The sequence below is a fragment of the Myxine glutinosa genome, chromosome 7 (assembly GCF_964187855.1).
Source record: "Myxine glutinosa chromosome 7, kmMyxGlut1.1, whole genome shotgun sequence".
NCBI lineage: Eukaryota > Metazoa > Chordata > Myxini > Myxiniformes > Myxinidae > Myxine > Myxine glutinosa.
Window position 1 is genome coordinate 185,280,265 of NC_136267.1, and position 72,089 is coordinate 185,352,353.

Genomic DNA, 72,089 nt, shown 5'->3' on the forward strand with positions numbered 1-72,089 from the left:
CTATTGAATGTCACGCCTTCCTGTGATCCTCGGCTCACACGTTCAGCAGATTTGATGGACTGGTCCCTGTAGACGTCGAAGATCACATCAACACAATCACTTCCCTGAGCAGCATGCAAGGATGATTCAAAGATATGATTAGACAGCTCTTCAAAAGTATGATTTTCTCCATGCAGTTTCTGTATGAGAGCCATAGCATCAATCAGTGTTGCACGTGGTTCGGGAACATCTTCTGCAGAGTCCACCATCTTTTCTAGATTTTCAGCAAGCGCAGCTTTGTTGGTTTTCTTAAGAGTGCTGTCAACATTTGCCAGCGACCATGGTAATGGCCCAAGAGGGTGACAAAACACGTCGTGCATGTCAAGCTTTCGGTTCTGTGCAATGAGTATCATGGTGACAAACAACCTCCTGTCAGCCTTCAGAACTATTTCCTTGTTTGTGCCCTTCACAGACTTCTTCTTGACTTCACCAAATGCTTTAAAGTTCAGCTTTTTGATTTTGTCATAAAAACCTTCACCTTTTTCCAGGCGCTGCTCCTGAAATGTCTGGTAAGCCTCCTTCCCTTTTTGCAGTGCATTTAATAGGTCACTAGAAACCTCAGGGGTGGCAGCTACTCCAGTCGAGATACTGACAAGATCAGAAGGGTCATGGCCAAACGGATTTATCCAGTCCTTCTCTAGTAAGCCAACAATTGCTCTAACATCTGATTCGTCTTTCTGGATGCGAGGATTCCCGAGGTCAGAATGATGGAATTGAGTCTGGTTCTGGCCGATTGCCTTACGAAGTCGCCTCACAGCAGCAGCACGATGTTCTGCTGTGAGATAGTAGCGTGATATAGCCCCTGGCAGGAGACTAAAGCCTCGTGTTCCTCCTGCAGTTTGTGTGTCCTTGTTGACTGTTTCCTCAGTTGTTTGATCGACTGCTATTCGGCCAAATGGATTGCCTTGTCTGAGCTGCACAGAGAAGTAGCCTCGCTTGAAATGCTGGTACAGCATTGGGCAGGTTTTTTCAAGCTGTGTCATCTGTGCATAGTACACTGGGAGGTATCTGGCATAGTTCACTTTGCTCAGAGCAAAGCACCAAGGGATCACCTGTTTAATACAAGCTAGGTGGAGAGTCCAGTCACCCTCTCTGTCGGCTCTCAATAGCCCGAGCAAGATCTCGACCATATCGATGTACATCATCCAAAACTGTGCTAGCTGACCATGACTGTGACGCAGGACATCCAGATAGGCCACAAACAAGTCCATGATATATGTGCAAGAGTCGTCGGCCATTGCTGCAGCAAGAGTTTCATGACAGGTGTTCATATTAATGTTGTATAGTGTGTGGTTGGTGTTGTCCAGCTTGTGAGTATCTTCAGGGTGATGTGATTCCAACCAATTCTGGAATCCATTCCACGCAAGCCGCATCAATGCTTCGTATGACAACTTGTGGAAACGAACAGAGCGGTTGTACTGTTTGCTTTCCAATACCTTGTTGATGGATCCCTCGGCTATTACGCCGGATTCGACAGACAGGTCACGAAGTCCTGCGTCTTTAAACATTTTCCCGATGCTGGACATAAAGTTACAGATGGTATGGAAATTTCCTATCATGAGCACAATTTTCTTCCAAGCTATTTCAGTTGTCTTAGCAAACAGAGCTTGATCGAGTACCATTGCAAAGTTCTCAAGATGGAGTGAAGACATGATCTTTAAAGCATTGGAGAGAATCTCCTGCGCTGTTGCCATTTCTGTTGCGGGTGCATTTATAGAGGGCAGATAGCCTACAACATCTTCCATCACCTCCACATGACCCCTTGTCATGATGTTAAAACCTGTCCATGAGCTGACTTTCTGATGAAGTGGGTCGAGCAAACGCGTCAACACCCACAAGTGGTTTCTCCTATGTGCTTTAGAAGCTGCATCTTCAAGAGTTCCAGACAAATCAGCTGTTTGTATTGCTGGCGGACCTTTTCTTTTCCCGACACTATACACTGGTAGCAGTTTATCCGATGATTGAATGGATCGTTTCTTCTCTTGTTTATCAACAACAGATGTTTTCTGTGCAGGCATACACGAAAATGATTTTGGTTGGACAATGATTCCATTGACTCTATGTGATGTTCCACCTCCACTCAGGGATTCTTCTAACCTGTCAATGTTGTCAAACGCTAATACTGTCGGGACAGAGTGGTGCACATCTGAAGGAAGAGAAACATCATCGCTGTTAACACTTGCTATTTTGTCAATACAGAGTGCTGTGTAAATCTCTTCCAGAGCTGTGTATGAACACTCATGTCCGAGTCTATTCAAGATTTTGATCAACTCAACATTACCAGTTAGTGTTTTGATAGCCCATGGAAGCAAGACATGTTTTGATGTTTTCACTGTGCCACCACTTACTGCAGTGATGACATTCTGTGCCATCGACCATGTTAGTCTATTTATGCGAGCAGAGCCGTTCTCACTTCCACCAAGTAAGATTCTCAAAAATCTCTGTAGAGTCGGTGGAACTTTCACATAATCTGGAGTGAGGTCTGCTGACTGAGGAGGCCAATTGTCATTGAAGGGAGCGGCTTTAATTTCATCTCGCAGTGACATGGCTGCTTGGACAATTATGTTGTCATTACTGGCTTTTTCAAATGTTTCCAGCTTTGATTTCACGTGGATAAACTCAGCAGCTAACATCGTTTTGGTTAGGTTATCAGGCATTAGGTAAACGTGACGGTTCTCTGTGAAGAAAGTCAGTGAATCGCAGAATTGCATCTCTATACTGCGCCGGATATTTTTCTTGGTGGAATTGTGATCTCACTTATGCCTGCAGACGCCATTGATGACACAAGCTTGGCTGTGATATCGAGCAGTGGAATAATCCTTGGATTTGAAAATAAATTGTTCCGGATGTATTCAAACAGTTTTTAGTGATGCTTTCTCAACCTTTTGATATTGAATGTAGTCTTCTTCACTCGGCTCTGGAGTCTGCAGTTGCTCTCTTCTCTCTGGACGCGTGTAATCTCGGTAGCACGATTTATGGTAATGAGCCTCGGCTGCAACTATATCTCTTGCAGTCACGGCCAACATTCTGTCGTCATTACGGTTGATTGCAGCCTCCCTCACGGTTTTGTCTGACCGCAGCTCAACAGCTGGATTAAGAGCCTCTCTCGACCGTATTCCCTTGATATACTTTGACACCCGCAGACAAAAGATGCATTTCTTTTCATACACTCTCTCGTTAGATGACGGCTCATCTCTGGAAGATCGTCTGGGTGCAGTATCGGGCACATTTGCCAAAGAACTGTTGGATTGCTCTTGAAACTTAGCTAATGACTTTTTGTGTGTAAAGTCTGACCTGCAAGCCCTGTGATAGTATATTGGAACATGCGGAAGTTCAGCTGGGCTCTCTTCAGCAAGCTGAAGAATGGGTTTAAAATTTCGTATGGTCGCTGCATTGCAAAGTGTCTGCCATGAGTCGTTGTCATTTGGCTTGCTCAACTCATGCAGGGCTGATTTCTTGCTGCAAATGATACATGTTCCTGTCCCATGCTCCAGCTTTCTCCGTTCAACCATTACTTCCGATTGAGACATTTCAAAATTGTTTATAAACCATGTATATATTATAGGTGGAATGGCACTTTTGGGCAGAAGATCTAATCGTCATCCATGCAATCTGAAATGAGAAAATGATGGGGGAAAATTACCATACTTTACCATATGCAGTTGAAATGTGAATCTAGCTAAACAAATCTGAAAATCAATATCTTTTTCCTTCAGCTGAAAATAATACTAATATAAATATAAAATATTGTGTCCTCAATACATTTCTAGCAAAACATGTAGCCCTCGATCAACCAGGATTGATAAAGACAAAGGCATAAATACGTTGAATAGACGATTTTAATACTACAAGAACAAAGAAAGAGTACATACAGTAATTTCAATAGAAACTACGACATAATCACAGCATAATAAAACCAATGCAAAACTACACACAGATTGCCCACAAAGAAGAGTAGTTTCTCATCCAACAGGTGTAAGGGTCTCATATTTGAAGAATAAAAGCACAAAACTGTGAAAATGTGTGTAACCGATTTTTAAATTTAATTTTTGCTGGACGATGTACTCATTTTCAGTAGTGCCTGAATTTCGTGACCTTGTGACCCCTGGTGACCTAATTACCGATCCAATTTACATATTAATTAATGTAATGCGTAGAGGGCTTCAAGACACACATTTATGAATGGTAATATGTTGGCCTATCTTGTGTGGTTCAAACGTTATGCCTATTTTTATTTCCCCTACACCATAATTTTGTTTTAGAATTTGGGCATACAAACAAAAAACTAGGTTTTTCACCAAAAACGCGGAGGCTACGGTAGTTATGACTAATATTCTCATGTCGGTAATCATTACCTTTACTGAAAATCTCAATCTATCTGTCCCAATTTGGTTTTACCAACTTTTATAGACAACTTCTGCGAGTGACTTGTTTAAAAATAACAAATTTAGGCATTTTTCCAAGCATTTTTAAGCAAAATACTTGGCAAACAAGTATAAAAATGGTTAAAATAAGTATTGACATGCTCCAAATTATAAAGTGAACAACATTTGATAAGTACAAATTAAGATTTGCCCATCAGAATTTACCATGCAGCCATAGTTTTGAATTACATGAATATTCTTTGAAAATGGCAGCCATTTTAAAAGATGGCGTCGGAAATGGCATTAAGCTACTCATTTGAAATGTCCATCACTCATTTTCATGGACGTCATACATGTGTGTAACTAAAATCATAGTGGGAATTAGTCCGCCAATTTGATACTCAAATTTTGTCTGGCTCATGGACTAATAAGGTCAAAAACAATACATAGCAGGATATCTCAAAAAGTTATGGATGGATTTGGATGAAACCTGTTGGGCAGGTTGTGTGTGTGACAAGGAAGAATCGATTCAATTTTGGTGAACATCCGAATCTGGATCCGGCTAGTAGAATTTTTAAAGTGGTTCTTCACCATCGAGTGATATGGCCAACCAGGCGCAGGTATGCTCTCTACTGAGTGCCGTTATAGTTTGGAAAGTGATAGCGAGCTGCTTGTTAATGGAACTCAACCCATGTAACTGTTGACATGCTTTATTTAAAACAAACCAATCGGATTGCGGCATCCTGGGACAAAATAACCTGACGTGACCGTAGTCTGTTAAGGTCCAGACATATTAGTATTTTCACAAGACTCCGAAAGCATTTGTAAAATTGCCTCAAATGAACAACAACTTCCATGTGTGCAAATGGAAGCCATATGTTCGTTGTTAACCAGGTGGGCTTTCAGAACTGCAGGTGTTCTTTATGTGAATGAACAATAAAAGCACCAGAAGATGGATGAAAAGCTTAATGAGATTGTTGTTGTTTTTATTCGTCAAATAATATAAGTACAAATAGGTTATAAAATGTTGTTACAAAATAATTATTTTGCATTTTAATGTACACTTCAAAACATCAACTAGGACAAAACAAAAAAGCAATTTAAGTGGACAGGAAATAATTTCTGTACATGTTTCAAATGGTACTCAGGTTTTGCATCAATATAATCAAATGTACGTAGTCAAGGTGTTGAGCCAAGCGTTTGCACCTGGATGGGGAAAAAAGAAATAAACAGCAATACCCACAAACTCCGTGACTTAAACAAGTTGATGAAAACCTACTGACACCGGTTTGTATAGTTTCATCCAACTTATACATCCAGAGTTATACCAAACCATTTGCACATCAGACAATCAAGAAAGTATGTTTGTGCTACACAATTAGAGATGGCAAGCCAATTTTTTTATAGGAGTTGAAACACACCAACAACAGGGCAGAGGGACACAACAGAGGGAAACTTGGAAGAAAAATGAGATCAACAAGAGGGGGAAGAGGCTACATGGGGTGAATAAGCAAGATACAAACTCAAACAGCAAGAAGAGGTTTGGAAAAACTGGGGATGAAACAAATGGAAGTAGAACGACACCTGGTTGGGTGCATACCTCCGCCAAGCTGAAAAGTTTACGTTTTGTATCCCACTCGTAGGCCCGATCTACATCCAGATCTGAACCAAAATCGAATTGGCTTGTTCTCGTCACCTACCCAACTCATCCACGCAGTTTTGTCCGAATCCATCCAAAACCTTGACATATCATGTTATACGTATATCGTTTTTGGCCCTATCTCTCAACTGTGAAGAATCAGTTAAAAAATTATAGCATCCAGATCTGTCTCTTCACCAAAATCCATTCAATTCTTCCTTGTCACACACCTAACATGTCCACAAAGTTTCATTCAAATCCGTCCATCACTTCTTGAGATATCATGCTATATATCAGTTTTAGTCCCATCACTCAATGGTGAAGAATCATTTAAAAAAGAAATTCTCGGATCCGCATCCGGATATCCACCAAAATCTAATCATTTCATGCTCATCACAAGGGTGGAGGAAGTCAGGAAGTCAGGTGAGGAAGTGGACTGGACTTGGATTTTGGTTATGATTTTTAGCTCACCTGGAACGAAGTTCAGGGGAGCTTATGCGATGGCGCATCTGTCAGTCAGTCCGTAAACACTTGAAACTTCTTCTCGAAACCGCTGATGGGATTGTGACGAGATTTGGCACAAATGATATTTGTTGTGTTCTGACTAAAGTTTTTTTTTAAGCTTTCAAAAAATCGGGGTTTAAGGGGATTTACTGGGGCTCAAAGTGGGTCCAGGTTTAACCCCCCAAAATAGATATTTGCTTTCTTCTCTGAAACTACACACACGATTTCAATGAAACTTGACCACAACCTTCACCACTCATGCTGTACCAAAGTTTGTTCACAGCATTAAAAAAAAAATCTGCCCCTTTGGGGGTCTACGGAAGGGTTGCCCCCAAAATAGCTGTTTGCTTTCTTCTCAGAAACTACACACGCAATTCCGATGAAACTTAACCACAACCTTCATCACCCATGATGTATCAACGTTTGTTCCTGGCATTTAAAAAATCGGGGTCTAAGGTGGTCTATGGGGTGGGAGGGGAAGGGGGAGTTGCCCCCCAAAATAGTTTTTTGTTTGTTTGTTTGTTTGTTTGTTTGAAGTCTTATGATTATGTTAATATGATTCTACCTGCTGCCATCTCTTCTAGCAACCATTGAAATAGATTTAAAATACCCTTAGTCGGTGCAGTATACTGTTTATTCTACCAGGTGAGCACCGGGGCATTGCCCCTATGTTTGGGTACAAACCAATTAGATTTTGGTTAAGGTCCAGATCCAGATCTGACCAATCAGTGTTCAAAACGTAAATGGTTCAGCCTGGTACGTGCTTTACCGAGTGCTGTTCTTTTTTTATGCTGAAGGCTAAAGTCATGGACTATATAGTCCTCATCGACGCCAGGCCTTAAATAAAGGAGCTGCATCGATAGAAAAGTGAAAAGAGTTTTTGAGAGTTTTTGAGGAAGTAAAAAATCTTATTTTTGAAAAGGGGAAAGGTCGTAGGTGCTTGGAAATACATGGGAAGATAAAGAGTTCCAGAGTTTGGCAGTGAAGGGGAAGAAACAAACATCATAACGGCCTACGCTTAAGTTTTAAGTGGCATCGAAAATCTAAAAATCTGCATGAGTAAAATTCTGAGCCTGAATTCTGAGTTATGACAAAATAATTCTGAGTCTCAGTAAATTGAGTAAAATCTGTCTAGTCTTATTTGTAACTTACATAGAAAATCTTTTAATCTATTCCTGTTAGCAAAGCAACACTGGATTTATCACCCACAAGGTGAGGTCCATCAGACACCAAGAGGTAAAATTACATTACCTAGATGTGGGCAATATCTACTTCCTTGATTTATCTATATTTAGGGCACAATTACAGACAGCCACTCTTGGTTCAATTACAGCAGGGGGAGGAAGGCCGGAGAGGCTGACCCTGTTGCGAACACAGAAAAGCTAGTACATCTCAATATCCACAGCATGCGGTGTCGTTTTACACTCAGATACTAAAGCATGACAACTCATCACAAAGGTTGTCAACTAATGGTGATGAGATCTGTATCACCTTGACAACGAAGGTAAGGAATTGTATTACCTTTACTCAATTTTTTTTTGTTTCTTTGTATACAGAATCGAGTCTTGTGAAAGAGCTAACACATTGAACATGAAAACATGCACAAACACATAAAACATACAATAAAGGGAGCGGGAGAAAAGAGGGAGAGAGAGAGGGAAGCACACAAGCACAACAACAGCAGAGAACAGGGACGTCGGTAGATCTTTGGAAGGGGATCGTTTGGCTCCTTTGCTTTGGATCGCTTTGGAACGGCTCCTCAGCAAAGGACTTCTGCGACTCACTGGGACTGTCACAATCTGTCAATTTCCCGACCCGGATCTCAGTCAACGGAGCATCTTCTCTTCTGGATTTGGTTATGACTAACTTCCCTGAATATGTCTGCTGCTCTTCTTCTGCTCCAATCGGATCATATGATCATGTCCTTGTTAAAGTGGACATCTCTCTGACCATTCTCAGGAAGCCTGCTCAGCGTCGACGAGTCTGGCATTTCACTAAGGCCAACTGGCACGGTCTTCAAGCAGCCATCAATCATCTGGAATGGTCTCCCATCTCTACCACCTCTGACATCAACTCATCCTGGGAATTCTTCCAAAGTAAATTGCTCTCTCTCATGCACAGATTTATCCCATCTCGTCTTCAGTTGTCATACCCTTCCTCCCGTCCATGGTACACGGAATCTTGTGGTGAGGCTGTTGCCCAGAAACAACTTGCCTTCGTCTCCTTGAAAGCAAATCCAATGGAAGGAAATCTCATTTCCTTTCACAAAGCCCGAAACAAGTGTGTGTCCACCCTCAGGAGAGCCAGGAAACAATATCTCTCCGTTCTCAAGACCGAACTCTCTTATCTGTCTCCCTCTTCCAAATCCTGGTGGCGTCTGGTCAAATCTGTTTCTGGTGTTTGTTCCCCCTCCATCCCCTCCCTTACCTCAAACGGCTACACAGCTGACTCCGCACGTGAAAAAGCTGAATGCCTCAACTCTGTGTTTGCCTCTAAATCTTGTGTCCCAAACCCATCCCTCTCTGTACCCACCATACCCAGTCGTACCCAGCTGCTCCTGGACTCCGTGTCCTTTCCTCCTGACAAGGTGGAAAAGTTTCTGTCAACCCTCGACTCTGATTCTGCAACTGGACCTGATGGCATCAGCCCACGGGTCCTAAAATACTGTTCTTCCGCTCTTTCACTCCCTCTCTCTGTTCTCTTCACCCTCTCTTTTGCTCAAGGTCAACTGCCATCTGCTTGGAAATCAGCCAACATCACCGCTTTGCACAAAAAAGGTGCAAAAACAGATCCTAGCAACTACAGACCAATCAGCCTTCTCCCAATTATCAGCAAAGTCATGGAATCCATCATTGCTTCGGATATGAAATCTTTCCTCTTTTCCAATGGCTTGATCTCTGATCATCAATTTGGTTTCAAACCAGGTCATTCTACTCTGGACATGCTCCTTCTGCTGTCTCAACAATGGATGGAGGTCCTCAATGCCAAACAGGAAATTAGAGCTGTCTCCCTCGACATATCACGTGCCTTCGATACGGTCTGGCACCCCGCTCTGCTCACCAAACTCCCCTCCTTTGGTATCCATGGAAATCTCCACGCATGGCTGGCGGACTTCCTCTCTAGTCGTCAACGTGTGGCCCTGAATGGGTTTCTCTCATCTCCTCTTCCTGTTCAGGCTGGAGTTCCCCAAGGCAGTGTTCTGGGCCCTGTGCTTTTTCTGGTCTTCATCAATGATCTCTCTGACTCTCTTGAAAATCCTCTCTATCTCTTTGCTGATGACTCCACTCTCTGTCGCTCCATTCCTCATCCCTCAGATCAGCAGTCTGCAGCCTCCTCACTCTCTGCAGACCTGGACAAAATCACAGACTGGGCAAACAAGTGGAACATGTCTTTCAATCCTGACAAATCTCACACTCTTACGATGTCTCTCCGAAAAGACCGACTGGACAACCCTCCCATCTACTTTCTGAATAATCCTCTCCAAGAAGTTCTGTCACTCAAGCTTTTGGGTCTCACTATCTGCCATGATCTTTCCTGGGAAAACCACATTTCCAAGCTGGCCTCCAAAACCAGTCGCCGACTGGGCATCCTCCGTCGTGCGAAGTCCTTCCTTGGCACACCTGAGCTCCTCACCACATACAAGGCTTTCATCCACAGCTCAATTGAGTACTGCTCTCCCCTCTGGGCTGGTGCTCCTGCCTCACACCTACCTCGTCTTCACGCTGTTGAAACCAAAGCGTTCAGAATCATTGGAATCTCCCGCGATGACGCTATCTCCGAGGGCCTTTCACTTAATCACCGCAGGCAGGTTGGTGGTCTTTCCGTCTTCTACCGACTCCTCTCCGGCCTTGCTCCCCCAGCTCTCTCTCTCTGGGCTCTGTCCCCCAAATATTCCTGCAGGTCGCACAAGATCTGCCTGCAACCCTCTTATGGTTAAACTGCCAAAATCAAGACTCTCTGCTCACCTTCACTCCTTCATTCCTCTTTTCTCCCGCCTCTGGAACAAACTCCCTCACTCTCTTCAATCCCACTCCTCCCTCCAGGTCTTTAAAACGGCTGTTCACCACCATCTCTTATCTTCCCCAATCCAAAACCTTGATCTTTTCTACCCCCGCTAATTTCACCCCAAATCCACTTTTTTGAGGTGACTTTTGACTTCTTTCCTGGAAGTCCTTGGTGTCCTTGCGTTTTATACCTTTCCTGCCTCCCCCCAGGCCCTCTCCCTCCAAAAACATCTCCCGATGTCCCTGCTCTCAAATGTTGTGTTTGTGTGCTTCCTCCCCTTCTCTCCCCATCTTGTCGACCGCTCCCCTTTTTATATACTTTGTTTGCTTGTTTGTTTGATAAATGTTAGCTCTTTCACAAGCCTCGACTCTGTATACAAAAAAAAAAAAAAAAAAAAAAGGGGAGGGCTGGGGGAGGAGGGAGGGCTACACGGGATAAAGCAAATGAACACTTCTGGGAATTTCAGGAAAGAAGTTCGGGATTGAAAGAGACAGATTTGGATTGTTTTAACGGGGATAGAAAAGATCAAGGTTTTGGATGGGGGAAGATCAGAGATGGTGGTGAACAGCTGTTTTAAAGACCTGGAGGGAGGAGTGGGATTGAAGAGAGTGTAGGAGATTGTTCCAGAGGCAGGAGAAAGCAGGGGGAGGAAGGCCGGAGAGAGTCGGTAGAAGACAGAAAGACCACCAACCTGCCTGCGGTGAGTGAGTGAAAGGCCCTTGGAGTTAGCTTCATCGTGGGAGATTCAAAGTATTCTGAAAGCTTTGGTTTCAACAGCGTGAAGCCGAGCTAGGTGTGAGGCAGGAGCACCGGCCCAGAGGGGAGAGCAGTATTCCATTGAGCTGCGGATGAAAGCCTTGTATGTGGTGAGGAGCTCAGAAGTGCCCAGAAAGGGCTTCGCACGACGGAGGATGCCCAGACGGCGACAGGCTTTGGAGGCCAGCTTGGAAATGTGGTTTTCCCAGGAAAGATCATGGCAGATAGTGAGACCCAAATGCTTGAGTGACAGAACTTCTTCAAGAGGATTGTTCAGAAAGTAGATGGGAGGGTTGTCTAGTCCATCTTTTCAGAGAGACAAAGTGAGAGTGTGAGATTTGTCAGGATTGACAGACATGTTCTACTTGTTTGACCAGTTTGTGATGTTATCCAAGTCTGTGGAGAGTGAGGAGGCTGCAGACTGCCGATCTGAGGGTTGATATATGGAGCGGCAGATGGTGGAGTCATCAGCAAAGAGATAGAGAGGATTTTACAGAGAGTCGGATAAATCATTAATGAAGACCAGAAAAAGCACAGGGCCCAGAACACTGCCTTGGGGACCTCCAGCCTGAACAGGAAGGGGAGATGAGAGAAATCCATTCAGGGCCACACGTTGACTGCGACCAGAGAGGAAGTCGGCAAGCCATGCATGGAGGTTTCCATGGATACCATGGGAGGAGAGTTTGGTGAGCAGGGTGGGGTCCCACACTGTATCGAAGGCACGTGATATGTCAAGGGGGACAGCTCTGATTTCTTGTTTGGCATTGAGGACCTCCATCAATTGTTGCAGCAACTAAGGCCAATTAGCAATGCCAGAAGGGTTTCAAGGAACTATTTGTTGTTGGAAAAATCTAGATTTACAAAGGCCGAAAAAAGCCACATGTACAAATCACAAGTCGGCTAACAACTTCTGGAAATGCGTCACAAAAGAAACAAAATACAAAACCTGCAATGAATTACTTCCCTGAATGTTGGACAAGAACCTAAGATATGCAAACTGTCCACTCATTGGTTTCCTGTGAGACTAGCTGACTCGGTAATTACAGAACTCAATCTTCACTCACAAATTCAACCAACAACTGGTGTTAACACATTTGACCAGGAATTCAACGAACAACTGGTGCTCAACAAATACATTTTGATTTACATTGGATATTTTTATGAAGGGATTTCCATCTTATAAGGGGAAGAGGAGGAGAACAAACAACAACAACAACAACAGGCATTTTAAGGCCATTTTCCCTGCAAGAGCGGGGGTTAGCCATTAGGGAAGAGGAGGAGAACAACAATTTATATTGAGCAGAAACTCAAAACAAATAACAAATAATTAAAATGTGCAGTTGGAGTTGACAATTGTTGGAGGATATTGGTCTGAATGATAAATTTAATATCGGCCATCAATTTTATATTCGTAATATACATAAAATGTGAACTTTTTTACATTCCAAATTAAGACTGCAATCAGACAAACGGATGCTGCAAAGTTTACCAGACTTTGGAGGTTCAGTCATGCTTTGGGGCCAATGAAGCTGCAGAGACTTGTGTATCACATCTTGAAGTTGTTGCCAACTCTATTACCCTCTGCTTGTCTTGTATTCTGTCAGACATGGTCACATCATTTCAACAATTGGTGGAAAGAGAATATTTAACAAAAACATTTAACATCCATAAAGTGACAACATTTATTCCTCAATCAATAATACGTCTCAAAACAGCAAGAAAAGGGCGATTGTTAAAATAAAGTCTTTGACGAGACACCTCGTCAGGCCAATGGAGTGGAGGTAAATGGGAAGGAGGTTGGGAGTGGCGAGAGTGTCCTGATATTGCCAATAAGGCCGAAGAGTATGTCTATCCATTATCCTCATTTAAATCACTCCTCTCCTCAGACCTGTGGTGCTGATGTGACACGGGGCTTTCAAAGCCTTATTTGTCGAGTGACGTTATTTAATCAGATATCATTCAGTTATACAGGGTGCCCATAAAGTTCTTATGTAAACTTTGCACTTTTTAAACTTTTGATGCATCTTCTGATGCATCTTTGATAAAAACAAACTGTAAATGGGACATGAAAGCATAATTACCCCGTGCATGCGAAGTGAAAAACGGGGTTAAGCAATTGGTTCATTTTGTCTGTCTGTTAACAAATGCTGGTTTATGATCGGGGAAGTACTCGATTTCCATTGAATATTATATTTTGAACACAAATCGGAACACACACCTGTAGTTGAACAGTACTTTGACTCTGAATTTGTCCCAATTGCGCATGTGTAGAGAGGAGTGAGATAATATTTTTGTCCTGTCTGTCTGGCAGAGTGAAACAAAATTGAAAATCATTCCGAACTGGAAACTTACTGATTTTTTTAAGGATGTCATGAAGAACTCAAACAAATAACAGGCATGAAGAACGAATGTAATGTTAAATAAGATGTATTTTTATACAGCCTTGAAAAACTTCATTTTATTTCAAATGAATTATATACTTGAACACGAGAACACAAATCAGCTTTTTGGCATTTTCAAAAACCTTCAGTTAATCAGCACTTGGACAAAATATTACGACATTTTACGTCATCTCAAACAATCATATCTGCCGCTCGCAGACCGCGCCCGCCCATGTCGTTTTTTTCTCAAGACTGTGCGGGGTAAGTTGTTCTATGAACTCTCAGGTTCATCTCGTTTTTACTAGATACAGTTCAAAAATTTGCCTTCAACATAACCGCCATCTTTCATTCATTCATTCATTAATCAGATTCTCCGACTATTGAAAACATTCTCCAGTTGCTGCTAAGTATTTGAATTAATCACATTTGTGATCGTCACCCCAAGTTCATCCGAAGAATGTGTTTTGATGAATAAACAACAGTTTTACACAACCCCATAAATGTAGTCCAACGGGGACAGGTCAGGTGAATGAGGTGGTCAAGCAATTGCCAAGCAAATCCACTCGTCTGAGGACGTCATTCAAGAACCGTCGCACGTTCGAAGTGTGGCGTCGTGGCAGGGAACCTGGTCTTAGTGCTTCACGGGGATGTGAAACATTTAACCGCAGTAGTTCAGTAATCAAATGCGGTAATTGTGGTGGTGGAAGTCACATCATCAGACAATGTCAAATCATCAAGAAACCCAGGGGACTTGTGCATTTAACAACAGCAAAAACAACAACATTACCTCCATATTAACAATAGCAACATTTGATGAATTATGCTTAAATAAAAATGAAAATTTGATGAATTATGCTTCAATATGCCATTTATAGTTTGTTTCTATCCTATGTGCATGAATGAATGAATGAATGATCGTTTTAAGGCCATTTTCCCCGCTAGAGCAGGGGTTAGCCTTGCGGGCCCCATGATAATCATGGTTCCCTGTTTGAGGCAATGTTTTTATGGCCGGATGCCCTTCCTGGCGCCAACCCTTAGTCGTCTCTTACGATGCGCAGGGATACGGTGTACCTATTCTAAACCGGGGTACACACCCGGATCATTCATCCCAGCAAGCCGGTACTCAATTTGCCGACCTCGGAAGGATGACAGGCTGAGTCAACCCCCCTGGCGTTAATTCAGCGATCGACCGGGATTCGAACCCAGGATCCTAGGATCCCAAGCCTGCACCCTAACCGCTAAGCCAACACCAGGCTATGTGCATGAAAAGTTATAAAGGTTCAAAGATGCACAAGGACTTTATGGACACCCTGTACCAATTGACATTAATCAGAGGGGGAAAACACATGAAAGAGCATGCAAAGTCTCTATTATATTACGGTTATAAAAAAGCAAGTAAATAAGATTGATAATGATCATGGCACAATAAAAATAATAATAATACATACAGAAGCAGCAGCTGCTGGATATCATCGTCTTTCATATTATCAATGAATGGTCGACTTGCTGCCCCTGTAGCTTCAATGTCAGCCACAACCTGAACAAACAAGAGGCGTTCACTCAAAGCACGTCCGGTTTATCCAAACGCGTCCAAAACCGACGTGCACTTCATGAAGTATAAATTGTAAAAACGCACAATTAAAAATGATCACTTTGAAGAAAAGCAGTTGATTATTGGCACCAAATGCTCATTCTGTGGATTAATGTAATGGGATTTGATGACAGAATTATTTATCGGCACCAAGGACATCAATATCTTGTAATCTGGAAACGTCAAAACGAAATCATAAATTTTTGTTGTTCTCCCCCTTTTCCCTTTATAAAGTGTGAGGTCCGATGGTGCCCAGCTCCTGTTCTGCCTGGACCACGATCCTCCTCCGCCTCCCTCTGCGCTCAACCAACTCCCTCCACCTTACTGATATACCTCTTCACACAATCCTCCCATCTCAACCACAGTCTACCTCTTTTCCTCCGAACTTGTTCCCTCAATCTATCTGCTCTCTTTGCCATTCTCTCTTCCCCCATCTGCATCAAATGCCCAGCCCATCTCAGCCGACGTTTCACCAATCTCCCCGTCAAACTTACCTGCACACCAATCTCCTCTCTCAATTCAACCATTCTCCTTCTATCCACCCTCTTCACTCCCGCAATCCTCCTGACCCAGGTGTTCTTGTAAACCTGCAGCCTCTGTTGTTGTCTCTCTCTCAGTGCCACAGTCTCCAGACCGGAAAGGTAGGCCGACGTTACACAAGACATCAGAACCTTCCCTTTCAATCTACTTGCTCACAGAAATGTTTCTGTCTACCATTACACGGTCCACCCTCCTCCACACATTCACACCCACCTGAATCCCCCGTAGCACCTCTGCCTCCCCAATCACTGTTCCTCCCCCCCCCCCCCTCCCTCAGATAATCAAACCTATTTCCTTGTCTGATCACCTTCCCCTCTAACCTGATATTCATTTATTTTCTCTTCTACCCGAACCACATCACCTCCATCTTTTCCATGCTCATTTTCAGCCCATGTTTCCCAAATCCCTTCTTCCACTCCCCCAGTACTTCTTGCATCTCCCTCCCACTCTCCACCACAACAAACAGATCGTCCCCAGAATATCTTTCACGTTTACCTTCCTGCTTACCAGCTGCATCACCATGATAAACATAAGTAGGCTGAGGGCGCTTCCTGCGTCAAACCGATGGTCACACTGAACGTCTCTGACATCCCAGGAACAAATAAAACTCTTCCCATCATTCCTTTGTGCATCTCTTCCACCAATCTAACTTCTGCTTCAGGCACTCCCAATCCATCTCAATGTCACGATCAACATCTCTCTCGGGACAGTGTTGTAGGCCTTCTTCAGATCCACAAATCCCAATGCCAATTCACCTTGCACCTCCAACCTCTTCTCCACCAGCTGTCTCAGCGTGAACATCCCATCCGTCATCCCCATACCCTTCCTACACTCCTGCTGCTCTTCTCTGATCTCCTTCTCCATATTCTTCCTTATCCTCCCGTCCAGAACCCTCTCCAGCACCTTCATGACATGACTAAGGAGGGAAATAACTCTGTACTCCCCCGGATCTTGAACATCACCCTTCTCCTTCCATATTGGCACGATTAACCCTGTCTTCCACTCCTCCGGAATTAACATATCTTCCACTCCTCCGGAATTAACATATCTCTCATACATACTACATATCACACATACGATACTCCACACATCCACCGAAAGGCGAATGGTTCGGTGGATGTGCGGCGTATCGTTGAGAGAGAGGAAGACAAATGATGAATTGCGAAAGATGATGGGAATAGAGCCTGTGATTGATGCTGTGAAGAGGAACAGGTTGAGATGGTTTGGTCATGTGTTGAGGAAGGATGAAAGTGACTGGTTGAGAAGAGTGATGGAAATGAATGTAGAAGGAAGTAGAGGACGGAGAAGACCGAGAAAGACTTGGCTAAAGATGGTGGAAGAAGAAATGCGGGCAAGGGGGTTAACAAGGAGAGATGCAGAAAATAGGGCAATATGGAGAAGATTGTCATGGGGACCGCAAGGCTAACCCCCGCTCTAGCAGTGAAAATGGCCTTAAAATGCCTGTTGTTGTTGTCACACATACATACAACAACAACCTCTTCATCCACCTGACTCGGGCTTCCACTGCAATTAGCATCTCTGCACACACCTCATCAATGGCTGGAGCCCTTCCCTTTTTCATTCTCTTCAATGCAGTCCGCACTTCCTCTTCTGTGATCTCCACCCACTCGACTTTCCCATCCACATACCTCAGTAGCTCCAGCTTCCCGTTACTTCCTTCCCTGTTCGACAGCTCTTTGAAATATCCTTCCCACACCTTCAATACTACGCTTCTCTCTGTCATTAGCCTTCTGCCCCCATCCTTAATTAGCACCCCCCTACACCTTCATGTCCATGCTATCCACATCTTTGGCCTGAGCCATTTTATAGATAATCTTCCTCCCAGCGTCTTCTTCCAAATTGTTGTACATCTCTTCTTCCATATCATTCCTCACCTTCTCCACAGGTCTCCTTGCTGCTTTCTTATTTTGCCCATACAGGTGCAGCAACCCCGCATCGGCTGCCTCCCTCTATCCTTTATCTTCTTCATCCTCTTCCAAACCTCATTTTCAACAACTGCCTTCGCTACTTTCTCCATCCACCATACCGGGTTTCTATCACTCGGTGATGCACCCTTTCCTGATGTACTTCCACACAACACATCAGCAATTCCCCTAAATGCCTCTTCATACTTCTTCCACTCTTTCTCCAAACCTTCTGCTTCTTCGCTAAGTTGCTCATACCTGGCCCTCACCCTCTCCTTGTACTCTACTGGGATGTTTCCCCTAACCTCCCTCCTTTTCTTCATCCTCACCACAAACACCACAGGCTTGTGCTGGGTAGTAACATTATCTCCCTCCACTGCTCTGCACTCCTTGTCGAGTCTCCTCATCATATCGCCTTCCTATGGCTGGTACACACGGGGTAAGTGTGTGGTATAGATGGGGGGGGAGGGGTCGCCACTCCTCTCCATCCCTCTGCTGGCCGTTGGGGGATTCACCCGCTTCCGCCTGTGCTGTTGGAGTCGACGAGACTCTCATCCACTAGATGTGCAGAGCCATCTGCCATTTAAACCGCATGGCTGAGGACCGTTACCCTGGTAAGGGGGGCTGACAGGTACTACACCTTGCCTACATGTGACATTAACCCTCACAAATGTAGCTTCATTACCACCACCAAATCCAATTCTGTTATATGCCGTCCACACTTATAGGTAATCTTGTGGCTTTTCCACTTTTTAAGAAATGAACCAGCTATGGCCATCCCATTCCACATCACCAGCTCCACCTGCTCTCCACCCTCTCTATTCCTTGTTCCTCAACCAAATTTATCAACATATTCCTCTTCACCAGGCTCCGATACTTCGACATGCACGTTAAAGTCTCCACAATGCACAGCATCACCTCCATTTCAACCATTCCCATAATCTTCTCCAGTGCGTCCCAGAATTCCTCCTTCTCCGATCCAGTCCTTCCTGTTTGTGGCCCACATACCGACAAGACACACCATTTGCTTCAGTATCGCCACCCATGCCATAACGATCCATCCCTTCCATCTTTCCACTCTGACCACCTGCTTGCTGATCTCTTCCGATACTATTATTCCCACGCCATTACTCCTTCCATCCCCACTTGGTGTGTAACAGCTTGTATCCTCCTACCAACCTCCTCACCATCTCCTTCCATCCCCACCTGGTGTGTAACAGCTTGTATCCTCCTACCAACCTCCTCACCATCTCCTTCCATCCCCACCTGGTGTGTAACAGCTTGTATCCTCCTACCAACCTCCTCACCATCTCCTTCCATCCCCACCTGGTGTGTAACAGCTTGTATCCTCCTACCAACCTCCTCACCATCTCCTTCCATCCCCACCTGGTGTGTAACAGCTTGTATCCTCCTACCAACTTCCTCACCATCTCCTTTCCACCTCGTCTCCTGCACGCAGAACAATTCCAACTTCCTCTGCATCATCTCCATCACCTCAACCCCTCTTTTCCCCCCATTCATACCACATTCAAACTACCCAGTTAAACCTCACTTCTGAACCACTGCCCACCTGGTGGAGCTAGCACCATCTTGATTAGTTTGGGGCACTCATATTCTATAATAGTAATTTCAAGCCACCCACCTAAAGACACAAACAAACATACTCACCAGTAATTTACGATACACGTGATCATGAATATTTAGGTGATGCCTTCGAGGTGCTAAAGCCGGACGGACGGACACAGACAATTTGTCCACGCAAATCCTGGGTGATTAAAACAGTAATTTGAGGTAAAAACGAAAGGAACATACACTGGTCTCTCACATATTCACGCTAAGCATGATGGGAGAATACTCCATCAGTGTTTCAACAGCTGCCGTTCTTGAGGCGTCAGGTGGTACGGGGTAGGTTTGCTTCTTGGCTGGTAGTCTGCAATTGTGGCTCTACTTTATTACACATGTGAGTTTCCTGAAGGTGGATTACGAGCAATATCAAATAGGTCCCAACATGATGTATGTCGCCAAAATGATGACAACCCGTTGGTCGATGAGAAGTCTGGCAGGGTGAACCATGAGGAGGGATGCTGTCTGGCAGGGTGAACCATGAGGAGGGATGCTGTCTGGCAGGGTGAACCATGAGGATGTATGCTGTCTGGCAGGGTGAACCATGAGGAGGTATGCTGTCTGGCAGGGTGAACCATGAGGAGGGATGCTGTCTGGCAGGGTGAACCATGAGGAGGTATGCTGTCTGGCAGGGTGAACCATGAGGAGGGATGCTGTCTGGCAGGGTGAACCATGAGGAGGTATGCTGTCTGGCAGGGTGAACCATGAGGAGGTATACTGTCTGGCAGGGTGAACCATGAGGAGGGATGCTGTCTGGCAGGGTGAACCATGAGAAGGTATGCTGTCTGGCAGGGTGAACCATGAGGAGGTATGCTGTCTGGCAGGGTGAACCATGAGGAGGTATGCTGTCTGGCAGGGTGAACCATGAGGAGGTATGCTGTCTGGCAGGGTGAACCATGAGGAGGTATGCTGTCTGGCAGGGTGAACCATGAGGAGGGATGCTGTCTGGCAGGGTGAACCATGAGGAGGGATGCTGTCTGGCAGGGTGAACCATGAGGAGGTATGCTGTCTGGCAGGGTGAACCATGAGGAGGTATGCTGTCTAGCAGGGTGACCCATGAGGAGGTATGCTGTCTGGCAGGGTGACCCATGAGGAGGTATGCTGTCTGGCAGGGTGAACCATGAGGAGGTATGCTGTCTGGCAGGGTGAACCATGAGGAGGTATGCTGTCTGGCAGGGTGAACCATGAGGAGGTATGCTGTCTGGCAGGGTGAACCATGGGTAGGTATGCTTTCTGGCAGGGTGAACCATGAGGAGGGATGCTGTCTGGCAGGGTGAACCATGAGGAGGTATGCTGTCTGGCAGGGTGAACCATGAGGAGGGATGCTGTCTGGCAGGGTGAACCATGAGGAGGTATGCTGTCTGGCAGGGTGAACCATGAGGAGGTATGCTGTCTGGCAGGGTGAACCATGAGGAGGGATGCTGTCTGGCAGGGTGAACCATGAGGAGGGATGCTGTCTGGCAGGGTGAACCATGAGGAGGTATGCTGTCTGGCAGGGTGAACCATGAGGAGGTATGCTGTCTAGCAGGGTGACCCATGAGGAGGTATGCTGTCTGGCAGGGTGAACCATGAGGAGGTATGCTGTCTGGCAGGGTGAACCATGAGGAGGGATGCTGTCTGGCAGGGTGAACCATGAGGAGGGATGCTGTCTGGCAGGGTGAACCATGAGGAGGTATGCTGTCTGGCAGGGTGAACCATGAGGAGGTATGCTGTCTGGCAGGGTGAACCATGAGGAGGTATGCTGTCTGGCAGGGTGAACCATGAGGAGGTATGCTGTCTGGCAGGGTGAACCATGAGGAGGGATGCTGTCTGGCAGGGTGAACCATGAGGAGGTATGCTGTCTGGCAGGGTGAACCATGAGGAGGTATGCTGTCTAGCAGGGTGACCCATGAGGAGGTATGCTGTCTGGCAGGGTGAACCATGAGGAGGTATGCTGTCTGGCAGGGTGAACCATGAGGAGGTATGCTGTCTGGCAGGGTGAACCATGAGGAGGTATGCTGTCTGGCAGGGTGAACCATGAGGAGGTATGCTGTCTGGCAGGGTGAACCATGAGGAGGTATGCTGTCTGGCAGGGTGAACCATGAGGAGGTATGCTGTCTGGCAGGGTGAACCATGAGGAGGGATGCTGTCTGGCAGGGTGAACCATGAGGAGGTATGCTGTCTGGCAGGGTGAACCATGAGGAGGTATGCTGTCTGGCAGGGTGAACCATGAGGAGGGATGCTGTCTGGCAGGGTGAACCATGAGGAGGGATGCTGTCTGGCAGGGTGAACCATGAGGAGGTATGCTGTCTGGCAGGGTGAACCATGAGGAGGTATGCTGTCTGGCAGGGTGAACCATGAGGAGGTATGCTGTCTGGCAGGGTGAACCATGAGGAGGTATGCTGTCTAGCAGGGTGACCCATGAGGAGGTATGCTGTCTGGCAGGGTGAACCATGAGGAGGTATGCTGTCTGGCAGGGTGACCCATGAGGAGGTATGCTGTCTGGCAGGGTGAACCATGAGGAGGTATGCTGTCTGGCAGGGTGAACCATGAGGAGGTATGCTGTCTAGCAGGGTGACCCATGAGGAGGTATGCTGTCTGGCAGGGTGAACCATGAGGAGATATGCTGTCTGGCAGGGTGAACCATGAGGAGGGATGCTGTCTGGCAGGGTGAACCATGAGGAGGTATGCTGTCTGGCAGGGTGAACCATGAGGAGGTATGCTGTCTGGCAGGGTGAACCATGATGAGTTGATGAGGTATGCTGTCTTGCAGGGTGAACCATGAGGAGGTATGCTGTTTTGCAGGGTGAACCATGACGAGGTATGCTGTCTTGCAGGGTGAACCATGAGGAGGTATGCTGTCTTGCAGGGTGAACCATGAGGAGGTATGCTGTCTGGCAGGGTGAACCATGAGGAGGTATGCTGTCTTGTGGGGTGAACCATGAGGAGGTATGCTGTCTTGCAGGGTGAACCATGAGGAGGTATGCTGTCTGGCAGGGTGAACCATGAGGAGGTATGCTGTCTTGCGGGGTGAACCATGAGGAGGTATGCTGTCTGGCAGGGTGAACCATGAGGAGGTATGCTGTATTACCACCCCAAAAGAATGCAAACGTTTTCATTTGTAACTGAAGCTTTCTGCTCAGGACACATCTTTGGTACTAGATGACATTTTAAATCCTCAAACTAAATAAGTGATGTGAGAAACATGATATTTACGACATATCAGAAAATAGAGATAGTATCTTACTATAATTCACCAAATGTCCGTCTGTCTGTCTGTCCGTTCGAAGGTACCGTAAAAACGGCTCAAACGATCGCAACGATATTTTGGGTGGGTAATCCGAGGACCCCCCCCCCCCCGGAGTAAAATTGGCTATATTGTTTTTCCAATTTTTCCAATTTTCCAAACACGATTGAATAATATTTACCGATATGAACAGTGATGTGGCTTTTGTTGAAATTCTACAAATACTGTTTAGATTTTGATGACAATTATGAACCTGCCGCGAATGCGGAAGTGGACAGATGACAGCAATGCACGGGTTTGATAATATCCAAATACAACCGTCATCCAATCGTAATGTTAAATCGTTAAACGTTAATCATGTTAATCGTTTTGTTAAAGTATCAATTGATGATTGGAATTGAGTGAATACAATTACGATTTTGAATTCGTAATTGTATTCACCCAACCGTATGGAACTTCACATCAGGATTTAAATATTTGTTTATGTCACGAATGTTGTTAAAAGTTTATTTTTTATATTAATGTTATTTCATTTGTGATCGGAGTTATGCTGTTTGGAATGAAAATAGAGATATCGAGTTCAAGTGAATAACGAAATGCCGTGACGGTTTCTACTTTCTAAACGTGAATTCGCGGATCGCCATATGCAGATTCGCCATTGACTGGGTATGGAACAAACGTACCCGTTTGTTTGCCAACGGGTACGTTTTTCACGGAAGTCCTTCACGAACTTCCTGTCCATGTCTGACGTGTGACTCAAGGTGCTCCAGGAATGTGGAATTTATTGGTTTCATGCTTCGGCATTCGCCGTTTCTGCATTGTCTTTGTTTCTGGCCTCCCACCTGTGCATAGCACGGCTACCTCACTAGTACCTATAATTGCATGATCACCTTGACCTAATAGCCTCCTCTATGGTTCACCCTCAAAAATCACCAATAAACTCCAATACATTCAGAACTCCGCTGCCCGTCTACTCACCCATTCCCGGACCCGTGACCACATCACCCCCGTCCTTTACAAGCTTCACTGGCTCCCCATCCCCCAGAGAATCCAGTACAAAATCCTCCTCTTGACATACAAATCCCTCCATAACCTGGCCCCATCCTACCTGGCTGACCTCCTCTCCAGACACACTCCCACCCGCAACCTCCGCTCTGCTGGTACAAACCTCCTGACCCCCTCCATCCGGACCAAATTCAGATCCTGGGGGGACAGGGCCTTCTCCATCGCTGCGCCCACCCTCTGGAACTCACTACCTCACACCATCAGAGACTCCTCCTCACTCACCACATTCAAAACATCACTAAAGACCCACCTGTTCAACACTGCATTCAACATTCAACCCACAGCATTTAACCCCTGACTATCTCTTCTCCTTCTCCCTCCTTTTGCTTTAAATATTTCCCTATTGATTCTTGTCTTTTTTGCAATTGTTGTTTTCATGTATTGTTATGCATTATGTTTGCCACTCTGTCAAAGCGCCTTTGGGCTTCTGGAAAAGCGCTATACAAAATAAATGAATTATTATTATTATTATTAAGTTGCCAGCTGGATGACACAACATTTGGTATGACTGTATTATATTAATGTTTATTCCTGGTTTAGAAAATGTTTTCACATCAGATTTAGCTTTAGAATAGAAAAATAACTTCAAAATGGAAATTGTAAAATAAATAAAAACAACTTTCATTACTTTGTCAACATCCCCGAAGTTGCTCCAATCATAATGTAGCACTGCACTGGTTTGGCTGAAGGTGAGGGGAGGAAGGAGGAGTGGGAGAAATTTACAATACAGCACCTTAGATCTCAGATAAAAAAGACCAACATTTAAAGTAAAATGTTTTATGTACTATTATTTGCAGCAGCATGACAAATAAAATCTCAACAAGAAAGCATCCCAAAATTGTTAGGCCCGTCCACAACCGCTTTGTACTCAAACTAAACTTGACCAATAGATCCGTTTTTTTAAATGTACATTTTATTCATTATTTTTCTCCATATTCTCATAATAGAGGGTTGTATAAGATTTGATTACAAAAGCTCAAGTGGTAAAAGTTATGGCCTGCACAGACAGAGGCAGACAGGGTTGCAAAATGCCATCTCTCTGACTGAGCAGGAGGATTGGCTGACAATTTGCAAAAGTATTTAAGCTTACGAGAGATTCTCTATGTTTCTCATTTATAAAAGTTATTTGAAACACAGTAAAGAAAGAAAAAATAGGCAAAAAGGGCGTTACCACCTGGCAGTTGGTCAGTGGTTGTCTCAGCTTACACCAAATTGTGTTCAACTGGTTAGAGCAGGTGGTACTGCATGCCAGTCATAGGTGGGATACGTGACTGACTAGGATCCTGCAGTTTTAAGTCAATATAATAACAGAATGACAGTCTCGTTTTTTATTTTATAAATATGAGTAGCTGGTCTCTTTACAATAACTGATGGTACAAGGAATGCGCTTTGGCCCCCTCATTATCCGTTGTTGTGACTGATTTGACAAAGTTTAGGAGTGATGGTAAATACACCTGTTTGGTGACAGTCCGTTTCATCAAACATTATCTTAGGGCAGTCTATCTATTACATACACGAGAAGAGAATTACACCACCCTATGGAATTATTACATACACCCTATGGGAACTATTGTTCCAAGCATGCGAAACGTTCTTCTGACACATACCTTTATTTGGGCGGTGTACAAGAAACTGATAGCTGCGTGTGTGTGTAGCCGAAACTCCAAGAATTGCATTTTTCATAAATTAAAAAGAGTACATGACATTTTGGGGGGGAAACTGAAGCAAGAATTAAATTGTAAAGACATATGTGCACACAAAAATAATTTCACTGGAAACAAAGCAAATGAATGAGACGAACTCAGGAATGAAATAAGAACTAAAGGATGTCATAATGATACTTCAATGGATGTTCCCAAATGGAAATTAAGGGACTGCCGACATACACAGTGCAGTCACTGCCCATCGAGGAGAAAGGAACGATTATTACGAACAGGACTTTCCATGAATAAATCGAACAGGAAAACAATAGCACTCAAGTGTTTTACTACCCGTCGTAGACAGGTACTTCAGTTAGTATTAATAATAACAATAATAATAATAATAATAATAATAATAATAATAAAATAATAAATCACCTACTGCATTTGAGGTAAAAATCTTTCTTTATAAACATCTTCTATTTCTTTTAAGTAGCAGTCAGAAATGTTTTGTTCAAAAGGCTGAAAAGATAAAGATTATCACACAAGATCACACAATAGTATTATAATAATAATAATCTATCTATAATTCCAGTAATCTCTGTGTGTGTGTGTGTGTGTGTATGTGTGTGTGTATGTGTGTGTGTCGTTTGTCTGTGACCGCTGTTTCTCGACAACCACGGGTCCGATATACTTGAAACTTGCCAGGTATATTGCTGGGGACCCGAGGATGTGCCTTTTCAAGGTTTCATATTAATCGGAGAAGTAGTTACCGAGCTATGGCGATTTATTTACCAAACTCCGCAAGCCGTTCGCTTTGGACCAAACCATTTCATGTAAATAGAGGGGGGGGATATAATTTTAGATATATATATAGTACGGGCATGCCCTAGTAATAATAATAATAATAATAATGTCATTCAATGATTGGTTGTGAAAACATTTTGCTACCTCGGAGACATGCTGAATGGAGAAGGTGGATCAGACTCGGCAACGGTTGCTCGAGTGAGATGTGCATGGAAGAAGTTTTGGGAACTGAGTGGCGTGCTGACGAGGAAGGGAGTGTCGTTGAAGCTGAAGGGAAAGGTGTGTGCTGCATGTGTGAGAAGTGTTATGATTTATGGGAGCGAGACATGGGTAATGAACGTAGAGCAGCAACGAAGGTTGGAAAGGGTGGAAATGCGAATGGTTCGGTGGAAATGCGAATGGTTCGGTGGATGTGCGGAGTATCACTGAGAGAGAGGAAGAGAAATGATGAATTGCGAAAGATGATGGGAATAGAGCCTGTGATTGATGCTGTGAAGAGGAACAGGTTGAGATGGTTTGGTCATGTGTTGAGGAAGGATGAAAGTGACTGGTTGAGAAGAGTGATGGAAATGAATGTAGAAGGAAGTAGAGGACGGGGAAGACCGAGAAAGACTTGGCTAAAGATGGTGGAAGAAGAAATGCGGGCAAGGGGGTTAACAAGGAGAGATGCAGAAAATAGGGCAAAATGGAGAAGATTGTCATGGGGACCGCAAGGCTAACCCCCGCTCTAGCAGGGAAAATGGCCTTAAAATGCCTGTTGGTGTTGTATTCAATGAAGATCTGATTTAAACAAAATACATACCCTTCCACGCACAACCAACCTCCTTTGGATCTCATGTATCGACACATCCAAGTAGATAACAACATGTGGAGCGGGTAACTTCACAAACACATTTTGTTTCATCTCATTGTACATTTGTACATCTGTGTAGAGTGAAGAAAGAAAAGTTAGAAATGAATCTGCTTTCACTATTAATAATAATAATCATATTTAACACGCATTATAAATTTACTCAATAACTCTATACTAAACAAATTGTCCGTACATGCAAGCAGTCAACAATCACAAACACCAACCACATACGTGGTAATTTCATGAACACCATCTGAATGTCTGCCCTGAACTCTGAGGTGGTGTACCATATGAGGAAAAGTAATATACATCACTGTGTAATAAAAAAAAAGTGGGGAAGGTTATAGCAGAGAGAAAATAGGGCAGCGAATGGAGGAGTGGTGAAAGAAAGAAATAGAGAACAACTCAGAGAGCATGTGCTACAAGTTATAAAAGAGAGTGAGAGAGTGAGAGTGAGAAGAACTCAGAGAGCATGTGCTATCGAAATATCTATAAAGCTCAGTTGACATTTTGCTCCACCAAATAACAGCGAAACGGAGGAGTAAAAGGGTGAAAATTCTACAGATGCTGTGATAAATAACTACCTCTGTCGGTTTGAATGTTTGAAAGAGAAGACGTCTGGATCAATTTTTGAATTAAATTTAAATCCCGATATATATGTATATGCGAGTTGTCTGTGTGTGTGTCCGCGTTTTATTCAGAGATGACTGAACGGATCTTCATCAAACTTTCAGAGGTTCATCCGTGAGTGCCTGGGAGTGTTTTAGGTCAAAAAAAAATAATTGAAAAAACAAAAAGTTCGTTTTGTTGGAGTTTTAAAAAAATTAAAAATATAAAAATAAAAATGAAAATCCCTCGATCGTGCCTACGCCTTTTTAAATGAATGACAGTTATATACAAGTACACATTCGCATAAATAAATACAAAACAATTAGCAGACATTTGAATGCAAATAAATCAAACAATTCCGGAAGTGTACGAATTTGGTAATATGGCTTCTTCTTCTTCTTCCTGATCGGCATCACACTTAACTCAGAAACGTGAGCCACATTCACTCAGAAACATGAGCCACTCCCCTTCCTCTCCTGCCTCCCCCCTTACCTCCCCTCCCCCCCCCCCCTTTCCCCCTCTCCCCACACTTCCCCCATCCTTTCCCCCTAATCATTTCGTCCTTGTCACACGTTACATACACGACCTCTCTGCCAAATTTTGTCCCAATCCATCCACAACTTTTTTAGATATCTTGTTCACAGACAGACAAACAAACAAAGACAGACAGACAGGGGTGAAAACATAACCTCCATCCACCTTTTGTGGCAAATATAAAGACCAGACGAACTTCAGACAAACAGTGGCTGAGCTTGGGAAAAGTGACATCACCTCAGAGAGCACTCTGTGTGCCAGTGACACCATTTTTGCCCGCTTTTCGCTCTATACTCAGCGGAATGGTAAAGGACAAATTTCCTCCTTCGCATGTAGTCCGACAAATGGATTTTATAAATAGAAGTTTATTGTTAGTATAACAATAGAAGTTTATTGTTAGTATAACAATAGAAGTTAGTATAACAATAGAAGTTAGTATAACAATAGAAGTATAACAATGTTAGTTTATTATATATAAATAGAAGTTTATTGTTATTTAAAATAACACTCTGTGTGCCAGTGACACCATTTTTGCCCGCTTTTCGCTCTATACTCAGCGGAATGGTAAAGGACAAATTTCCTCCTTCGCATGTAGTCCGACAAATGGATTTTATCCATCAAGTGCTGAGTATCAAGCAAGGAGGTAGCAAGTGCCATTTTAAAAGTCTTTGGTATGACTGGGCCAGGGTCACAATCAAACCGCCAAATTACCAAAGCCAGAGTGGACGCTCTAACCATTACACCAGAGTCTGGTAATCCTAATAGTTGAACTAGAGGGCTGTGATCAGAGATCTCAAATGGTTCCCGCTATAGGCAACTCGTAATATTAGCCAATTGGTAGCATTCAAAGTTCTGCCTCGTAATGAAAACCAATGTATTTTAAATTAAATAATGGAAAATTTAATAATTAAGAAGGAAACAACAGGAAATTAAATAACGGGGGGAAAAAATTGAAAATTGATACAATAACCAAGAAAAGAATTTGAAATATTTAATACTGCATAAGAAAATCGTAAAAATCAAATAATTGTTAATCGGGCGAAAAAAAATAAAATGAAATTCGCACCCGTTTCCAAAGGAAGCGCTTGTTTGGCATTTTTAATATGAAATAGGCAAAAGCCTAGAAACAAAACCCATTAGAACTACCATTTAGAACCCATAAGAACGCTCAAAAATGACCTTTTATGACCCTTTAGAACCCCCTAGAATTACACTTTAGAACCCTTTATAATTAAACATGGTGTGTTAGAAGGTTCGTCTTAATTTTTAAGGATAGATGGATGGATGGAAGGAAGGACATAGCCAAATATTGAAGTGTCTTCACCGTTTAAAAATGAATGGAAGATTGGGAAAAAAATTAAATAATTGAGCATTTGGAATAAAAAAAATTAAAAAAATTAAGAAACGGGGAAAATATTCTTTAAAAAAGCAGGACACCACAGACATCAAGACCAAACACTTAATGCCTCCCTCCGGGAACCATGAAGACCTCATGGGATTTTTAACATCTACCAACTGATGCTAGTACATGGGCTCCCAGTTTAGCATCCATCTGAGGGATGACACACTTTGTGGAGCAATGTCCTGTGTGGAAGTAAAAATAATTATTCTACAATGTTTCTTGTTAAAAAAGAGAATTTTTGACCATAAAAGGTAATGCAGAGCCCAAGAGACCATGTAATTGCCTGCAAAGCATTTTGGGTAATGCTGAGTGTACAAAAGTACATGGGCTTTTATGCAAATAGCAAAAGAGAATGACAGAGATCTGTAATCTGGTGGTGAAAGAAGGCCGCATTCCAGTGGATTTGGAACTGAGTACCCTCGTCCCTCCATACAGGGGGAAAGGTGACCCTCTGGAGTGTGGCTCGTACCGAGCGATAAAGTTATTGGAGCATGGAATGAAGGTATTGGAAAGGGTGTTGGAGAGGAGGATAAGGAAGAAAGTGAAGATCGACGAAATGCAGTTTGGATTTATGCCAGGAAGAGGAACGACAGATGCGCTTTTCATTGTGAGGCAGTTGCAGGAGAAGTACATGGAGAAGAGGAAGAAGTTGTTTTTTGGGTTTGTTGATCTGGAGAAAGCATTCGATAGGGTTCCACGCAAAGTATTGACATGCGCATTGAGGAAGTCAGGAGTGGAGGAATGGTTGATCAGAGTAGTGATGGCAATGTACAAAAGAGCGCGCACAGCTGTAAGGACGAAGGACGGGAACAGTGGTGAGTTTGAGGTGAAGGTGGGAGTGCATCAGGGGTCGGTACTAAGTCCACTACTATTTGTAGCTGTGATGGAGGTGCTGGCTCAGAATGTAAAGGAGGGTTTACCGTGGGAGTTGTTGTATGCAGATGATCTGGTGTTGATTGCGGAAAGTATGGATGGACTGAAGGAAAAGATGAACAAGTGGAAGGAATGTATGGAGACAAAAGGTCTGAAGGTGAATATCGGAAAGACGAAGGTGATGGCAAGTGGTAAAGCATGTGGTGAGGTGGAAAGAACTGGGAAGTGGCCGTGTGCTGTGTGCAGGAAGGGTGTCGGAGTGAACTCCATTCAATGTACAATGTGCGCTGAGTGGGTTCATCAAAAATGTAGTGGTCTGAGTGGGTCATTTACCAGTGTGGCAGCTACATTCAAATGTAAGGTGTGCACAGAGGGAGCTGCAGATGGAGGAAATGTTGAGTTGGATCTTGGAGACGGCGTGAAGCTGGAAGGTGTGAAAACATTTTGCTACCTCGGAGACATGCTGAATGGAGAAGGTGGATCAGACTCGGCAACGGTTGCTCGAGTGAGATGTGCATGGAAGAAGTTTCGGGAACTGAGTGGCGTGCTGATGAGGAGGAGAGTGTCGCTGAAGCTGAAGGGAAAGGTGTATGCTGCATGTGTGAGAAGTGTTTTGATTTATGGGAGCGAGACATGGGCAATGAACGTAGAGCAGCAACGAAGGCTGGAAAGGGTGGAAATGCGAATGGTTCGATGGATGTGCGGAGTATCGTTGAGAGAGAGGAAGACAAATGATGAATTGCGAAAGATGATGGGAATATTGCCTGTGATTGATGCTGTGAAGAGGAACAGGCTGAAATGGTTTGGTCATGTGTTGAGGAAGAATGAAAGTGACTGGTTGAGAAGAGTGATGGAAATTGATGTAGAAGGAAGTAGAGGACGGGGAAGACCGAGAAAGACTTGGCTAAAGATGGTGGAAGAAGAAATGCGGGCAAGGGGGTTAACAAGGAGAGATGCAGAAAATAGGGCAAAATGGAGAAGATTGTCATGGGGACCGCAAGGCTAACCCCCACTCTAGCAGGGAAAATGGCCTTAAAATGCATGTTGTTGTTGTTGTTTGTTGTTGAGTGTACAAAAGGGAATGCTGAGCACCTCTGTGTTTAAGAAGTATTGCAATATGGGAGCTGCTCGTGAAAGATAACAGATCGCAGTCTCTTGTGTGGACAGACTGAATCAATATCTGATGTTTAAAATCCTTAGTGTCAGGATGACAAGGCATGAAGTGTGATTACCACATAAATTGCCACATCTCTGATGAATTGTATAAAAAGGGTTCATTGAAAGCATCTTGGCAGAGAGGATAATGCTGACCCTGTGTGGTTTTAGAACCTCTCTCCGTACGTACATATTATTAATAAATGATGCAACCAACTGTAAACTAGTATGGCTCAATTGAGTTATTCCACGACACTTTCCTGAATGAATGAATGATCGTTTTAAGGCAATTTTTCCCCGCTAGAGCGGGGGTAAGCCTTGTGGGCCGCCCCATGACAATCATGGTTCCCTGTTTGAGGCAATGTTTTTATGGCTGGATGCCCTTCCTGACGCCAACCCTTGGTCGCCTCTTATGACGTGCAGGGATACGGTGTACCTATTCTAAATCGGGGTACATACCGTGATCATTCATCCCAGCAAGCTGGTACTCAATTTGCCGACCTCGGAAGGATGACAGGGTGAGTCAACCCCCCTGGCGTTAATTCAGCGATCGACCGGGATTTGAATCCAGGATCCTAGGATCCCAAGCCGGCACCCTAACCGCTAAGCCAACACCAGGCTAACACAGCCTGCCTATGAAACACCAATCGGACAGTTTATACATTGGCCGAGAATTGAACCCAGATATTCGGTATCAAAACGTCGATTTGACATAGTTATATTAGTGATGTCAGATATCATGCCGGTTGTTGTGTAACCTGCCACAGACCAAAGAAGTGCCGGTTCACAAATATCATCTTCCAATTAAACTGTGCTTTTCCTTCAAATAAAATGTTCCCAAAATGCTCCCAAAAAATGTTCCAGAACAAGCGTGCCAATTAAATCAAAACCAAGAGTACCATATTTGGAAAACTATGGTTAAAGTGATTATCTATATATTTATAGGCTAACGGAACGGTTTTGTCCACGCTTCTTCTCCTACCAGCATTGACACACGTGTGTTTCTTTGATTAAAACCCACCTTTGCATGTTTGTCGTTTGCAGTAGGTATTATGAGTTTTGTAAACCTTTATTTAGGGGTGTTTTCCAGTAAAAAAAAACAACAACAAAAAAAACCTTGTATTCCGCCACTTACGGACAGCCATTTTGCTTTCATGCAATGAGATTATACGATATGCATTTTGTGTATATACAGTACTTTAGCTTCCCGCTCAATATTGCTTGACCATATATATGACTCAGCGGTTAAGTCGCATGCCTGTGGATCTGCTGGTCCCGAGTTTGAATTTTTCAGTGGTGTCAATTTTTACTTTTTGGGTTTTTAAATATATATTTCAAATTAATGTTCATTTACCTCCACACTTTGTCTGTCCTGTGTATCAGTAACCAAAATCTCAGCTTCAAATAGTAAATTTGTGCAGTTTTAGTTGGTGCAATGCAGTACCTCCACTTCACTTTACCTTCAATTAGGTCAAGATGTCACACCTGTGATTTCACGGGTTTCTGCGAGTAACTATAATAATTTCTTAAGAAGTGGAGAATAAGAAACGTGCGAGTAAGTTGGTAAACAGTCAGTGATAATGTGCAACAAAACATAGCTTTTCATAATATTGTCAAACTTACAATGTTTCGGGATGAATCCCTGCCTGTGCATCGTCTCAAGGAAGACAAAGTCACTGTAAATAGAGCGGTCTAACACAACTCCTTGTCCTGCAGACAAAATAAGACACTGCTCAGAATTCCCACTTCCTGGTAAAAAGTAAAGAAAGAAGAGGTAAATAACAACTCTAATACAATTTTTGTTCTGATGCATTCCTGAAAAGTACCACGTTTAGTGAAATTACGTTGGGCAAAAACAGTTTTTCCTAAATAAATAAAGTAAAAGACGAGGGTTGCGTGTGAGAGGGATTGGGAGAGAGATAGACAATATTTTGTTGGTTGTGGTGTTCAATCCAGGTATTCAACAGCCTTTCGATGTTTTCCTTTGGGGTTGGTCATGTACGACTTATTTTCATTGTACTTAAAGGGATACTTTTTTGTTGTTGCAACAAACACTTTTGCAACTACATTTGATTGTATCGACATTTGCACGGATCGTCTTCAAAGTGGATTCGGTAAGACCGAGAGCTCGTCCTATGTCCATAGTACATTCACCTTTTTCATATCACTTTCCCAGCTTCACCCCTTCCCCGTCCCTTCTCCAGGTTCCCCCACCCCCTTTCCACCTTCTGAAACTCTGCCAACAACATATCTTCCCCTCACTCTAGCCTGTGGACCTGCAAAATCCGAGGCCTCCAATCCAATCTAACAGTACTCTCAATCCAGACCACTGTTAATAAACTGAACTTCATGTGCTTAACAGATTCCTTCCTCCCTCAGGATATCCCTGACTCCTTAGTTGCGGGGTTTAGCACAACTGACAAGTTGTGCAATCTCTGGACAGACAGCAACATTGCGAACAAAGAACTGGTGAGTGATACACCAGAAGAGCCTCCAGATTTCCACCTCCTCCAGAAACCGTGGTCTGCGCTCAACAGGATCCATACTCTCAATCAAAGGACATCACACCACCTCCACACGTGGAATTTCAAAGACAGCCGAGCATGTGACTGTGGTCACCCAGATCAGACTATCCATCACATTGTGAATGAGTCTTACCTACGGAAATTTGATGAATAATTTAGGGCAATCCACCTAATGACAGACAGTGCTGTCACTTGGCTGTTCAACTTAGATTTAGATCTGTGAGATGTAATTTGTCATATGCAAGAAAGAAAGAAAAAGACTGATCAATGGTTGGTCGCTTAACACTCGATTTCAATGTAAGGCACCCAAACTCCTGATAAAAGTTACGATGGTCGAGGACTTGTCACAGAAAGATGGCGGGGCAAAGGTCCGAGATGCGAGTTGTGTCGTTCCACGCAGCCAGCGTAAGAAAGGTCGTCGACCGCCACCCAGATAACACAATAACTTCGCACCTTCCGTGTTGTGCAAAAAGCGTTTTTTTTGTTTGTTTTTTTTTTTTTGTGTACTGAATCGAGGCTCGTGAAAGAGCTAACATTTATTTCACAAACAAATCAACCAGACAAACAAAACACACAAAAAGAGGGAGCGGAAGACAAGATGGGGAGAGAAGGAGAAGCACACAACCACAACATTTGAGAGCAGGGAGAAGTGTGGGAGGGAGAGGGCTTGGGGGCAGGAGGCGTGGGAGGGGAAGGGCGGGGGGGAGAGGTATAAAACACAAGGGGACCGAAATTAGCGGGGGTAGAAAAGATCAAGGTTTTGGATGGGGGAGGATAAGAGATGGTGGTGAACAGCTGTTTTAAAGACCTGGAGGGTACAGTGGGATTGAAGAGAGTGAGGGAGTTTGTTCCAGAGGCGGGAGAAAAGAGGAATGAAGGAGTAAAGGTGAGCAGAAAGTCTTGATTTTGCCAGTTTAACCATAAGAGGGTTGCAGGCAGATCTTGTGCGACCTGTAGGACTATTTGGGGGACAGAGCCCAGAGAGGGCTGGGGGAGCAAGGCCAGAGAGGAGTCGGTAGAAGACGGAAAGACCACCAACCTGCCTGCGGTGAGTGAGTGAAAGGCCCTTGGAGTTAGCTTCATCGCGGGAGATTCCAATGATTCTGAACGCTTTGGTTTCAACAGCGTGAAGACGGGCTAGGTGTGAGGCAGGAGCACCAGACCAGAGGGGAGAGCAGTATTCCATAGAGCTGCGGATGAAAGCCTTGTATGTTAGTCCTTGAGCCAGACCAAAAGTAATGCTCCGGCGGGGGGAGTAATTCTCATTATGATTTTCCATTAGACCAATGTCTCAAGTGTCAGAAAAGGTGTGATGGACATCTGAGAACGGTAGCTTAGTGCCCGGATGGACGCCATCTTTGAAACCACCCAGCTCGAAAATGCCCATTTGGTGGGGTACATTGTTGCACGTGTATCTGGACTTCTATACTAGCTATCGATGTGCGGTTGACGACTAAATATACGTCCGATGTGTACCGTCTAAATAAAAAATAATATGAAGCATTTTGTTTTAGATTAATTATTATAAAAATCAATTATCGAAAAAAAATCATATATTTTTCAATATTTTATTATTAGACTTGTACTTTTTTTAGTGAAACAACACTGGTATGATTTTCCAAATTATGCATTGTGCTACACCGTTTATCTGTCTATAAAAATAACTCAAAAACTAAAACATATCATCCACCACGAGTTTACAACAAATAAATGTAAAGAGGCATAAAATGACTTAGGCCGCCGCTGGCATTATCTATTCTGACGATAACGCAAGTTAGGAATGTCGTACGGAGAGGATTTTAACACCATACGATATCTAATAAGCAGGCGGAAATTGTTACATAGGAAATCTGCACTTTGGTGGCCATCTTGGATTTCAAAATGGCCGCCAATTATATTAATTATTCATTACTAGAGTTTGGAAAGACGTATGGAGCTGATTTTAACACCATACGATGTATATTCCTAATAAGCAAGCGGAGGTATCATTGAACATGTCATGTTTTAGTCAAATAACACCGGTATGATCTTCCAAATTATACATTTTGCTAAACGGTTTATCTGTCTATAAAGATTTTCAGGCAATTTGGCCTGCATTATAATAGAGAACAACATATGCTATACAATATACAGTGCACACAAAGTTAATCATCAGAGTCGCCATCAGAGTCATTGGCATCCTGAGCCACGATAGCATCATCCTGCACCATGTTGGAGCATCCCTGCAGCTTACACACAACAGTGCACTTCAACCCATTCAGTATGCAGGAGCAATCTGACGGTCGACACGTCCTTCTGCATGTGCATGAGATGAGATTCAAGACGACATCTGGAGCTGGTAGACCCGCCATCCATCGGATTGTGAGCGAACCGCCATCATCGAGTTCCCAACCATGTCCTGCTGATGGTGTTGGGACGTCTGGTAGGTTTTCAAGGCTGCGTCGCCAGATAGCCGCCTGATAGTTGGCCCTAAGCGTATGCTGCATCAAGGAGTCTTCACAAGGCGGCAATTGTCCAGATTCGATCTGGCCCTTCTTTGCACAGAACATGTGATAACGGAGCGAATTAACACCGACGATCTTCGTGTTCTTGGCGTACAGCTGACACGTGAAGGCCTGAATGCTATTGAAGACGTCTGTTGGTACATTCCACGAAGATCCCAGATCTGTGAATGCTTGAAGATACAGCTCATTCGCTTGCACAAGCTTCAAAGCCTTTATCTTTCCTTGGCTAGCCAGAGCACTCACAGTGTCACACCCGCTCCATGCATGAAGCCCTGGCAATGCACTGCAAACTCCAGACCCCAATACCGCAGCCAACTTTCCAACGTCGATCATTCTGACTCGAACCTTTGTTCCTCGTCTGATGAAGAGCTGACTATCGATGGTTCTGCTGAGATGAAGACTGATGATCAGAACGTCGGTGTCATCTGCCACTAAGATGATCGTCTTGTAGTGGGTAGCAGCGTGCTTTGCGTGGAGAAACATACGCGTGTCTGCTTCCTCGTGGCTACATTCGAGTGCTTGCACCAACTTCCACCTATCGCGGGTCAGTACCAGACATTTTTCACCACATGTGGTGACATACAGTGTTCTGTTGCCTAGCTTTTCGCGATTTGTTTCATGTTTCCACGACTCCGCCAGAAACACAACCAGTTTCTCCTTTGTCTGGCTGCAAGCAAGGAGACGCCGCCAGTTCATGATTTTGTGTGCGGGTCTGATCTCGCTGAAACTGATGCCTTCATTTGAACCGCGGTTCACACGCTCAGCTGCTTTGATGGATTCTTCTGTGTATGTGTCAAAGACAACATCGATGCGCTCACTGCCTTGACCAGCGTGAAGCGCTGCAGCAAGGATGCGGTCAGATAGTTCTTCGAACGTGTCGTTCTCGCCATGCATCTTTTGTATGAGAGCCATCGCATCAATTATTGTTGCACTTCGCTTGTCAACGTTCTCGGCTGGTTCCACAAGACCTTCCATGTGTTTCGCAAGTGCAGCTTTGTTCGTTTTTTTCATTGACCCATCAACGTTTGCCAAAGACCATGGTAACGGCCCTAGTGGGTGACAAAGGACAAGTTGCATGTCGAGGTTCCTTGTCTTGGCGATGAGTATCATGGTGGCAAACAGTTGTCTGTCAGCTCTCAGGACGATCTCCTTGTTTGTGCCCTTCACAACTTTCTGCTTGATCTTACCAAAGGTCTTCAAGTTTAGCTTGTTCAATGTGTCATGAAAGCCTGTTCCCTCTTCAAGACGTTTCTGGAAGCTTTGATACGCCGCTTCCCCCTTTTGCAGGGTGTTGAGTAGGTCATTAGAAACGTCCTCCCTCGCAGCCGCTCCGGTAGATATACTGAGAAGACATGACGGATCATCGGCGAATGGATTGGTCCAGTCATTTTCCAGTAGATCACAGATAGCTGTGACGCCAGACTCATCACGTTTGATGCGAGAAGTAGACAAGTCAGGGTGCTTGGCGTGAGATGTGTCGCTGCCATTCACAAGGATAGTTTCTCGTAGTTGCCTCAGTGCAGTAGCCCGATTTTCTGCAGTTAGATAGTATCGTGACACAGCCCCTTGTCGAAGACTAAAACCTCGTGTTCCTCCAGCTGTTTGCGTATCTTTGTTTACTGTTTCTTCTGTTGTGTGATCAACAGCGATTCTGGCAAATGGATTCCCTGGTCTAAGCTGTACGGAGAAGTAGCCTTGATTGAAATGCCTGTACAACTCGGGGCATGTTTCGTGGAGTTGCGTCATCTGTGCATAGTACACTGGTAGATATCTAGCATAGTTCACCTTGTTCATTGCGAAACACCAAGGGATCACTCTTCTGACACAAGCCAAGTGAAGCATCCAGTCGCCTTCTCTATCCGCACGAATCAACCCCAGCAGGGTCTCTACCATATCAATATACATCATCCAGAAGCGAGCCAGGTCTCCATGTTTGGTTCGCAGAAAATGTAGGTATTTCGCGAACATGTCAAAGCTCTGTACACATGAATCATCATCGAGAGCAGCAGCGAGAGTCTCGTGGCAAACATCCTCCTTGATGCTGCGAATTTTGAGGTCAGTGCTTCGAATCTGGGGTTCCTTGTCAGGATGATTGCTTTCTATCCACACCTGGAAGCCCTTCCAAATGATGCGCATTAGTGCCTCGTACATCAACTTGTGGAGTCGCACAGCACGGTTGTATTGCTTGCCTTCCAGAACCCTGTTGATGGAACCTTCAGCGATTACTCCTGACTCAACAGCTACATCCCGAAGGCCTGCATCTCCAAACATTTTCCCAATGCTCGACATGAAGTTACAGATGGTATGGAAGTTCCCCATCATGAGCACGATTCTTCCATATCGATCGACATCTTTCCATGCTATTTCGGTCGCCTTAGCAAATAGTGCCTGGTCTAGCACCACCGGTATACGCTCAAGCTGAAGTGATGACATGATGTTCAGAGCTTCTCTGAGGATTTCTTGCACTGTTGCCATATCTGTGGCAGGCGCGTTTATAGTCGGCAGGTAGCCAACTACATCTTCCGTCACCTGAACACGATCTCTAGTCATGATGTTGAAACCAGTCCACGAACTGATTGTCTGGTCGCATGGTTCCAGCATGCGAGTCATAATCCATACGTGATTTCTTCGCCCGTTTCGCCTCGACACCGGCCATCTCAGCTGAAAGAACAAAAAGACTGACGTTAGATTACTCCGATATCCAAAAAGCTCGCCAGCTTACATAGACATACTCATCCAAGTCAGTGAACATGTTAGATGGCGCCACAATACAACTCTATAATAGAGTTGTATGTGGCGCCATCTAACATGTTCACTTTTAGTTCTTAAGCCACCCACCCCCCCCCCCCCCACCCCCCCTCAGAAATTAATCAGGTCACCGCAACAAATCTCAGACTGAGATATAGAATATAGAATATAGATATAGAATAGACTGACGTCACTTTCGGCACTGGGTTCTGTGGGTTGATTATCGGCGGGAAATTCCAACTGACATAGTTTCGGTTTGTGGAAAGTGCATGCCTTTTCATATATTTTTTGTGTACACTCGTGGTGGATGATATGTTTTAGTTTTTGAGTTATTTTTATAGACAGATAAACGGTGTAGCACAATGCATAATTTGGAAAATCATACCAGTGTTGTTTCACTAAAAAAAGTACAAGTCTAATAATAAAATATTGAAAAATATATGATTTTTTTTCGATAATTGATTTTTATAATAATTAATCTAAAACAAAATGCTTCATATTATTTTTTATTTAGACGGTACACATCGGACGTATATTTAGTCGTCAACCGCACATCGATAGCTAGTATAGAAGTCCAGATACACGTGCAACAATGTACCCCACCAAATGGGCATTTTCGAGCTGGGTGGTTTCAAAGATGGCGTCCATCCGGGCACTAAGCTACCGTTCTCAGATGTCCATCACACCTTTTCTGACACTTGAGACATTGGTCTAATGGAAAATCATAATGAGAATTACTCCCCCCGCCGGAGCATTCACTTCAAAATATGGCCGGTTGGCTCAAGGACTATGTGGTGAGGAGCTCAGGTGTGCCAAGGAAGGACTTCGCACGACGGAGGATGCCCAGTCGGCGACTGGCTTTGGAGGCCAGATTTGAAATGTGGTTTTCCCAGGAAAGATCATGGCAAATAGTGAGACCCAAAAGCTTGAGTGACAGAACTTCTTGGAGAGGATTATTCAGAAAGTGGATGGGAGGGTTTTCCAGTCGGTCTTTTCGGAGAGACATCGTAAGAGTGTGAGATTTATCAGGATTGAAAGACATGTTCCATTTGTTTGCCCAGTCTGTGATTTTGTCCAGGTCTGCAGAGAGTGAGGAGGCTGCAGACTGCTGATCTGAGGGATGAGGAATGGAGCGACAGAGAGTAGAGTCGTCAGCAAGCGTTCCCAAATAGAAAGACCGTTTTATAGCGAAACCTTGTTGTGCGAGACAATGTTAAGCAAGGAATTACTTCCAGGAGGAGTAAGCTGACAGTTTATATTGGTATAACAATGTTTTTACTGGCCTGCCCAAAGACAAAAAGAATACCCTGAATTCTGTCCATTTTGTCCTCGACCAATTCAAACTTGCACCGTTTACTTTTATGAAATAAAACTATTGTCAAAGAATGCAATTTATCAACTAAAAGATGGTGTAAATGGGGTGCGGCTGGCATTCCCAGCATTAGTCCTTTGTTAGAACAAAATAAGAAAAACGACCAAGTCAAAAATGAGTTATTCTGCACAAACTCCACAAAAAACACAGACGTAAATGCTTTGGTGAACCACCGAGTGTAATTGTGATCGATTATATGCACAAGAAGAATAAACTACCATCCACCTTCGGTGGTGGAGGTAAAAATTTAAATAACAAGAACTCGCCATATCGAACCATTTCAATGCATCAACTACCGGTCTTGAAGAGGTGTTTTAGTGCATCCGCATATTGTAACAATCGTGTGTAGAACATGCAGAGCTGCAGGCGAAAAGCGTTGTCATCCGAGCTCTCGGGGTCATCATAGAATCTTTCAAGGCTGCCAAGTTCTCCATTCAGGTAAGGAAGATGTATCACCTTTTCTTGCTGTTGATCCTCCAAAGATGACATGATGGCTTCATTTGTGTAGAGAAAGCCTGCAATGAAACAACCAAACCATAAAAAGGTCATGGCAACGTTTTGCAATCTATTTGGGGAAAATCACAGACACAGTAACACACACGATCCAATGGGAGACCAAATACTGCATTGGGGTCATCAGAAGGAACCTGAAAAGGGTTCGAAACAAGCAGTGGCCCGGGTGACAATGGCCACTAAAAACTCTCTCCTCGGTGGTTGTGTGGCCACTAAAAATTGCCACTTTCAAATCATTTTATTCACGAAAATGGATACAGAAAAAGCAGCTTCTGATGAGCATAAACACTTTACATTCAGTTGTGTCAAAATCTTCAATTACAATGCATTCAGAAAGTATTCAGACCCCTTCACTTTTTTCACATTTTGTTATGTTGCAGCCTTATGCTGAAATCGTTTAAATTCATTTTTCCCCTCATCAATCTACACTCAATACCCCATAATGACGAAGAGAAAACAGGATTTTAGAAAGTTTTGCAAATTTATTCAAAAGAAAAAACTGAAATATCACGTTGACATAAGTATTCAGACCATTTGCTATGACACTTGAAATTTAGCTCAGGTGCCTCCCATTTCTCTTGATCATGTTTGAGATGTTTCTACACCTTCATTGGAGTACACCTGTGGTAAATTCAATTGATTGGACATGATTTGGAAAGGCACACACCTGTCTATATAAGGTCTCACAGCTGACAATGCATATCAGAGCAATAACCAAGCCATGAGGTCGAAGAAACTGCCTGCACAGCTCAGACAGGATTGTGTCGAGGCACAGATCTGGGGAAGCCTACAAAAATATTCTGCTGCATTGAAGGTTCCCAAGAGCACAGTGGCCTCCATAATTCTTAAATGGAAGAAGTTTGGAACAACCAGGACTCTTCCTCGAGCTGGCCGCCCGGCCAAACTGAGCAATCGGGGGAGAAGGGCCTTGGTAAGAGAGGTGACCAAGAACCCGATGGTCACTCTGGCTGAGCTCCAGAGATCCTGTGTGGAGATGGGAGAAACTTCCAGAAGGACAACCATCACTGCAACACTCCAGCAATCTGGGCTTTATGGCAGAGTGGCCAGACGGAAGCCAAACAGTTCAATCTTGGTTTCATCAGACCACAGAATCTTGTTTCTCACAGTCTGAGAGTCCTTTAGGTGATTTTTTGCAAACTCCAAGCGGGCTTTCATGTGTCTTTCACTGAGGAGAGGCTTCCGTCATCCATTGAGTACAAATACATCATGTGCTCCCCTTCATCCATTGAGTACAAATACATCATGTGCTCCTCTTCATCCATTGAGTACAAATACATCATGTGCTCCCCTTCATCCATTGAGTACAAATACATCATGTGCTCCCCTTCATCCATCGAGTACAAATACATCATGTGCTCCCCTTCATCCATTGAGCACAAATACATCATGTGCTCCCCTTCATCCATTGAGTACAAATACATCATGTGCTCCCCTTCATCCATCGAGTACAAATACATCATGTGCTCCCCTTCATCCATTGAGCACAAATACATCATGTGCTCCCCTTCATCCATTGAGCACAAATACATCATGTGCTCCCCTTCATCCATTGAGCACAAATACATCATGTGCTCCCCTTCATCCATTGAGCACAAATACATCCATGTGCTCCCGTTCAGCCAATGAGCACAAATACATCATGTGCTTTTTTTGGTTTGTTTTGTGGGCTTGTAGGCTTGCAAAATTTTTTGTTGGCTTCCCCAGATCTGTGCCTCGACACAATCCTGTCTCTGAGCTCTGCAGGCAGTTCCTTCGACCTCATGGCTTGGTGTTTCCTCTGATATGCATTGTCAGCTGTGAGACCTTATATAGACAGGTGTGTACCTTTCCAAATGATGTCCAATCAATTGAATTCACCGCAGGTGGACTCCAGTCAAGGTGTAGAAACATCTCAAAGATGATCAAGAGAAATGGGAGGCACCTGAGCTAAATTTCAAGTGTCATAGCAAAGGGTCTGAATACTTATGTCAAATATGGGGTATTGAGTGTAGATTGATGAGGGAAAAAATGAATTTAAACGATTTCAGCATAAGGCTGCAACATAACAAAATGTGAAAAAAGTGAAGGGGTCTGAATACTTTCTGAATGCACTGTATATGCAATCCATACTTATAAGTGTGGCGTATTTCCCGCTCCTCGGCCATGCGCTGGCTTGCTACAACAATACGGAATGGAATTTCGATAAAGAAGCAAGGCCGCAAGCTTACAGTAAGGCCACGAGCTTGTAAGTTTGAAGGGGAGCATGTGATGGATTTGTACTCATTGGCTGAAGGGAAGTACATGATGTATTTGTGATTAATATTCAAACATCACATCATTGGCTCCATGATATATCTAAAGCATGCATGCGGCATGGGCATGCGTTTGTGTAATGCCCAAATGTACAGCGACATCGTGCCAGACATCAGTGTATCGTGCGTGACTTATTGTTGGCTGTCTACTTTTAGGAGAGACTTGAATGACATATTTAACTACTCGGGGTCGGCAAGGTAAGAACAAATTACTATTGTGTGACTGACAGTGTGTAGACTGGCTGGACATGTGCAGTCAAAAGAACGTTCCTAGGCAAACATCTGAAAGATGAATTAAATGTTAAAATATATTATACAATGAAAGCTGGAGCTCTAGCAGGGAAAATGGCCTGAAAATGCCTGTTGTTGTTGTTGTTGTTGTTGTTGTTGTATACAATGAAAGCTATCACTGGCTCTTTAACTATACAATGACGTTTTACTCGTATCTTCCAAATAAAATGTGTCTTTTACATCACCCACATGGATTTTTTGTTGTTGTGTCAAATCTCTGTTTTGAGGATGGAAACTTTATGAAATTGTATCTTTGTATTTTTGGGGGTGTGGGGAGTCAGGGGATGGGGCTTGGGAAAACTACCGAGAGTTAAGAGTTAATGTTAGGTTTAAAAGAAATGAATGAATGATCGTTTGTGGTCATAGACTACAGGTTCTAAAGGGTTCTAAAGGGAAATTCGAAAAGGTTCTAAAGGGTCATTCTAATGGGTTCTAAAGGTAATTCTAATGGGTTCTAAAGGGAAATTCTAGAGGATTCAAAAGGGTAATTCTAAAGGGTAATTCTAAAGGGTAATTCTAATGGGTTCAAAAGGGTAATTCTAAAGGGTTCTAAAGGGTAATTCTAATGGGTTCTAAAGGGAAATTCTAATGGGTTCTAAAGGGTAATTCTAAAGGGTAATTCTAATGGGTTCTAAAGGGTAATTCTAATGGGTTCTAAAGAGTAATTCTAAAGGGTAATTCTAATGGGTTCTAAAGGGTAATTCTAATGGGTTCTAAAGGGTAATTCTAATGGGTTCTAAAGGGAAATTCTAATGGGTTCTAAAGGAAAATTCTAAAAGGTTATAAAGCGTAATTCTAAAGGGTTCTAAAGGGTAATTCTAATGGGTTCTAAAGGGAAATTCTAATGGGTTCTAAAGGGTAATTCTAAAGGGTAATTCTAATGGGTTCTAAAGGGTAATTCTAAAGGGTAATTCTAAAGGGTAATTCTAATGGGTTCTGAAGGAAAATTCTAAAGGGTGCGACTTTTTACTCTGTCTTCCTGGGAATCAAACAAAACTGAAAATCATTCGAAGCAGGAATCCTGTTGTGTTTAAGGACATCATAAAGGACACAAACAACAGGCACAAATAACTGATGTAATTTGTTTGATAAGGTGATGTAATAGATGCTGCATCAACAGCAGCAAACTTACGGAATTTTTTTTTATACAACCTTTAAAATCATTATTTTATTTAAATTGAATTATATACTTGCACAATGGAGAACACAAATTGTCTTTTTGGCACTTTCAAAAACCTTCTGTTTAGCAGTACATGGACAAAATATTACAGCATTTTCCATCATCTTGACCAATCAAATTTGATGCTTGCAGACCCCACCCATGTCCTTGTTTCTCAAGACTGCACAGGGTAAGGTGTTCTATGAACTCTCAAGTCTCAAGTATTATTTTTTAGTCTTGCCTCAGGGAAGATGATGCTAAATAATTTACATTGGCAGGTATGAATGAATGAAACGAAAAATATAGCTGTGGATTTTAACCCAAAAACCAGATGACTACGGCACAAACTTTAGTGAAGTGGTATATCATATTTGCGCACAAATACAGGTTTACATGTATGATACGTAAAGTCACACGTACCAATTTTCTCAGCAACGAGTTGTCCCAATGTTGTCTTCCCTGCTGCAAGATTTCCATCCAAAACCACGACTTTCCTTGTGCATTTTGATGTCCGCAGTCCTCGATAGTTCCACATTGACGAAGAGATTGAGCGTATCCATTCCTTAGTAAAACAAATGAACAAAAATAGACAGCAGTTAACAATACAGGGTATATCGATTACTTATATACCTCATCAGGATATATAGATTATAGTAGTTCTGAGAACCAATGCGGATGCACTAACTTTTAACTGTAGTGTCATGGGAGTGTATCGATCACGATAGATATGAGAATCAACGATATACTTGTATAATGCACGTGCGGAATCACACACACGATGACACAATGGTCTCTCCCGTCCCTCCGTGAACAGGTGAGGTTAACAATAAACACATCGTAATATCTATTGGTATTCTATATGTTAAACGTTATTGAATCTCCTTTGTGCTCTTACCAAGGTGTTGTGGACATCCTGACACTGTTTATGTATGTAAAACAGGAAGCTACATGTATAGAATATCCATGTACACACTGATGTGTGTGAACTTTCCAATGGGTAAAGAATGGGAGGATGATGACAAACATGATGCCATTAATGACACCATTCTGAAGCACAGGTACACCAGTATGGCAATGTCATGCCGCGGTGTTCTTGCTGGAGGCAAAACCAAATATGCTCCATTCCTTTTAAAGAATTTTAAGTGGGACCTTTCAAACTTTTGCTTTTTGTCAAAATGGGGTATTTTTGGGTGGGGTTGGCGACAGTTTGAACAAGAAGGAAGCCGGAAACAAAACCGACACCAAATGGGTTTAGGCTTTGTGTGGGAAATCCAAAATTGTGACGAAGACAGAGAAGGCCATATGGATCGCAGTTGAGAAAATTATTGACAATTTCATTCAATTATTCAACTTATGGAGGGGAAATGGGGGGGGGGGGGGGGGAATAGGAGCAACTGACTGGGTTTCTCAAATATGTTTCTGCACTTTTTGACCTCAAAGTTTCAGAAAAGTTTCAAACTTTTCAAATATCCCCCAAATATTCCTACAGGTCGCACAAGATCTGCCTGCAACCCTCTTATGGTTAAACTGCCAAAATCAAGACTCTCTGCTCACCTTCACTCTTTCATTCCTCTTTTCTCCCACCTCTGGAACAAACTCCCTCACTCTCTTCAATCCCACTCCACCCTCCAGGTCTTTAAAACAGCTGTTCACCACCATCTCTTATCCTCCCCCATCCAAAACCTTGATCTTTTCTACCCCCGCTAATTTCGGTCCCCTTGTGTTTTATACCTCTCCCCACCCCCCCCCCCCCCCCCCCCTTTCCCACGCCTCCTTCCCCCAAGCCCTCTCCCTCCCACACTTCTCCCTGCTCTCAAATGTTGTGTTTGTGTGCTTCCCCTTCTCTCCCCCATCTTGTCTTCCGCTCCCTCTTTTTGTATATTTTGTTTGTCTGGTTGATTTGTTTGTGAAATAAATGTTAGCTCTTTCACGAGCCTCGATTCAGTATACAACAACAAAAAAAACAACAAAAAAAAACAGATTAACAAAGCATTAAGACGATTTACTATTCAATAGACAAAAGCACTTTTATAAAGGTGTTTGCATGTGTACTCGTGTGTGTGTGTGTGTGTGTGTGTGTGTGTGTGTGTGTGTGTGTGTGTGTGTGTGTGTGTGTGTGTGTGTGTGTGTGTGTGTGTGTGTGTGTGTGTGTGTGTGTGTGTGTGTGTGTGTGTGTGTATGGGTCAGAATTTTGAACGAGGTACATTTGGGCCTCCCAGGGGTCAAATTTCTTTTTGGGGGGAATAGCTAAAAATCACCTTGATATCCTTAAAGCCCTAAGCCTGGGCTATCAAACGCAGCCAAACTGACACCGATCGGCCCAGAGGTTCCGTTTTTATTCATGGTCAAAGTTTCCCTTCCTTGTTAGCATAACGTAAGAGACCAAAATAAGGTCTCTTTGTAAACATTCCGTCACAAATGCTTCATTTCTGCATTTAAACATATAAGCAAAGTACCAAACATAGGCAAGACATATATCTACTTGTGTTTTAAGTTTCAAGTTCCTACTCAAAATGTATGCTGGTTTATGTACCGACAAATATTGGCTATTTTTCAGTTGTTTTCACCCAAACCTGTGTTTTTTAAATTGCACTCTTGACAGGTTTCTGTCATTTTGCAAGTATACTTAATAGAACCTCCAAAAAGCACTCAGGTACTCTACAATACATGTGTTAATTAACTGGAAAATTTGCAGTTTGGGCGTCCGCGTTATCTATGGTTGTGTCTTGAAAATAGCTCAATATCAATTGAGAAATAAATCTCTCTTACGTTATGGTAATACCACAAGCCAACAAATCATTCTAGCTACTAACAAAATGGATTTATTTCCATACAACCATCAAAAATCAGAAGGATATTGTTCCTCCAGCAAACGAAACTTGCAATAAAGTACTAATCATACCTTTTTTATATACAAAATAGCAGTCCACTTGTCATGTGTACTTTTTTTTCTCCTACTTGGCATTCAAGCTATTTAAATACCCACTCAAACATCTCAAACTCGACTCGGATGGCAATAGACTCGGATGGCAATACGGATGGGAAAAGACTCGGATGGCAATACCGAGATGGCAATATCGGATGGCAATATCGGATGGCATCCTCGGATGGGAAAAGACTCGGATGGCAATACAATTGACACCGTCATGAGATTTTATATCGTGGCGTCACGTAAGAGACCGTTATCGGAGAAATACAATATTAGGCCCCTAAATCCAAAAATACATCATGAAACAGCTCATAAATACACTCAAGGGCACTCTCAGGCTATGGATCGTTTGTTTCCATATGATATTTGTAAATATGGACATGTATGAAGTACTACAGTCAATGATGAACTGAAAATTGACACCAAATTTAGAGGGACTGACAGCAAGATCTTGATGTGACACCCATCAAAACCAGTTGGCAGTCATCCAACACAGCTCATTACAAACAAATACAACATATTGTTACAGACGCGGTTTTAGATGTTATATTGACCGAGCGGTGGTGTATTACCGCGTCCGAACAGTTACTCCCCGATTAGAACCCGATTCCACCCGACGTTGACCAGATCGCCCCACAGATATTCAATCGGGAAACCTCTAAAGCGACCGAAAGAGAAGGAAAAGAGAAAAAGACAGAGTACGGAGGAAGAACAGATTTATTATACACACACAAGCAAAAAGGAAGAGCGACCAAAATTATTTACAAGCAATGGATGGAAAAAGCAGTCACACAGTGCATCGTTAGCTTATTCTACTCAATTTACTTAATCCCAAGACAACGAGTAGGACAGGACGTTCACACTTACACAGGGGATATTGCAGGCAGGTAGGGCTTGAGGTGGATTGCTTGAGAGGGAGGCAAGGTCGGAGGCAGCAGCTCTCAATTCCTCGCGGTTTTTGGCGGGAAAACCCTCCGTCGCGTATCCGCTGCTATAGACGTCACGCGCTGGTTCGGCACACCTGCTCCTCTTCTTGTGGTGGAGCCGTCTCCCTCCTTTCAGCGCGTCTCTCCAAAGCTGGTTTCCTTGCCGAGTACCTCTCCTCTTTGGCTTGGAGCGTTTCGCATCTCACCGCTCCTCTTGGTGCCGCCTCTTTGCTCATCTCCCAGGTCATCTCCCAAGTCATCTGGTAAAGCAGTCCCTTACAGTCGCTTTTATCACCTCGGGCGGAATCAAGCCGCCGGCTGCGAGGGCACGCCTACCGGGTCGCTCACCGCGGTGCTGATTGGCCATGCGACCCTCTGGCTCACTCCTCCCCTCGATGACGAGGTGGAGACACGCCTTTCTTCTCCGAGCTTAGCACATGGGCAATGGCGGCTTGCGGGATTGAACACAACTCCCACCCTTTTGAAAGGACTTTTGGAGAGCGGAGATGTTTGGGGAAATTGCAAGGGCCTACTCTTATTTTGTTTGATACAATGCAAAGTCAATCTAGTGGGAAACACAGATTTAGCCTACATGGAATAAGGAAATACACTATTTAAAAAGATATATCGTGACCTGCGTGTAAGTTTCATGGAATTAACTAGGAGGACGGCTGCGACCATTATTTACATTAACAGGGTGTTACCATACTTTTGTAACGTTCACATTGTAACGTTTCCACATTCGTTACAATATATTCTTGTTGAATACAATAATTAAGACATGTACAAAGCTTATGCGGGACTGCGGGTCTTTTTTTAATGTTCCGATAAACCTCTCGTACGTTACGATTTACGGGTCTCGTACGTGACGCTGTACAAACTCGCACGCCATTGGCGGCCATGAAACGAGAACGACTCATGGCGATTTTGGCAAGTACTTTCACATGTTCCTACGAATTAATCTCAAAATAAACCAGGTCTTGAGGATCTATGGCATCCTGGACAAGTACTTACGAGACCATGGGGTCCAACGCTGATCTCACGTATGATATTTTTTTGGGATTTCTCCGGCCAGACCGACGACTAACTTTCGCCAAACTTCTTGTTTCGCGCGGCGAGTAACTCGCTGAATACCTGGATGTAAACGCCGGGTAACAGGAAGTACCCGTATGTCGGCATTTCACGCCACAAGTTTTCGGTCTCTTACGTTATGGAGGAACGCTCTTCTTCCCGAAGATGCTGTTTCGGCTAGTTTTGCGTACTTAACGCACCAGGAGCGTCCCGATCTTTTGAAATGGCATAGAATTCAAGCTAATGTGATGGTCTGATGGTATATTTCACTTCGATATGCACTTACCTGGCTTACAGGGAGCATGACCGGTGCGTAACGTAAGAGACCGTTATGGTTTCTAAATTCACACTCAAGCTTGTTGTGTCTCAGAAAAACAAAGGAGGTCAATGATTTTTACAGAGTTAATACATACGTATAAGTGCTGTTTGTTGCGCCCTAAAGAAGAACGATGGAACACCCTGATATGTGTAAAACAGGGCTTATATAAATATCTCTTACATTACGGTTCATCTGCTTCATCCTATATGAGGAGGAGCTGTGACTCAGGAACTGACACGAGTAACACAAAAACACATTCAGTAGAGTAGTTATATAGATCTACTTTTATTCCAGCTGTGAAAAGTATCTGAAAAAGGCTTTTATAATGAATGCATGGCTTTGAAGGGTAACGAAATACTAAATAAATGCCCTTTTTCACCATCTTTTGAGGTTCAGAGGCTTATAACATGTAGATAATTGATAAAAAGTATATAAAACTATACATTTTCTGAAAGCCGTGATTGTGTTCTACAAGATGACACCTAAATGTACTAATTCAGAACATTTGGGACAAAGTTATATAGGTTTAAAGCAATCAATGTGTGTTTTTGGGGATTTGTACCTCGTTCAAAATTCTGACACATATATATATATATATATATATATATATATATATATATATATATATATATATATATATATATATATATATATATATATATATATATATGTGTGTGTGTGTGTCACGCCAGACGCCCACAAACGTGATGTACCTCTACGCCGAAACCCAAGGTCCCATGCATGAACAGCCGACCGATTTTTTAATTGACCGTCCACCACACTCTAATGGGAAATTGCTACCACATCACTACCAACATCCTTCCTTCCCACTTCCCACCGACTTTCAATGCTTGTTCTGGACCTGCTCATGAAATTGAAAGGCTCATTCTGACCGTCTCTTTTGCCTCGGTGCTGTGTCTAATTGCTCGGTCAGGTTCTCGGGTTTCTGGCTTTTCAAGTGTCGCCAGTGACACAAGAAGATGACGTAGTGTGCGGACATACATAGAACCACTCTGCTGGGACCCGTGTTAATAACAGTCGCTGCATGGACGGCGGTCTTACGCTTTTGTGGAGCGACTTCATTAATAAACAATACTGAACATGAGAATAAAATAAAAGCATAATAAAAGAATACCGTACTGGATTGTTTTTGAGACACCATCGAGGCTCATAGAAGAGCAAGAACACAGAACAGATAATGACTCACGGGAGAAACAAAAGTGAACACAAAAAGTAGAATCGGAATCCAAAGACATCACTACTGGTGTACCTGGGCGGTGTATTAAAATCAGGCATACAATAATTACCTTAAAAAGAATGAAAAAAATGAATTCTGGAGTAATTCTACCTCACGTCCCGTGAAGCCTATTATTTAATTATATTGGGTTATGAAAAATAAGAATAAAAAAAAAAAATCGCTCTTTCAAAAATCTTTTCCAATTTCACACAATATTTCAACATCATTATTTAGGACAATGAGTTTCGATCGTGAAGTATCACTTTTATTATAACAGCCTGAAATTATTTTTTTGGGAACCATCTTTACCTCACGAGTCATGTCCCATGGAACCTATTATTTATTTATATCGGATTAGAAAAAAGAATCGCTTTCCTAAAAAAAAATCCCGATTTTTAGGCCATGAGTTCCGTTCGTCAATTATGGAATCAGTTGTCAAATATCAGTTCATGTGTCCTCAGTGACAGCGTAGACTGACAATCATACATGCACACGCACACCCACCATATACATGCACATATACACACACACACACACACACCCACGTACGATACACCCACGTACGATACACATACACAAACAAACACACACACACACGTACCATACACCTACGTACGACACACACACATACGTACATACACATACATAAACATACATAAACAAACAAAAAAAAACACAAACACACACACACACACACACACACACACACACACACACACACACACACACACACACACACACACACACACACACACACACACACACACACACACACACACACACACACAAGCTCCGTACCGGAGAGAAGGTTCACTGCAGTTCGACCACCTACCCTGGATCTACCGTAAAGAAGGTTCACAGCCAATGCAGTAACTCCTTGATGTAAACTTCTGCCCAGCATTTCTCTCCGGAAGTAACGAACTCAGATTTGCACTGGAGAGTGATGTTATCTACTTTGGATTGATCGTGCTCGTTAAACAAACCGTTTTGTTGTTAAAATTGTTTTCATTTATTCCCATTCACCGATATTACTTCAAACGCAAAATAAAAAGGTGGCTCGGGAAAAAAGGTGACGGGGAGAAATTACCAGCTCAGCTCACCTGCAACGTTCGAGACACGGAAACTCTGGTGAAAGAAACGATGATTTATTTATTACGTACGCAGGGTGGGAGCATCCCCTGAAAAAATGTTATATTGAAGCGCGGTGCTACGCGCGCTTGCTTGCACAACAAGAAGGAAGCGGAAAACGCGGTGAGTTTAAGAGTCTTTATTAAAAGAGCTCACTGTAGCACTGGCACGCTCCGGGCTGCGCGCCCGGTGTATATCCCGCGGCCACGCCTACCCCTGGGGCGTGGCCGCCGCCCACTTGGTGCGTGGAATGATGCCCTCACGCCAGTGAGCTTTCGTGTCCGCCACACGCGCCCCCCCAGAATTCCTGCGCACCTGGAGGGCCAGTTTGCGGGGCAAACGGATGACCCGGCCGAAGCGCCCTCTGGCGACCGGCGGCGTCCGGGGTGCAGGGATGCCAGCTGGGATGCCTCCGGCTGCACCCGGGATGGGCACAGGACCGGGGGGTGGCGTGCCGGCGGGCCTGGGCGGTGCCGGGGGTCCGCCCGCAGGGGGGCGGCCCCGACGCGGGGGCCGAGCCACCGGCGGTGGGTGGTCCACGTCGAGGTGGGCCGGTTTGAGGCGATCCACCGAGACGCGGTCGGGAGTACCGCCGATGTCCAAGGTGAAGTGTTTCACCCCGGTCTCCAGCACGCGTAAAGGCCCATCGTACGGGGGCCGCAGTGGTGTCTGGTGGGCGTCGTGCCGGACGAAGACGTACTCCGCGGTGCGAAGCTCCGGGGCGACGTGGGTAGGCGGGTGCCCGTGGTGTGCCGTCGGGACCGGGGCGAACCTCCGGGCCGTCTCCTGCAGCGCGGAGCGCTCCTGCGCCACGGACCATTGTGCCGTGGGGTCGGGGAGGAACTCACCCGGCACCCGCAGCGGTTGTCCGAAGACCAACTCCGCCACGGATGCGCGCAGGTCGTCCTTGGGCGCCGTCCGGAGGCCCAGCAGGACCCAGGGGAGCCTGTCGACCCAGCCGCCGTCGCGGAGGGTGGCCCGGAGCGCGGCCTTCAACGAGCGGAGGAACCGCTCGCACAGGCCGTTGGCCTGGGGGTGGTAGGCCGTGGTTCGGTGCAGCTGGACCCCGAGCCCCCGCGCGACCGCCCCCCAGAGCTCGGAGGTGAACTAGGGGCCGCGGTCGGACGATATGTCCGAGGGGGTGCCGAACCGGGCGACCCAGGTGGCGATGAATGCCTGTGCGACGTCCGCCGCCGTCGTCGCCGCCAAAGGCACGGCTTCCGGCCACCGGATGGTGCGGTCCACCATCGTCAGGACATGGGTGAAACCCCGCGAGGGGGGCAGAGGTCCCACCAGGTCCACGTGTACATGGTCGAACCTTCGTTCCGGCACCGTGAACGGGGCCAATGGGGCCTGGGTGTGCCGGTGCACCTTCGCACGCTGGCACGCGAGGCACGTCCTGGTCCAGCCGCAGACGGCCTTCCGGAGGCCATGCCAGACAAACTTGTCGGCGAGCAACCTCTGGGAGGCCTTCGTGCCCGGGTGGGACAGGCCGTGGATGGCGTCAAACACCTGGCGCTGCCAGCCCGCGGGCACGATGGGGCGAGGCCGCCCGAGGGAGATGTCGCACAAGAGGGCCGCGCCGTCGAACGGCACCTCGGTGACCCGTGACGGCAGTCCGCAAGGCCTGGACGCCGGGGTCGGCGGCCTGGTCCGCCGCCATCCGGGCATAGTCGATGCCAAGGTGGACGGCGTGGGCGACGGACCGGGAAAGGCAATCCGCCACCGGGTTGTCCTTCCACGCGACGTGCCGGATGTCCGTCGTGTATTCGGACACGGCCGAGAGGTGACGCTGCTGCCGGGCCGACCACGGCTCGGTGACATTGCCCATCGCGAAGACCAGTGGCTTGTGGTCGACGAAGGCCGTGAACGCACGGCCCTCGAGCAGATGGCGGAAGTGCCTGACCGCCAGGTGAAGCCCGAGCAACTCGCAGTCGAAGGTACTATAGCGGCGTTCGGGCGGGCGAAGCTGCCGGCTGAAGAACGCCAGCGGTTGCCAAGCACCACGCACCCATTGCTCGTGCACTGCGCCCACCGCGTAGTCCGAGGCGTCGGTGGTGAGGGCGATCGGTGCATCGGGCGCCGGGTGCGCGAGCATGGTGGCGTTAGCCAAGGTGAGCTTCGCGCCTGCGAACGCCGCGTCCATCTGCGCAGTCCAGGTAACGTCACCTTTGCCCGGCTTCCCTCGGAGGGCCTCATGCAAGGGACGCAGGAGCTGGGCGATGCGGGGCAGGAACCCATGGTAAAAGTTCATCATGCCCAGGAACTCCTGGAGCCCCTTGATCGTGCGGGGGCGCGGAAACCCCTTCACCGCCTCCACCTTGGCCGGTGGGGGGACGGCCCCATGCCTGGTGACGCGGTGCCCAAAAAAGTCGATTTCAGCGACACAGAACCGGCACTTGGCGGGGTTCACGATCAGGCCGTGCTGGCCCAGACGTTCAAAGAGTGTGCGGAGATGGTGTAGGTGCTCTTCGCGGGACGCGCTGGCGACGAGGATGTCGTCCAGGTATACGTACACAAAATCCAAGTCGCGCAAGACGCTGTCCATGAGTCGCTGGAACGCCTGAGCCGCATTCTTCAAACCGAAGGGCATCCGAAGAAATTCGAACAGTCCGAACGGCGTGATGACCGCCGTCTTCGGGATGTCCTCCGGCCTGACGGGGACCTGGTGGTAGCCGCGTATGAGGTCCACCTTCGAAAAGAAGGACATGCCCGCCAACCGGGCGGAGAAGTCCTGGATGTGGGGGACGGGGTAACGGTCAGGGGTGGTGGCGTCGTTGAGGCGCCAGTAGTCCCCGCACGGTCGCCATCCCCCGCGGTGCTTGGGCACGATGTGAAGCGGCGACGCCCAAGCACTCTCGGAACGCCGCACGATGCCGAGCCGCTCCAGCGTAGCGAACACCGCTTTAGCCACCGCGAGCTTCATCGGCTCGAGGCGGCGTGCCCGGGCGTAGACCGGCGGCCCGGCGGTGGGGATGTGGTGTTCCACCCCGTGCTTGACGGCCCCCGCCGAGAAGGTGGGCCGCGTAAGGGCCGGGAAGCGGGCGAGGAGGCGGGTGAAGTCGTCCGCTGCCGGAAGTGTACAAACTAACCTCGCCGGGACCGAACCGCTCAGCAAGCCGCTTGGCGAGCCGCTCGGTGAGCTGCTCAGTAAGCTGCTCAACGCGCAAGCAAGCGAGCTGAACGTTTCAGCCTGGACGAGACGTCTGTTCTTCACATCTACCAACAACCCATGTGCACAGAGGAAAGCCGCACCGAGTAGTGCCATGGGGACACTAGCGGTTACGAACGTCCACTCGAAGCGTTGCCTTCCGAACCGCAGGGAGAGGCAGCGCTTCCCGAATGTGCGTATGGGTGTTCCGTTCGTGGCAAGCAACGTGGGGCCCCGGCCCGCCGTGTGCTTGTCGGACGTAGAGGCAGGGATAACGCTCACCTGTGCCCCCGTATCGCATAGGAAACGGCGCCCGGACAAGGTGTCCGTTATAAAAAGAAGGCTGCCGGAATGGCCGACGCTCAGGGCCGCTACCGAGCGCCGGCTTTGTAGTTTCCCGACTTGCCGAAGGAGCACGGCGGGCAACAATTCCTCGCCTTGTGGCCAAACCTGGCGTGGAAATGGCACCAGGTTTGTGGCGAAGGCGGAGGCCGCGGTTTTCGCGGCGGTGGTGGGCGTGGCGTGGCGGTAGCCACGCGGCGTGCGTCAGCCTCGGGATCCCCGAGGTGTGGTGCATCAGCATCAGGGTCAGCCTCGGGATGCGCGGCGGCCGCGCCAAAACTCGCCTGCGCGTCCAAAGCCGCGAAGAACCTGTCGGCTTCGGCAGCGAGAGCCCGTGGTTCTGTCGTCACAGAACCGGCCAAGGCGAGGCGGACTCGTGCCGGTAGCTGGCATCGAAATAACGCCCGGAAAAGAGCGTTCGGGGTTTCGTCGCCCAACAACGACAGCATATGGTCCATGCGGACCGACGGTCGCGTGTCACCGAGCTCGGGGAGGTCCAGGAGGCAGTCGGCCCGTGCGTCCACCGTGAGGCCGAATGTGGCGAGGAGGAGACGCTTGATCGCCTCGTACCTGCCGTCGGCCGGTGGATTCCTCAGGACCGACACGACGCGGCCGGCCGTGCCGGGCCCGAGGGAAGCGACAACGTGGCAGTACCTGGTCTCGTCCACCGTGATGCCTCGAAGTCGGAACTGGGCTTCTGCCTTCTGCAGGAACCAGACTTCGGCTTGCGTCTCCCAGAACTCGGGGAGTTTCATTTGGACCGCGTTGTTTGCCATTGCGATGGCGTATTCGGGTGGTCAGCGACGGCTGACCAGAACGTCGGAGGGTCACCAAATGAAGCGCGGTGCTACGCGCGCTTGCTTGCACAACAAGAAGGAAGCAGACAACGCGGTGAGTTTAAGAGTCTTTATTAAAAGAGCTCACTGTAGCACTGGCGCGCTCCGGGCTGCGCGCCCGGTGTATATCCCACGGCCACGCCTACCCCTCGGGCGTGGCCGCCGCCCACTTGGCGCGTGGAATGATGCCCTCACGCCAGTGAGCTTTCGTGTCCGCCACAATATGGGACTTTATGGCACTTTAGGACATTCTATAGGACCGTTGTACAGAAATTTACAGGGCGGCTGAGGTACATTTTTTGCGTTATGAAGCTTCGACCCGAGGTGCTACGAACACATACCGGTACGTACAGGTATACAAAATGTGGTGGAGATTGGGTGGAAATCCAGGTCATCTTCCCCTCCCCCGCCCACGTAGAAAGGTTGGGGTGGTTGCTGGTTGGAGATGATTGCGATTCGCAAGGGAGTTACTATCCTGCGCACGAAGCGAAAAGCGCGGTTAAACGATTGTGTACATTCGTATGGAAGTCGTACGTACACAGTACGTGTCTGCATTTTGTCAAGAGCATAGGCCTACATGGAAAACCGTTCGGCGGAGTAAATTTAAGCTTTACGACATCATGTTACATGACCATTTGATATAGCGGTGTCCCCCTCTTCAGGTGAACATTGACCTAAAGGTCGAAATAGGCCGAAATCTTACTATAATTCACCACATGTCTGTCTGTCTGTCTGTCTGTCCATCCGTCCGTTCCCAGGTACTGCAAAAACGGCTGAACTGATCGCAACGATATTTTGGGTGGGTAATCCTGGGACCCCTGGAGTAAAATAGGCTATATTGTTTTTCCAATTTCAGCTTTGGTCTCCAGCATTTTCAGGTTTGGACTCCCGCATAACGTTATTTTCCCGGGTGCCGCACAAACGGCTGCACCGATCGCTGCACAGCTGCACCGATCGGCTGCACCGATCAGACTCGGGGACCACGGACAAAGACCTTTTATAAGGACATGGGTTGAATCCCTGCTTGAGAGAATGCCAACCCCCTCCCCGCCATCATGGCCGTCTCTCCAACTCACAATCCCACGAGATATGCGGAAAGGATGACCCAAAACCAATTATCATCTTTTTGATTCGTATATAAACATCATTAAAAGTAAATAATGACCTCGGCCAAAGTTCAAACGACGTGGGTTTATTCTCTACATCAGAGAATTCCACATAGCTATTTGGCCGGTGTATAAGCCAACAGATCGCTGTCTCTATCGATCTTGCCGAGGCCGTAACACCTATCAGCTCAAAATCCTTTTAACTGTTGACTTGGTAGTTTTTACAATGAAGGAAACATTAACAATGTTGTTGAAAGTTTATTTTGTGATTAATTTGTGATTGGAGTTATGTTGTTTGGAATGAAAAAAGAGATAATATCGAGTTCAAGTGAATGACGACATGCCGTGATGGTTTCTACTTTTTGAACGTGAACTTCGCGGATTGCCATATGCAGATTCGCCACGGACCCATGATCGATGTTTCTATACGTGAACGTTTGTTTGGAACGGGTACGTTTTTCATGGAAGTCCTTCACGAACTTGCTGTCCATGTCTGACGTGCGACTGAGGGTGCTACAGGAATGTAGAATTTATTGGTTTCATGCTTTAGCATTCGCCGTATCTGCATTGCCTGTTTGCTTCTGGCCTCCCACCCGTGCGTAGCACCTATGTTGGTGGAATGAAAATTACCTCAAGGCCGATGTTGACACACACACACACACACACACACACACACACACACACACACACACAGAGAGAGAGGAGAGAGAGGAGAGAGAGGAGAGAAAGAGGAGAGAGAGGAGAGAGAGGAGAGAGAGGAGAGAGAGGAGAGAGAGGAGAGAGGGGAGAGAGGGGAGAGAGAGGAGAGAGAGGAGAGAGAGGAGAGAGAGGCGAGAGAGGAGAGAGAGGAGAGAGAGGAGAGAGAGGGGAGAGAGAGGAGAGAGAGGGGAGAGAGGGGAGAGAGGGGAGAGAGGAGAGAGAGAGAGGGGAGAGAGGGGAGAGAGGGGAGAGAGGGGAGAGAGAGGAGAGAGAGGGGAGAGAGGGGAGAGAGGGGAGAGAGGGGAGAGAGAGGAGAGAGAGAGGAGAGAGGGAGGAGAGAGAGGAGAGAGAGGAGAGAGAGGAGAGAGAGGGGAGAGAGGAGAGAGAGGAGAGAGAGGAGAGAGAGAGAGAGAGAGAGAGAGGGAGAGAGATATATATCGAGATATATCAGCTATATCGAGATATATCAGCTATATCAAATGGTCATGTAACATGTGGTAAAGTTTAAATTTCCTCCGTTGAACGGTTTTCAATGTACGCTCTTTAAAAAATGCAGACAAGTACGTACGACTACGTACGAACGTACATGATCGCTTACCAGCGCTTTTTTCTTTGTGAAGCAGGGTGGTCACAGCCTTTACACGGGATTGTCGTACTGTGCGGAAGGATGCCTGCCCAGAGGCCTCTGACCAGTCTGTGATGATGAAGGTGATATAGGCCCAGAGGCCACCAACCTGTCTGTGATGGCGAAGGTGATATCGGCCCAGAGGCCACCAACCTGTCTGTGATGGAGAAGGTGATATAGGCCCAGAAACCAGCCACCTGTCTGTGATTGCGAAGGTGATATAGGCCTAGAGGCCACCGACCTGTCTCTGATGGCGAAGGTAATATAGGCCCAGAAACCAGCCACCTGTCTGTGATGGCGAAGGTGATATCGGCCCAGAGGCCTCCGACCTGTCCAATGGCAAAGGTGATATAGGCACAGAAACTAGCCACCTGTCTGTAAATGGCGAAGGTGATATAGGCCCAGAGGCTACGAACCTGTCTGTGATTGCGAAGGTGATATAGGCCCAGAGGCCACCAACCTGTCTGATTGCGAAGGTGATATCGGCCCAGAGGCCACCAACCTATCTGTGAGTGCGAAGGTGATATCGGCCCAGAGGCCACCAACCTGTCTGTGATTGCGAAGGTGATATAGGCCCAGAGGCCACCAACCTGTCTGTGATTGCGAAGGTGATATCGGCCCAGAGGCCACCAACCTGTCTGTGATGGCGAAGGTGATATAGGCCCAGAGGCCACCAACCTGTCTGTGATTGCAAAGGTGATATCGGCCCAGAGGCCACCAACCTGTCTGTGATGGCGAAGGTGATATAGGCCCAGAGGCCACCAACCTGTCTGTGATGGCGAAGGTGATATAGGCACAGAGGCCACCAACCTGTCTGTGATTGCGAAGGTGATATCGGCCCAGAGGCCACCAACCTGTCTGTGATTGCGAAGGTGATATCGGCCCAGAGGCCACCAACCTGTCTGATTGTGAAGGTGATATCGGCCCAGAGGCCACCAACCTGTCTGTGATTGCGAAGGTGATATCGGCCCAGAGGCCACCAACCTGTCTGTGATTGCAAAGGTGATATCGGCCCAGCGGCCACCAACCTGTCTGTGATTGCGAAGGTGATATCGGCCCAGAGGCCACCAACCTGTCTGTGATTGCGAAGGTGATATCGGCCCAGAGGCCACCAACCTGTCTGATTGCGAAGGTGATATAGGCCCAGAGGCCACCAACCTGTCTGTGATTGCGAAGGTGATATCGGGCCAGAGGCCACCAACCTGTCTGTGATGGCGAAGGTGGTATAGGCCCAGAGGCCACCAACCTGTCTGTGATGGCAAAGGTGATATAGGCCCAGAGGCCACCAACCTGTCTGTGATTGCGAAGGTGATATCGGCCCAGAAGCCACCGACCGGTATAATGGCGAAGGTGATTTAGGCCCAGAAACCAGCGACCTGTCTGTGATGGCGAAGGTGATATAGGCCCAGAGGCCACCAACCTGTCTGTGATGGCGAAGGTGATATAGGCCCAGAGGCCACCAACCTGTCTGTGATGGCGAAGGTGGTATAGGCCCAGAGGCCACCAACCTGTCTGTGATGGTGAAGGTGATATAGGCCCAGAGGCCACCAACCTGTCTGTGATTGCGAAGGTGATATCGGCCCAGAAGCCACCGACCGGTATAATGGCGAAGGTGATTTAGGCCCAGAAACCAGCGACCTGTCTGTGATGGCGAAGGTGATATAGGCCCAGAGGCCACCAACCTGTCTGTGATGGCGAAGGTGATATAGGCCCAGAGGCCACCAACCTGTCTGTGATGGCAAAGGTGATATAGGCCCAGAGGCCACCAACCTGTCTGTGATGGCAAAGGTGATATCGGCCCAGAAGCCACCGACCGGTATAATGGCGAAGGTGATTTAGGCCCAGAAACCAGCGACCTGTCTGTGATGACGAAGGTGATATAGGCCCAGAGGCCACCAACCTGTCTGTGATGGCGAAGGTGATATAGGCCCAGAGGCCACCAACCTGTCTGTGATGGCGAAGGTGATATAGGCCCAGAGGCCACCAACCTGTCTGTGATGGCAAAGGTGATATCGGCCCAGAAACCAGCGACCGGTCTAATGGCGAAGGTGATATAGGCCCAGAGGCCACCAACCTGTCTGTGATGGCGAAGGTGATATCGGCCCAGAGGCCACCAACCTGTCTGTGATGGCGAAGGTGATATAGGCCCAGAGGCCACCAACCTGTCTGTGATTGCGAAGGTGATATCGGCCCAGAGGCCACCAACCTGTCTGTGATTGCGAAGGTGATATCGGCCCAGAGGCCACCGACCGGTATAATGGCGAAGGTGATTTAGGCCCAGAAACCAGCGACCTGTCTGTGATGGCGAAGGTGATATAGGCCCAGAGGCCACCAACCTGTCTGTGATTGCGAAAGTGATATAGGCCGAGAGGCCACCGACCTGTCTGTGATGGCAAAGGTGATATCGGCCCAGAAACCAGCGACCGGTCTAATGGCGAAGGTGATATAGGCCCAGAGGCCACCGACCGGTCTAATGGCGAAGGTGATTTAGGCCCATGGACTCAGTTTGGCCACTTCCCAATATTTGATCATTGTTGAAATGTTCAGTTCACTTCACACGTTTAATGAAACATGCATCGTTTGGCATCAAATGCACCTTGTTGAATGTATTCGTTATTTCTGTGGTGGCAGGTAGCCATGTCATGGTTTTGTGAGTACAAGATTCCCTATGAAATGGAAATAACATCAAAGTGCGTTTCGATCACAACCAATCAGGGAACGAGAATACAACACGAAGTGCACCAACCAATCAGGGAACGAGAATACAACACGAAGTGCACCAACCAATCAGGGAACGAGAATACAACACGAAGTGCACCAACCAATCAGGGAACGAAAATACAACACGAAGTGCACCAACCAATCAGGGAACGAAAATACAACACGAAGTGCACCAACCAATCAGGGAACGAGAATACAACACGAAGCTCACCTTTCTCAGCGAATGGCAGGTGCGGTCATGATCTCGGGTTTCAGTTCGGTCCCCGAGGCCAACGTGACCTTCCCTGGGAATGAATAACAGGAGATACGTCACGATGGGTTTTCTTTCAATAGATTCGATGAGTTGATCGATCATGTAATAAAATTGTAAACTCTTCACAAGGAACTTCACCACAAAAGGAGCCCATTATGCCCATCAAGCCTGTGCAATGGTTGTCAACCTACGGTCGTGTATTTATGCTCCATCCTTTTTTTGAATTCTGATCATCAAACAAGGAAGCTGCACATTTTTAGGTCTTTGGTACGACTCGGCCAGGGTTCGAACTTCGAACCAGCGACCACCGAGACTCAAAACAGAGACTCCAGTCTTAACCATCAACCACAGAGTCTGGTCCTTCCAGCCTCAAAACAGAGACTCCAATGATAACCATTAGGCCACAAAGTCTGGTCCTTCAAGCCTCAAAACAGAGACTCCAATGTTAACCATTAGGCCACAAAGTCTGGTCCTTCAAGCCTCAAAACAGAGACTCCAATGATAACCATTAGGCCACAAAGTCTGGTCCTTCAAGCCTCAAAACAGAGACTCCAATGATAACCATTAGGCCACTAAGTCTGGTCCTTCAAGCCTCAAAACAGAGACTCCAATGTTAACCATTAGGCCACAGAGTCTGGTCCTTCAAGCCTCAAAACAGAGACTCCAATGATAACCATTAGGCCACAAAGTCTGGTTCTTCAAGCCTCAAAACAGAGACTCCAATGATAACCATTAGGCCACAAAGTCTGGTCCTTCAAGCCTCAAAACAGAGACTCCAATGATAACCATTAGGCCACAAAGTCTGGTCCTTCAAGCCTCAAAACAGAGACTTCAATGATAACCATTAGGCCACTAAGTCTGGTCCTTCAAGCCTCAAAACAGAGACTCCAATGTTAACCATTAGGGCACAGAGTCTGGTCCTTCCAGCCTCAAAACAGAGACTCCAATGTTAACCATTAGGCCACAGAGTCTGGTCCTTCCAGCCTCAAAACAGAGACTCCAATGTTAACCATTAGGCCACTAAGTCTGGTCCTTCCAGCCTCAAAACAGAGACTCCAATGTTAACCATTAGGCCACAGAGTCTGGTCCTTCCAGCCTCAAAACAGAGACTCCAATGTTAACCATTAGGCCACAGAGTCTGGTCCTTCCAGCCTCAAAACAGAGACTCCAATGATAACCATTAGGCCACAGAGTCTGGTCCTTCAAGCCTCAAAACAGAGACTCCAATGTTAACCATTAGGCCACAGAGTCTGGTCCTTCAAGCCTCAAAACAGAGACTCCAATGTTAACCATTAGGCCACAGAGTCTGGTCCTTCCAGCCTCAAAACAGAGACTCCAATGTTAACCATTAGGCCACAGAGTCTGGTCCTTCAAGCCTCAAAACAGAGACTCCAATGTTAACCATTAGGCCACAGAGTCTGGTCCTTCCAGCCTCAAAACAGAGACTCCAATGTTAAGCATTGGAGCGCAAGCAGGTTCCAAGGGTTTTGAGACGCTCGGAATTAGCGCAAGCAGGTTCCAAGGGTTGTGTGACGCTCAGAATTAGCGCTAGCAGGTTCCAAGGGTTGTGTGACGCTCAGAATTAGCGCTAGCAGGTTCCAAGGGTTGTGTGACGCTCAGAATTAGCGCTAGCAGGTTCCAAGGGTTGTGTGACGCTCAGAATTAGCGCTAGCAGGTTCCAAGGGTTGTGTGACGCTCAGAATTAGCGCAAGCAGGTTCCAAGGGTTTTGAGACGCTCGGAATTAGCGCGAGCAGGTTCGAAGGGTTTTGAGACGCTCAGAATTAGCGCAAGCAGGTTACAAGGGTCGTGTGACGCTCAGAATTAGCGCTAGCAGGTTCCAAGGGTTGTGTGACGCTCAGAATTAGCGCAAGCAGGTTCCAAGGGTTGTGTGACGCTCAGAATTAGCGCTAGCAGGTTCCAAGGGTTTTGAGACGCTCGGAATTAGCGCAAGCAGGTTCCAAGGGTTGTGTGACGCTCAGAATTAGCGCTAGCAGGTTCCAAGGGTTGTGTGACGCTCGGAATTAGCGCTGGCAGGTTCGAAGGGTTTTGAGACGCTCAGAATTAGCGCTGGCAGGTTCGAAGGGTTTTGAGACGCTCGGAATTAGCGCTAGCAGGTTCGAAGGGTTGTGTGACGCTCGGAATTAGCGCAAGCAGGTTCGAAGGGTTTTGAGACGCTCGGAATTAGCGCCAGCAGTTTCCAAGGGTTGTGTGACGCTCGGAATTAGCGCTATCAGTTTCCAAGGGTTTTGAGACGCTCGGAATTAGCGCTAGCAGGTTCCAAGGGTTGTGACGCTCGGAATTAGCGCAAGCAGGTTCGAAGGGTTGTGTGACGCTCGAAATTAGCGCTAGCAGTTTCCAAGGGTTGTGTGACGCTCATAATTAGCGCAAGCAGGTTCGAAGGGTTGTGTGACGCTCAGAATTAGCGCTAGCAGTTTCCAAGGGTTGTGTGACGCTCATAATTAGCGCAAGCAGGTTCGAAGGGTTGTGTGACGCTCGGAATTAGCGCTAGCAGTTTCCAAGGGTTGTGTGACGCTCATAATTAGCGCAAGCAGGTTCGAAGGGTTGTGTGACGCTCAGAATTGCCGCTAGCAGGTTCCAAGGGTTGTGTGACGCTCAGAATTAGCGCTAGCAGGTTCCAAGGGTTGTGTGACGCTCAGAATTAGAGCCAGCAGGTTCCAAGGGTTATGTGACGCTCAGAATTAGCGCCGGCAGGTTCCAAGGGTTGTGTGACGCTCATAATTAGCGCTGGCAGGTTCCAAGGGTTGTGTGACGCTCGGAATTAGCGCTGGCAGGTTCCAAGGGTTGTGTGACGCTCGGAATTAGCGCTGGCAGGTTCCAAGGGTTGTGTGACGCTCGGAATTAGCGCTGGCAGGTTCCAAGGGTTGTGTGACGCTCGGAATTAGCGCTGGCAGGTTCCAAGGGTTTTGAGACGCTCAGAATTAGCGCTGGCAGGTTTGAAGGGTTGTGTGACGCTCAGAATTAGCGCTAGCAGTTTCCAAGGGTTGTGTGACGCTCATAATTAGCGCTAGCAGTTTCCAAGGGTTGTGTGACGCTCATAATTAGCGCAAGCAGGTTCGAAGGGTTGTGTGACGCTCGGAATTAGCGCTAGCAGTTTCCAAGGGTTGTGTGACGCTCAGAATTAGCGCAAGCAGGTTCGAAGGGTTGTGTGACGCTCAGAATTAGCGCAAGCAGGTTCCAAGGGTTGTGTGACGCTCGGAATTAGCGCTAGCAGTTTCCAAGGGTTGTGTGACGCTCATAATTAGCGCAAGCAGGTTCCAAGGGTTTTGAGACGCTCGGAATTAGCGCTAGCAGTTTCCAAGGGTTGTGTGACGCTCAGAATTAGCGCAAGCAGGTTCGAAGGGTTGTGTGACGCTCAGAATTAGCGCTGGCAGTTTCCAAGGGTTGTGTGACGCTCATAATTAGCGCTAGCAGTTTCCAAGGGTTGTGTGACGCTCATGATTAGCGCAAGCAGGTTCGAAGGGTTGTGTGACGCTCGGAATTAGCGCTAGCAGTTTCCAAGGGTTGTGTGACGCTCATAATTAGCGCAAGCAGGTTCGAAGGGTTGTGTGACGTTCAGAATTAGCGCTAGCAGGTTCCAAGGGTTGTGTGACGCTCAGAATTAGCGCTAGCAGGTTCCAAGGGTTGTGTGACGCTCAGAATTAGCGCAAGCAGGTTCGAAGGGTTGTGTGACGCTCAGAATTAGCGCTAGCAGGTTCCAAGGGTTGTGTGACGCTCAGAATTAGCGCAAGCAGGTTCCAAGGGTTGTGTGACGCTCAGAATTAGCGCCAGCAGGTTCCAAGGGTTGTGTGACGCTCAGAATTAGCGCTGGCAGGTTCCAAGGGTTCTGTGACGCTCATAATTAGCGCTGGCAGGTTCCAAGGGTTGTGTGACGCTCAGAATTAGCGCAAGCAGGTTCCAAGGGTTGTGTGACGCTCGGAATTAGCGCTGGCAGGTTCCAAGGGTTGTGTGACGCTCGGAATTAGCGCTGGCAGGTTCCAAGGGTTGTGTGACGCTCAGAATTAGCGCTGGCAGGTTCCAAGGGTTGTGTGACGCTCGGAATTAGCGCTGGCAGTTTCCAAGGGTTTTGAGACGCTCAGAATTAGCGCTGGCAGGTTCCAAGGGTTGTGTGACGCTCAGAATTAGCGCTGGCAGGTTCCAAGGGTTGTGTGACGCTCGGAATTAGCGCTGGCAGGTTCCAAGGGTTGTGTGACGCTCGGAATTAGCGCTGGCAGGTTCCAAGGGTCGTGTGACGCTCAGAATTAGCGCTGGCAGGTTCCAAGGGTCGTGTGACGCTCAGAATTAGCGCTAGCAGGTTCCAAGGGTTGTGTGACGCTCAGAATTAGCGCTAGCAGGTTCCAAGGGTTGTGTGACGCTCAGAATTAGCGCAAGCAGGTTCCAAGGGTTGTGTGACGCTCAGAATTAGCGCTAGCAGGTTCCAAGGGTTTTGAGACGCTCAGAATTAGCGCAAGCAGGTTCCAAGGGTTGTGTGACGCTCAGAATTAGCGCAAGCAGGTTCCAAGGGTTGTGTGACGCTCAGAATTAGCGCTAGCAGGTTCCAAGGGTTTTGAGACGCTCAGAATTAGCGCTAGCAGGTTCCAAGGGTTGTGTGACGCTCAGAATTAGCGCAAGCAGGTTCCAAGGGTTTTGAGCCGCTCGGAATTAGCGCGAGCAGGTTCGAAGGGTTTTGAGACGCTCAGAATTAGCGCAAGCAGGTTACAAGGGTCGTGTGGCGCTCAGAATTAGCGCTAGCAGGTTCCAAGGGTTGTGTGACGCTCAGAATTAGCGCAAGCAGGTTCCAAGGGTTGTGTGACGCTCAGAATTAGCGCTAGCAGGTTCCAAGGGTTTTGAGACGTCAGAATTAGCGCAAGCAGGTTCCAAGGGTTGTGTGACGCTCAGAATTAGCGCTAGCAGGTTCCAAGGGTTGTGTGACGCTCGGAATTAGCGCTGGCAGGTTCGAAGGGTTTTGAGACGCTCGGAATTAGCGCTGGCAGGTTCCAAGGGTTGTGTGACGCTCAGAATTAGCGCAAGCAGGTTCCAAGGGTTGTGTGACGCTCAGAATTAGCGCTAGCAGGTTCGAAGGGTTGTGTGACGCTCAGAATTAGCGCTGGCAGGTTCGAAGGGTTTTGAGACGCTCGGAATTAGCGCTAGCAGGTTCGAAGGGTTGTGTGACGCCCGGAATTAGCGCAAGCAGGTTCGAAGGGTTTTGAGACGCTCGGAATTAGCGCCAGCAGTTTCCAAGGGTTGTGTGACGCTCGGAATTAGCGCTAGCAGTTTCCAAGGGTTTTGAGACGCTCGGAATTAGCGCTAGCAGGTTCCAAGGGTTGTGTGACGCTCGGAATTAGCGCAAGCAGGTTCGAAGGGTTGTGTGACGCTCGAAATTAGCGCTAGCAGTTTCCAAGGGTTGTGTGACGCTCATAATTAGCGCAAGCAGGTTCGAAGGGTTGTGTGACGCTCAGAATTAGCGCTAGCAGTTTCCAAGGGTTGTGTGACGCTCATAATTAGCGCAAGCAGGTTCGAAGGGTTGTGTGACGCTCGGAATTAGCGCTAGCAGTTTCCAAGGGTTGTGTGACGCTCATAATTAGCGCAAGCAGGTTCGAAGGGTTGTGTGACGCTCAGAATTGCCGCTAGCAGGTTCCAAGGGTTGTGTGACGCTCAGAATTAGCGCTAGCAGGTTCCAAGGGTTGTGTGACGCTCAGAATTAGCGCCAGCAGGTTCCAAGGGTTATGTGACGCTCAGAATTAGCGCCGGCAGGTTCCAAGGGTTGTGTGACGCTCATAATTAGCGCTGGCAGGTTCCAAGGGTTGTGTGACGCTCGGAATTAGCGCTGGCAGGTTCCAAGGGTTGTGTGACGCTCGGAATTAGCGCTGGCAGGTTCCAAGGGTTGTGTGACGCTCGGAATTAGCGCTGGCAGGTTCCAAGGGTTGTGTGACGCTCGGAATTAGCGCTGGCAGGTTCCAAGGGTTTTGAGACGCTCAGAATTAGCGCTGGCAGGTTTGAAGGGTTGTGTGACGCTCAGAATTAGCGCTAGCAGTTTCCAAGGGTTGTGTGACGCTCATAATTAGCGCTAGCAGTTTCCAAGGGTTGTGTGACGCTCATAATTAGCGCAAGCAGGTTCGAAGGGTTGTGTGACGCTCGGAATTAGCGCTAGCAGTTTCCAAGGGTTGTGTGACGCTCAGAATTAGCGCAAGCAGGTTCGAAGGGTTGTGTGACGCTCAGAATTAGCGCAAGCAGGTTCCAAGGGTTGTGTGACGCTCGGAATTAGCGCTAGCAGTTTCCAAGGGTTGTGTGACGCTCATAATTAGCGCAAGCAGGTTCCAAGGGTTTTGAGATGCTCGGAATTAGCGCTAGCAGTTTCCAAGGGTTGTGTGACGCTCAGAATTAGCGCAAGCAGGTTCGAAGGGTTGTGTGACGCTCAGAATTAGCGCTAGCAGTTTCCAAGGGTTGTGTGACGCTCATAATTAGCGCTAGCAGTTTCCAAGGGTTGTGTGACGCTCATGATTAGCGCAAGCAGGTTCGAAGGGTTGTGTGACGCTCGGAATTAGCGCTAGCAGTTTCCAAGGGTTGTGTGACGCTCATAATTAGCGCAAGCAGGTTCGAAGGGTTGTGTGACGTTCAGAATTAGCGCTAGCAGGTTCCAAGGGTTGTGTGACGCTCAGAATTAGCGCTAGCAGGTTCCAAGGGTTGTGTGACGCTCAGAATTAGCGCAAGCAGGTTCGAAGGGTTGTGTGACGCTCAGAATTAGCGCTAGCAGGTTCCAAGGGTTGTGTGACGCTCAGAATTAGCGCAAGCAGGTTCCAAGGGTTGTGTGACGCTCAGAATTAGCGCCAGCAGGTTCCAAGGGTTGTGTGACGCTCAGAATTAGCGCTGGCAGGTTCCAAGGGTTGTGTGACGCTCATAATTAGCGCTGGCAGGTTCCAAGGGTTGTGTGACGCTCAGAATTAGCGCAAGCAGGTTCCAAGGGTTGTGTGACGCTCGGAATTAGCGCTGGCAGGTTCCAAGGGTTGTGTGACGCTCGGAATTAGCGCTGGCAGGTTCCAAGGGTTGTGTGACGCTCAGAATTAGCGCTGGCAGGTTCCAAGGGTCGTGTGACGCTCAGAATTAGCGCTGGCAGGTTCCAAGGGTTGTGTGACGCTCGGAATTAGCGCTGGCAGGTTCCAAGGGTCGTGTGACGCTCAGAATTAGCGCTAGCAGGTTCCAAGGGTTGTGTGACGCTCAGAATTAGCGCTAACAGGTTCCAAGGGTTGTGTGACGCTCAGAATTAGCGCAAGCAGGTTCCAAGGGTTGTGTGACGCTCAGAATTAGCGCTAGCAGGTTCCAAGGGTTTTGAGACGCTCAGAATTAGCGCAAGCAGGTTCCAAGGGTTTTGAGACGCTCGGAATTAGCGCAAGCAGGTTCCAAGGGTTGTGTGACGCTCAGAATTAGCGCTAGCAGGTTCCAAGGGTTGTGTGACGCTCGCAATTAGCGCTGACAGGTTCGAAGGGTTTTGAGACGCTCGGAATTAGCGCTGGCAGGTTCCAAGGGTTGTGTGACGCTCAGAATTAGCGCAAGCAGGTTCCAAGGGTTGTGTGACGCTCAGAATTAGCGCTAGCAGGTTCGAAGGGTTGTGTGACGCTCAGAATTAGCGCTGGCAGGTTCGAAGGGTTTTGAGACGCTCGGAATTAGCGCTAGCAGGTTCGAAGGGTTGTGTGACGCTCGGAATTAGCGCAAGCAGGTTCGAAGGGTTTTGAGACGCTCGGAATTAGCGCTAGCAGTTTCCAAGGGTTGTGTGACGCTCGGAATTAGCGCTAGCAGTTTCCAAGGGTTTTGAGACGCTCGGAATTAGCGCTAGCAGGTTCCAAGGGTTGTGTGACGCTCGGAATTAGCGCAAGCAGGTTCGAAGGGTTGTGTGACGCTCGAAATTAGCGCTAGCAGTTTCCAAGGGTTGTGTGACGCTCATAATTAGCGCAAGCCGGTTCGAAGGGTTGTGTGACGCTCAGAATTAGCGCTAGCAGTTTCCAAGGGTTGTGTGACGCTCATTAATTAGCGCAAGCAGGTTCGAAGGGTTGTGTGACGCTCGGAATTAGCGCTAGCAGTTTCCAAGGGTTGTGTGACGCTCATAATTAGCGCAAGCAGGTTCGAAGGGTTGTGTGACGCTCAGAATTGCCGCTAGCAGGTTCCAAGGGTTGTATGACGCTCAGAATTAGCGCTAGCAGGTTCCAAGGGTTGTGTGACGCTCAGAATTAGCGCCAGCAGGTTCCAAGGGTTATGTGACGCTCAGAATTAGCGCCGGCAGGTTCCAAGGGTTGTGTGACGCTCATAATTAGCGCTGGCAGGTTCCAAGGGTTGTGTGACGCTCGGAATTAGCGCTGGCAGGTTCCAAGGGTTGTGTGACGCTCGGAATTAGCGCTGGCAGGTTCCAAGGGTTGTGTGACGCTCGGAATTAGCGCTGGCAGGTTCCAAGGGTTGTGTGACGCTCGGAATTAGCGCTGGCAGGTTCCAAGGGTTTTGAGACGCTCAGAATTAGCGCTGGCAGGTTCGAAGGGTTGTGTGACGCTCAGAATTAGCGCTAGCAGTTTCCAAGGGTTGTGTGACGCTCATAATTAGCGCTAGCAGTTTCCAAGGGTTGTGTGACGCTCATAATTAGCGCAAGCAGGTTCGAAGGGTTGTGTGACGCTCGGAATTAGCGCTAGCAGTTTCCAAGGGTTGTGTGACGCTCAGAATTAGCGCAAGCAGGTTCGAAGGGTTGTGTGACGCTCAGAATTAGCGCAAGCAGGTTCCAAGGGTTGTGTGACGCTCGGAATTAGCGCTAGCAGTTTCCAAGGGTTGTGTGACGCTCATAATTAGCGCAAGCAGGTTCCAAGGGTTTTGAGACGCTCGGAATTAGCGCTAGCAGTTTCCAAGGGTTGTGTGACGCTCAGAGTTAGCGCAAGCAGGTTCGAAGGGTTGTGTGACGCTCAGAATTAGCGCTAGCAGTTTCCAAGGGTTGTGTGACGCTCATAATTAGCGCTAGCAGTTTCCAAGGGTTGTGTGACACTCATGATTAGCGCAAGCAGGTTCGAAGGGTTGTGTGACGCTCGGAATTAGCGCTAGCAGTTTCCAAGGGTTGTGTGACGCTCATAATTAGCGCAAGCAGGTTCGAAGGGTTGTGTGACGTTCAGAATTAGCGCTAGCAGGTTCCAAGGGTTGTGTGACGCTCAGAATTAGCGCTAGCAGGTTCCAAGGGTTGTGTGACGCTCAGAATTAGCGCAAGCAGGTTCGAAGGGTTGTGTGACGCTCAGAATTAGCGCTAGCAGGTTCCAAGGGTTGTGTGACGCTCAGAATTAGCGCAAGCAGGTTCCAAGGGCTGTGTGACGCTCAGAATTAGCGCCAGCAGGTTCCAAGGGTTGTGTGACGCTCAGAATTAGCGCTGGCAGGTTCCAAGGGTTGTGTGACGCTCATAATTAGCGCTGGCAGGTTCCAAGGGTTGTGTGACGCTCAGAATTAGCGCAAGCAGGTTCCAAGGGTTGTGTGACGCTCGGAATTAGCGCTGGCAGGTTCCAAGGGTTGTGTGACGCTCGGAATTAGCGCTGGCAGGTTCCAAGGGTTGTGTGACGCTCAGAATTAGCGCTGGCAGGTTCCAAGAGTTGTGTGACGCTCGGAATTAGCGCTGGCAGTTTCCAAGGGTTTTGAGACGCTCAGAATTAGCGCTGGCAGGTTCCAAGGGTTGTGTGACGCTCAGAATTAGCGCTGGCAGGTTCCAAGGGTTGTGTGACGCTCAGAATTAGCGCTGGCAGGTTCCAAGGGTTGTGTGACGCTCGGAATTAGCGCTGGC

At 46.5% G+C, this 72,089-nt stretch overlaps 1 protein-coding gene across 2 annotated transcripts; it reads right to left on the reverse strand.

The window, feature by feature from the left end:
- Positions 1–5,372: 5,372 nt before the first annotated feature.
- Positions 5,373–52,399, reverse strand: LOC137431890 (NADH dehydrogenase [ubiquinone] 1 alpha subcomplex subunit 10, mitochondrial). 2 transcript variants are annotated; one of them, XM_068123712.2, is made up of 10 exons: positions 52,270–52,399; positions 45,376–45,517; positions 40,977–41,195; positions 33,155–33,241; positions 26,908–27,029; positions 25,741–25,820; positions 24,287–24,341; positions 15,137–15,225; positions 12,797–12,904; positions 5,373–5,609 (listed from the first exon to the last, which is right to left on the reverse strand). In XM_068123712.2, exons 1-9 carry the CDS (start codon positions 52,336–52,338, stop codon positions 12,811–12,813), a joined length of 957 nt encoding a protein of 318 aa, XP_067979813.2. In that variant the 5' UTR covers positions 52,339–52,399; the 3' UTR covers positions 5,373–5,609; positions 12,797–12,810. The 2 variants fall into 2 exon arrangements, with proteins under 2 accessions (XP_067979813.2, XP_067979814.2); XM_068123713.2 differs by lacking the exon at positions 25,741–25,820 and having other exon boundaries at positions 26,927–27,029; positions 52,270–52,389.
- Between the last annotated feature and the right edge of the window lie 19,690 nt (positions 52,400–72,089).

What these genes read in the sequence shown, in the direction of transcription:
- LOC137431890 (XM_068123712.2), bottom strand. Translation starts at nt 52,338, where the DNA reads ATGCTGGGCAGAAGTTTACATCAAGGAGTTACTGCATTGGCTGTGAAC. An exon ending in TTCTTTACGGTAGATCCAGG is followed by an intron (nt 45,518 to 52,269) that starts GTAGGTGGTCGA and finishes TGTTTTACTAAG; the next exon opens with GAATGGATACGCTCAATCTC. An exon ending in AGATTTTTACCTCAAATGCA is followed by an intron (nt 24,342 to 25,740) that starts GTAGGTGATTTA and finishes CCTCACCTTCAG; the next exon opens with CCAAACCAGTGCAGTGCTAC.